This window comes from Pleurodeles waltl, chromosome 1_1, assembly GCF_031143425.1.
Source record: "Pleurodeles waltl isolate 20211129_DDA chromosome 1_1, aPleWal1.hap1.20221129, whole genome shotgun sequence".
NCBI lineage: Eukaryota > Metazoa > Chordata > Amphibia > Caudata > Salamandridae > Pleurodeles > Pleurodeles waltl.
Window position 1 is genome coordinate 804,444,759 of NC_090436.1, and position 72,089 is coordinate 804,516,847.

A 72,089-nucleotide genomic window follows, 5' to 3' on the forward strand; every position below is an offset into this window, starting at 1 on the left:
AAGCAGTTATCATCTGCAATAGCACACGGGCTCTCTCCCTCCCTGCTAACTCTCAAGGGCATTATTACAATTATCTTTCGACAAAGCTACAGCAGATGAAAGCTGAACTTTTTAAAACCAAAGGTCAACTGGATCATATAAATGTCTTCAGTGAGTTCTGATGGAAACAGGGCAGGCCGGTGCTCACTCTGCATGACCAGAGACCATGTTTTTTACTCAGGTGCACTTATAGGCGCTACGAACCAACCCTTGTCTCGCCCTTATAATTGGAGAAGGGGACGCGGTATCACTGCTAGTTGTTTTCCTTCATTTGCAGCCTGAAAAGGCATATCCGTGCTCGAAGGAAGCCAGCCTGTTATTCAGTGTACTACTGCGAAGCCAACAGTTATAAACAAAGGAAATTCAGACCTTTGATGACCCCTTGTGAAAAAAGCCTGCACTGCAATGGAACATTGTCAGAACATTCAGCTTCAGGGCACCATCCTGTAGCATGGGAATGAATTGAGTTCTTTACCACTTAATTGACAATGAAAACATATCATGCATGTTATGAGGTAGCGTTGTGAACAGCTTTTTGCTGCTGTACATTCATTTGCGGCAGTAAAATACTTGAAACGTCAACGGATTCCATGTAGATGCAAGTCACGTTTGCACCCAACTTGAACTTCACAGAAATTACGAAGTTATGCATATATTGGAATTCGATGCAGGTGGGCAATAATGATTTTAAATATTATTGTACTAATGTCTTTCATTGTGGGTCGTTTAATTTGAAAAAAATAATTGGGCTGAAAGAAAAGCATTTCTCCAAAATAAAGATGCTATAGCTGTGTACATAGCTAAAGTAATGAGTGACATTAAGGATAGAGAATAGTATAATTTCCTTTTCTGTGTTTTACTATTATTAGAGGTTGGGAGAATAGGCGCTATTTTTCAATATTATAAAATATGCTGTCTACGTTTTGCTGCATGTGCCTTAAAACACTGGCACCTTCAGGAAACCCATGCTAATGGATCAATGACTTACTGGTTATTGCTTTAGGAGTAATGCAATTATCGGTAAGTAATTGATGCTTTACTTCACATGATGATTTTGCCACAACACTGTCCTCTTCACATCTACACAGTGACGTCGTTCTTCTTCCGAGGTTTTAGGTTCTAGATAGGACCCTGGAAGAACAATTTGTAATTCTAAATGGAATGACGTGTTGTTCTTTCGGATAAAGGCTTGTCCCAAATGCAATATAATCATGTCCTCAAACTCTCTCAAAAAAAGGAATGTGTATGACAAAGAACCCAGCTCTCCTAATTTTCTTGCCAATGCAATGGCCACAAGAAACAAAATGAGTGTGTAAACTTTTAACTCGGTAAATTGCATGGGTTCAAAGGGAGGAATTGTAAATACCTGAAACTCCAACAGCAAAACCTATGCTGGTGCCTACTAGTTCAAGGTCTTCATCGAATGCGCCCTAAGTGGTTCTGAATGGTCATATGTTGGTCTATTGAATTTTAAGCGAATATCTGTTCAACCCCTGGGAAAAACTATCTTGTAAAACAGGCCTGGTTCTGGTAGGGGGACATGGGGAGGGTGAGGTGGGCCAATTCCAGCCAAGAGAGCCCTCTAGCTCAACCAATGGCCTTTCACAAGGTGTCCATTTGTGGTATTTTAATGGTTTCATGTGTGCCAGAAGCCCGTGCTTTCTGCCTCCTCCACGTACCTGTAAGATAACTAACAATGAATTGGATTTTTTGTGTAAACTTGTCCCAGTGCCCATTATAGTTGCATAAAGGTGTTCGGATCTCAGACCCATACAATCCTTGGCCTCTCCGCAGCGGGCACAAAGACTGATGGTCACATATGTGCCGATTGTAATTGCCATTTTATTTGCAAGTGTGTGAAGGGGGTATACACAGCTGCAAAATATTGATAGCACCAAAGGAATTGAAAATGCTGTTTTTATTCAGGATGAGCAAGATAGAGAGGGCAGCGTGATTTGGAGGTGACAGAATAAATTACATGGTGAAGGGCAGGGATGAAGAGGAAGGAGAAGTATAAAATATGCAGACAGAGGACTTCATAAGGATGTGTGGAGGAAAGGGGCATATGAGTTTACCTGAGGAAGAGCTTCCAAAGGAAAGTACTGTTAAGGGGAGAATAGGAGTGACTGAGACACTCCAAAGATGACTACCTCTTCCACAGACCTTAAGAATGTTTAATTCACAGTTTCTTCTTTTCAAAATTGAGACATTTTCAGTTCGAATTATTTTCAGTATTATCATTTTTGTTTTACATTGATTTGATAAACTATCAAGAATTGGCAAAGCTTATAGGTTTGGCTGGGTTTAGCCATATTTGTGTTGTTGTGAGAGACATCTACATGCAGTGCTTGAAATGAGAGGGGTCCAGCCAGTCCCAAAATCAGCAGATATTCTTCAGCTACATCTGAGCCCCCACCAGTGAAGTATGCTAAATTTGGCCAAGTGTAATTTGAAGACATCAGGGCACATTCCACAGCGTCTACACATTGTCTGCTTTCCATTCGGAGTTGCAACCCGCAAGGAATCAAGGGAGTTTCTTATTGTTTCTTTAAGTTGAGCCCAGTACAAAGACCTCACTTAAAGGACCATCAACCCTCCTTTTCTTCACGTATCATCTTGGCTGGTAACTATTGGAAGCCTAACTCCATTATGCCAAATGAAATTGAGGAAACCAAAGGCACTCAGATTGTTATCACTTCACAAGTACTTAAGAAAAACTACTATTTGGAGGGAAAGTTTTTTACTTTGTTCAAACCCTGCATGTAAGATCTGCATACACTATAAAAATGTGAGCTGAATCCTTATGAGTAATACCACTAATACGAATTTAAATAGCACTTACTAATTTATTTTTTATTTAATACATTTTATAGCACTACTAATCCGAATGTAGGGCATAATGACACTTCATATCACACTCACATGGAGACAATGAAATATACAAATGCATGAATCAATGTGCAGGAAATGCTACAAAAGACAATGAGGGTAACAAGGCACAGGAGTCACATACATATTGACAGGCATTATGTGACAAGAGTGCATGGAGCTTTGGGCAAAAACACAAATAAATGATTTAAAAGGAAATACAGTGGTTAGGGTTGTCTGTACCCTTTTTAGCAGCCTAAGAATTTTGAAAGATTGATAACAAAACCAATAAGGTTTTAAACCTAGGTCTTGCAGTTTGCGTCCATGTAGCTCCTAGATGCTAGTTTATAGCTCACTCTGTTATATTAGAAGGCTTGTAAATTATGAGGTGCAAGTAACAAATGGATTTCTGTTACAAAAGCCGTAACCCAATGAGCTAATTACATAAAATACAAATCTGTGATCTGTATGTTATGTTTTGCCGTACAGCAGGCACATTAACTGTTTATGCAGCAACTGTGACTAGAAAAAACAAATATATTTCCAGCAAGCACATTACCTCCCACGGGTATCTTAACAATAGTATCCCCTCAAAATTGCTGGTCACAAAAAGAGTTCTGCATAAAGTGCCTTAAACTCATAAGATGTTTTAACATGCAGCCTGTTTATGACCAATTAAGTAAGCCAGAACATATTTACTGCCACATTTGTCCTTGTTGACAAAGCAGTACTACTCACAAATTCACCCCCTTTCTGCTGCCACACTTTGATCCCTAATTTGTCTGACCCAGGAGTATTTATTTCCATTTCCAGCACTCTAAATGAAATGGTGGGGGAGAGCACACCACTAAGCTAGATTTCACCACGATATAAAGTAAATATTTTACCATGGCCTAAATTTGCCTCTATGATCTTAGGGCTTCTGCTGCTCCTTGGGACATTTCAGAAAGAGGTCTACTGGTTGTACAAAAGGGCCTATTACAACTTTGTAGAATGCATAAAGTGTTTCCTGGTGGTCCAACAGACTGACAGTGCCTTGAGGGGTTGACCTAATTTTGTACCAGACCTGGTCCTACCATTTCCATTTCACACCTGCTCTAGTCCTGCAAAGCAAACTTTGGATCCCACACCCATAAGGAATAATGAATGTCAAAGCCACTGTATGTAGATCACCATCAAAGACTTTGGTTTTCCCAAAAGTGACACAGATTACCTTGACTAGTGCTCACACTCCCTTTTCTATACTGCTTTATGTGTGAAGCCTGTGACACATTTATAACACGCTATTAGGCAGAACATGAAAACTCTATTCTTTAGATGACACCACAACCCCCACCAATCTACATTCATGCCCTATAAGATTGGCTCGTACCCAGTGGCCTACTTACAAAGTGTTTTGAGGCTTCAACAAGAGATGCAGAAAGCACTATTGAAATGCTAACAAACTGATTGATAATTAAGGGTAAGGATTTATTATAGGTGGTGTCTCTGAAAAACTGAAAGAGCTGGGTCAGAGATAGTCATGTCAGGGAATGCAATATTACATTTTCGCTCAGGCTGTTGCTGAATTAGTCCGATTCATCCCTATTTTCTAACCTCTTATAGAATCACCCAATTTTTAAGTGTCTTTTAAAAGCATCCTCTTTTGTGCGTTTTTCTCATACACAAGTTGTGATCACTGCTACTGCCCAACGTGCTTCAAATGCACAATAGCGTTTCTTTATATATTTATTAGAGTAAAACTACAAGTCACACATAAAATTCTGTTTAAATTTTATGGTATTTTAAGCAATGTAACTGACCCAGTATGCATTAAAATGCATCATTTACCTGTTTTCCCCAAAACTCATTAGGTGAACCTATCACTCATTAACTATAAAAAATATTTTATTTGGACCATTGTTACTTACCCACACACTTTTAAAAAGCTCAATTTGCCATCCATGCTTCTGCAAGTGCCCAAAGACAACTCCTAACCCTGGCAAAGAGTTTATTTTAATACTCTCAACTTTTGACAAGGGACATTGTAATATCTATTATAATCATGCATTTGCTATGGATGCTCAAACATTTTGGGAGAGAACTAAGACTTGGATCCCAAGTAGCCTTTCAAGTGGGCCCCACAAAACCTTGTGAATAGCCTGTTGCATGGATGGATGTGAGCTCAGTGATGAGGAAAGCTAATGTTATACCATTATGTATAAACGAATGAACAGCTGGGTATGGCTGTAACATCACTCCACTCACTACAATTAAGATTAAAAATGCAACCTCCCATTGGAAGACAATACAAAGTCAAAGACAGAAATAGTGTCACTGGGCATGGCCACTGTTACTCTCACTTCATAGATATGTCCATATTCACCAGATTTTCTTAGAATCTAAACAGATCTTCAAACATCCTGATTTTTGCCTGCCTCCCCCATGCACTTTCATGGTCCATCCAGGCGTATTGCTAGCCCTCTCAGATCCAGAATCCTGTAGCCAGGCCTCTTGAAAAAACTAAAACATGCACAAGTTAAGTAGTGTGGGGAACTAACTGTCCCAATACGCACCATTTAGTAAAGATGGGCCACTGTCTCCTATAAAAGGATTCTTGGATAGACTCTAGATGCTTGGGTAGATCAATTAGCTTCTTGGACAGTCCCTTAGTCAACAAGCCTGCCCTCTCAACCTCCAATCTGTTAGCCGTAATTTCCTCAGATGTTGGCTTTGGAGGACATGAGACTCAGTGGAGGTGAATGGACCGACATCGCAATTCCCTGTCTATCCTCAGTTTCACTGCTAGAGAGAACCAATTGTGACATGGTCATGCTGGTGCTACTAAAGTAAGTTCCACTCTCGACATTCTCAGTCCCACATCTGAATCCCAGGCTTCATTCTCTTGTATCTTTGACCAAAATTTTGGAACCTGAGTATTGGCCTGACTGACAAAAAGGGTGATTACAGGGGCACCCCATCCGTTGCAGATTTCCAGAAATATTTGATGGTTGAGACTAAAATTGCATGACAGAGGGATCCTTCGACTTAAACTGTCTGCTAGTACATGTACAGTTCCCTTGATGTAAATTGAAATTAGTGAGGCCACATTCTCTGAACCCACTGAAAAATTTGATCTGTGATATGGGCTAGAAAGGGAATCCTCGATTCCCCTTGCTGTTAAAGTAATATTTCTTGGTATTGGTATCTGATTCAACAACACGTTCTTCTTCTGTAATGACTGAGTCCAGGCTAATAGTGCCTACCACACTGCTTGTAGTTCTTTCCAGTTGTAGGACTTTGTTTGATGTGACATTGTCCATTGACCAGAAACTATTGCCCTTCACTCCAGGCCCCCATCCTGTCAGGCTGGCATCTGTTATTATGTTCACTGGGTCTTGAGGTTGCAGATTTACCCTCTCCTCCTACTTCAAGCTAAAACCATTGTACAATTTCTGTTATCATTCCTTGGACATTGGAATTGTTATAGTGAAATCCTGAATTACCGGTAACCAACTGGTGACCAAAATTTGAGAATGTACCTCACCAATCGGTTCAAGGGCCACCTTGCCCAAGGTACCAAAAACAAAACAAATGTGGCTACTAAGTCGACTTGGACTTGCAACCATGCTGCCACACTGGGTGTTACACTAGAATCACGTTTGTCACACAATTCTGCATCTTCACTAATCTCTTGTCTAAGAAAGTTGCCTAATTCTAGTCTGTTCGGAGTCTCCCCACTACGAATATCTGAGGTGAGGCTGGGACTAGGTGAGGCTTTCCAGTATTGATGAGAAATCTGGGATCTTGCAGACATTGTAGCTTTGTCAGTCTATGTTCCTCTGTTGCTTGAACTGATGGAGCTATGAAGAGGCAGTCAACTAGATTGGGCATGATGGTGAGTACTTGTTAATGCAGCATGGCCAAAACCTTCTGAGGCGTAAACAATATTTTCAGTTGAAAACAATTTCTTCTATATTGATATGTCTTTGATTCTCTCTTGCACAAGTACTTATAATCATTGTTCCATCGTCTACATCTGCTAGAAGATGAAACCTTACATGGGAGAGTATGTTTACGATCTTTATGAAAGTTTGTAATCATCTTATCCAGCTTATTAGCAAATAATTTCTTGACTTTGAAAGAAACCTTGAAGAATGATGACTTCTCCAAAAAATCTACCCTCCAATCTCTTATCTTAAATTGTAACATGCCATCACTAAAGCACTGGTGGCCAATGCCGTAGATCAAATAATGTCTGAGGAGATGCTGGCTAGGAATTTAGTTTGTTGTTTCATTATCAATGGGACATCAGCACAATCTGCCTCCTCCTTATAGCTTCCGATAACATCTCAAAATCATAGACCTGAGATTGGAAAGCTACATAAGTTGCCACTTTTAGCACCAATTTGTTTGCAGCGAATACATTTTTCATAGCACTGTCTACCTTTCTGTCACCTGCCTCCTCTGGTGCATAATCATCAGGATTGATGGCAGACCTGCCTATGAGTGGTGCACGAATAGAATCAGCCTTAATTGTGGTAGGCAGATAATCCTCAGACTCCCACAACGTATATGACTTCTGTAAACAAAAAGCTCCAAAACGGCTTCTTACCTGCTTGGTAATTCCCCTTGCCATTCCCTGGAAGGAGTACGACTGCCTACCATACACATTGCTTGCCAAAAGCCCTGGGAACCAGGAAGCAGAATGTGAGCGTGTGTGTGGGCCTCCAATCTTTGATCGGGAGTTGGTGAGTTAGCGTTGAGTAGTTTAAGCATCACGCTCATCCCATATGCCACCAGCTGCACACAGCAGCTTCTCAGAAATCCAAAAAAGGAAAATGGCATCCCTGCACTCGCTGCATTGCAGCATCTAAGAGGTATGTGTCCGAAGAGACACAACCAAAACTTGTTGTAGGGAGGGTAGAAGGACCTAAAAAAAGGAAGTTCTTTGTTCGAGGTGTGTCTTGAAGACTCAACACCTCTCACATGTTTTATTTGTGGCAAAAACAGAATGGGAGGTAATAATGTTATGCTATCCTGGGCTGTGCTTTGCTATGCTATGTTATGTTATGTTATGTTATGTTATTTTATGCTATATGTTATGAGTTTATATATTGCATATGATTCATTTCCGAAGGAGTATCTGAGCGCTCCACAGAATTAAAAAACGAAGTGCAAAATTTCAGAAGAACCAGGTTTTCAGCAGTTTTACAGACCTTCAAGAATCAGAACAGGATTATATATGGTGAGCAATGCTGTCCCAATGAGAAGGGACTAGTTAGGAAAATGAAAGACCTGACCTCCAAACCTGGAAGTTCAGATGTGGCAAGGACTTAACAAGGCTTAAGCCTTGGACTCAGATTTCACCTACTACAATACTGAATGACCCTAGCTTGTAGGTATGAGGGACCATTCCCTATCAGGGATTTGTGCGTAAGACATAGGAGCTTAAACAAATTGCGTTGTCTAACCTGTAACCAGTGTAATGCTCTGAGGGTGGTACAGGAGGGGAGCCAGGAGGAAGTTTACAAACTAGACGAGCCACCATAATTTGTACCACCTGCAAATTGGAAAGAAGGGGCTCGTCGGCTGCTGCCAGAAGAGCATTTCCATGATCCAGGCGACTCTGGTTCTGGGACACAATTACCTTGACTTGTAGAAGCAGTCTCCTGCTAATATTGCCACAGTAACTGCTGTAGAGTTAACACCAGCTTTTTGAACATTTGCGTTTGGGGAAAATCGATATTGCTACATCACTTTACAACAGAAATAAATATTAACTGTAAAGAAATCGTTTTACTTCACATTTAAAACACCCGTAGAACTAATTCAACCATTCACACAGTGCAAATACCAAATGAAAACGCACGAACCAGACCAGTAGGAACAAATACATGCCCATTAAACAACACGTTGCTCCCATTACAGAAGTCCCCACGCACAACCTGGAAGCCAATTGTCCCTATTAAATGGCCTAACATAATGCCCCAATGCAAGATGGAGGCTTGTTTTGAATCCTTTCTCAAAACTAAATCTAATGTGCTGCTGGAGACATGTCAAAACCGGTCTACAATAAAACAAACTTAAGCGCACTGCACACGTGCTCATCCAAAAAGCCAGAAAAACAAGAAAAATTAGACTGTCAATGCAAATCATAAGATATCTGACAAATATAAGTCAGACAAGTTTAACAATTATTGGTGGATTCTGCTAGTCTGTCTTTCCTTAAAAGAGCAAAGAAACGTATTTATCACAACAACTATTTTGGCCCTTTTGCTCTTGATATCGTTCATGTTTTGCAAAAGACATAGAAACAGAAGCCACAGCTGGTAGCTGAGGGGCAAGTTGACACAGGTCTCAGGATAACAGAATGGGATAGACTGATCGTAAGGGACTCAGACAAAGCACGCAGTACGGTGGGGCCACAGGGTTTCTTTCAAGAATGGGTGGGCTCGGAGATCCTCAACCTACCCAATCCTATGAGCTGCTCTGTGGAAGCAGATGCATTCTTCCTATATGTCCATACATAATTGGCTTCTGTGGAGGAACAACACTCCTTGGCACGAGAAACATGTTGAAGCGTAAATTACAGGAATAGTTCAACACTTCTATACAGCACCAGGGTCACCACCTGGGAATTGGACATGGACTGGTGCCAGCAGCAAGAGAAGGTGGTGTACCAAAATAGGGGTTGCCCACAGAAGTGGGAAAAGTGTTGGGGTGGCTGGTGAACTTCGTGGCTATTGAAATTGCAAAGGTTGGTGCAGGCAGAGGCGATGGGCCCCTGCATTGCTGTGTCTCTGACATCTGTTGATTGTTTATCTCTCGGGCGTTATGTTTCCAGTGAATTGTCTTGAACTTACCAATTATACTATATTATACAACTTACTTGTGCTTTGGTTCTTGTTTTTGTTTCTTTTTCATTCATTAATACGTTTATTTCGGGAACTAGTCCATAAAACATCCATAAAATATGCACACAAACATACATCATAAGAATCAAATATAAAAGTTATAAATACATAACACCAATTCTAAAAAGTTTGCCAAATAAAAAACGCATTTCAACAGGCAGAAGGTGCTAACAATATAGAAAGTATTTTAATAAAACATCTAAAATCACAGTTGTAAGTATTTTACTTAACTAAAATGAATTGCTTTATGAAGAACCTATGCTTAAATGGTTTAGTGTATCTTATAGTCCAAATTCTAAACCATTACCCCTGCCCTTATTTCTGTTCCTATCCTTATGCTGGTGCCTGATGTTGCTGTCCCACTGATGAAGTAGACGTTGCTGATTACTGCAGTATTTTGGTAATGTATTAATTGAGAAATGTTATTTGTCTTTTGTTTTTCATGTACCAGCTGCAATTGCTTATTTACTGCTGCATATTTTTATGATAGCACCCTAGCTAGATGTTTCCTGAATGTGTGTTACTAAAACATTTACCTGAAGCCCAACATGTCAATGCTAATTAGTGGTTAGTGAGGCGTTACTCACATGCTCATGATTTGTCCTTGATATTTCCTTGTCTTATCATTATTGAGATGATTTCGATTTCTCTTGCTCAGATTCTATTGCTATGGTTTTGTGTTATAACCATTGAGATCATTTGTCTTTTTGTGTTGATATATCCGGCGTTTGAATCAACCTTTGTTGTTTCTCTATATGTATCATTTGTGTTTGAGAATGATTTTTGTGACCTTAGCGTTCTTAATATAGGGAAATAAATTATTAATTTTTTTATAAACTGGTGTGGTTATTGAGGTTGAATTGATTATCGTTTTTTATATGTGATGTTTATGACGTATTTTCTTAAAACAGATTAGGTTCATCAGCCTAGTGTGTGAAATCCACTATTCAGTCCTGGGTGACTACAATATAGCTAGGGCTTCTCCGCGTTATCTGTATTTGTAGCTGAGGATGGTTACGTATCTTTTTGATGATGTCATTGCTTGTGTCATAAATTGTGAAAATTAATTAGTGTGTTTTGATTAGTAATTTTTGAAGATGTTGTTCAAATTCAATAAAATTAGTTGCTAGATGCCTAAAGTGACTTTCCCCAGTCTTTGGAGGTTCCCTGAGTTGTTCGGGAGTGTTCTTAGCATTCTGTTGTTAGTTTGAGCGAGTAGAATATGCGCTTGCATAGCTTTCGCTAATTTGCAGTTGATTGAGTTGTTTATGAGTTTTTAGGGGAGTTGGCGTACTCCAGAAGAAGAAAATAGTGTTAAAAAGAGAGTTGGCGTACTCTCAAATATGTGAGTGGGCAAATTTCACATGTGTGTGGCTCTTGGTGCTCAGGAAAAATTGTCCACATGGTTGCTGATAAGACGGACCTGATGGAAGAGGTCTAAGACCCCGGAGTATATTGAAAAGTGCAGTGAGACACTTGGTTCATGTTGTAATTTGTCTATTTAGTTGACCTATCGAGTTAAATTGGGTGGTTGAAATTTTCGACTGAGAATTGGCGAGTTCTATGTGCACCAGGACTGTCTCCATTGATCAGTTGAGGGTGAAATTTACAGGTTGAATTTTACTTGTAAATCTGGGGAACTGTGAAAAAGAATAACTGCAAGAGCAAAAGCTGACAGTGAAATTTGGAATGTTCCTGAACCGATTGTGTTACCCTACATATAGCAAATAGACACATTTGTTTTCTTTTAGTTTTGAAGAAGTGCTCGCGATTAATTTTTTTGCATTTAGTTTGAGTGTTTCGAGTCTAGGAGGACAAGCCGCAAGACTTTGTCAGCCGCTGTGTATAAGTGTGACGTCAGTTTTGTGCAGCGCTGGGATAGGTTGGTTAGTGACAAGAGTCGTGCACGGATTGGTAGAAAATTGTGTAGTGCAATTGGATGAGAAGGGTGTCGAAGAGGATTGTGGGATCGTAGTCACTTCTTGATTATTGTTTTTGAATACATTTTGTGAAAAATGAGGTTTTTCAAAGCTTTAAAAAGTGCTCTTAGAGGAGATGAGTATATTCTGACAAGGGAAGGAGCAATTTGTCCACCAGAAGTTACTTCATTATATATCGTAATTGAGGAGAAAGGTACCGGAGCATGGATCAGGATCACGAAAAAAGGAAGGTTGTTAAGCTTTTCCTGAAAATGTTACATTTAATTTGAGGATTTTGGAGAATCTGAGACAGAAGATGTATGGTCTGAGACCTCCTCCGAGACCAGCTCGGTTCGAAGTCTTAGAGATCTGGGAGCTAGTAGCTAGACAGCAACAGTCTTTGAAATTTGACAGAACAATGAGCAGGGCAGAAAAGTCACTAGCGGAGGCTAGATGGGACAGTGAGATTCGATACATTACAAGGTGTTCGATTGTTTCCAGCAATGTCAAAGGACATTGAAAATGAGACAAAGAAGGTTTCAAAGAAGACTAAAAAGAGTTCTTCAGCAGTCCAAGAGCAGACGTCAAAAGTGCCTAAAAGGGTGTTGTTCAATGATGATGAATTAGACGATGATGAGTTTATTACACAGATTCAGAGAAACCGTCCACCACCATATGTGGCTCAAGAGGGTTCTGGTACTGACGGTATAAATCCTACTGCACCAACACCAGCTGTAGTGTCACAGAGTTAAATTCAGAGTGGTCATAGCACAACTGAGAGTTCTGTACAGGTTACTTCTAACATGAACCAGATTTAACTGGGACAGAGTTCACATAACTCAGGACAGACTAGTCCTTTTGGGCAAATACCGATGCAGAGTAGCTTTAATCGGTCGACAGACAATTGACAGCTACCAGGGATTAATATTCCTGAGATTTATCCAGATGTTCCGATTGTGAAGACAACTACAAATTTAGCGTTATCTTTGAGTCAGAATACAGAATAGCTGAGATTGATTCCAAAAGAGCCTACCCCAATATTGCTACCACAGATGCAGAATATGGAACTAATGCAGCCTCAGAATTTAGAAACCAGAAGCCCAGATGTGATTTCAGTACCAATTACATTTGGTCCACCTATGCCTTTATATTTCCAGGCCAACAGGGGTGTAGCGAATCAAGGAGTACAAAGTCAGAATGGAAATATTGGGCTGATGTCATCTATGGGACCGACCCTCAATAACTCAAGGTCTATAATAGATTGGTCTTCTGTTAGAAATTCCGAAATAATTGGGTCATGCAATGGCCAGGAGAGGAGTTTATTAACTTCCCAATGTGTGAGTTCAATGCAGCAGCAATCACCGAGTGTTCAGTCTGATAATGTTTCATTAAAGGGTCGAGCTGCACAGGAAATAAAATAGTTAGAAGATTTGAGTGCTTCAAAAGTTCCAAAGAATCAAAATAAGGGAGATGAAGTTAAAAATAAAACAAGATTATCAATGGAAGCAGGTGAACTTCTTGAAGGGACAGTGGGAGCAAATAGACTTGGATCATATACTGAAGCCCAGTCGAGATACTTGTGTAGATTAATTACAGAGGGAGCAGCTGAAGTACATCAGCAATTACAGGAATTAGCAGACGAATACAAAATAGATCTTACAAAAATGAAGAACCTGAAGAGAAGTTATAGATTACATTTTGATACTGTATTTTGAACACATGAGGTCTGCAGGGATGAAGACACACCTTAGGAAATTATTTGAGAGAGTACAAATTTGGAGAGCATTGGAAAAATGGGAAGGCAGATGGGTCAAGAAGGCCGAAGAAGGATCTAGATACTCCTCTTCTGTATATAGCACAGACAAGAGAACCAGGAAACATGTGGAGGATGGGAGAAACTCCAGGAGGTAATTTTGTGCATGTACCTTGGAGCAGAAGTGATATTTTGAGTTTTAATAAGGATTAACCCAGGTTGAGAGAGAAACCTGTGGAATGGTATCAACGGAAAGATAGGTTTGTAAAACTTGCGAAATGCCTGTGGGAGGACTTGAATACTCTCTTTTAGATTGTCGTTCCAGCAGATTTGTGGACTGAGTGTAAAAGGAATGTAGATTGGCCTGCAGGTGAACCGCAAAGAGATCACAAAACAGGTGCACAATCTCCTGAAGTAATTAAATATTACTGTAAGGTCATAGAGTTCTTGAAGATGAGAATTTCGCCAAAGAACATTGATCGGCAACGTATAGATAGAACAGCTCGGTAAGGGAAAGAGTCAATTCATGCGTACTATGAAAGGTTCTTAAAAGAGTTTAAACATTACAGTGGTACAGAAACAATTGAACCGAAAGACATGATTCATTTTGTGTTCAGGTTTGTCAAAGCATTGAGAGCAGAGATTGGCCAGATGATTAAGAATCATTTGATTTGTTGGCAAGCTAAACCAATTGATGAGGTATTACAGTATGCAAAATATTGTAGTGATGAGATTGAATTGAAACAGGGAAAGTTGTAAGAGTTGAAAGATGGTGATGTAGATTAAAGCTGCACAGACAGGGATTCCAGGGAATTTTCAGCAGCAGCCGCAGGGAAATGGTATGTTTTCAGAATCAAGGCAGAGGTAGAGGATGTGGTGGAATGACACTGCCGGTTGTTAACCTTTTCGGTGCGGGCGTCGGCCACTGGGCGACGCCCACACACACTCCCTGGTGCGGGTCACGACCAGTGGGCGACACCAGGAAGGGTATTAATAAATCCTTTTTTTTTTTTTAACCTTTCCCCAGGAGACACGGAAGCTTCCGTGTCTCCCCCCCGCCTCCCACCCGCCCCTTTGTGACGTCAGCGCGCCGCGAGGCGCGCTGACGTTTCAAAGGTGTTTTCCCCATCAAAGCAGGAAGCAGCCTTGCGGCCGCTTCCTGCTTCAATGGGGAAAACGGCCTTCCCCACGTTCGGGAAGGCCTCGTAAGAAAGGGGAGAGTCTCCCCTTTCTTACGAGGCCTTCCTGAAAGTGTTTCCTGGCCCCCGATCGCAGCACACTTTCAGGTTTCCTTGCCTCCCGATCGCAGCACAGCTGCGATCGGGGGGCAGGAAACACTTTCAAAAGGCCTCGTAAGAAAGGGGAGACTCTCCCCTTTCTTACGAGGCCTTCTGAACCTGTTTCCTGGCCCCCGATCGCAGCACAGCTGCGATCGGGGGCCAGGAAACACCACTAGATGCCAGGGATTTCACTTTGGGGGGGCGGCCCCCTCGGAAAACGGGCCACCCCCCCCCCCGGGGCATATTTTTAATAAAAAAAAAGGTAGGTGCCCCCTGGAGGGGGGGGGGGGGGGCGAATCGCACCCCCCCCCAGGGGAATTCTTTTTTATTTTCCCCAAAAATAAAATAAAAAAATTAAAATATAAAATAAAATGACAGGGGGTCGCCCGTGGGCAGGGTGACCCCCTGAAGAGGCAATATTTTTTTTTAGATGTTGTAGGGTTTCCCTGGGGGCCATTTTGGCCCCCAAGGAAACCATACAACAACTAAAAAAAAATAGATCTATATATAGATCTATATATATATATATCTATGTAGATAGATATATCTATGTAGATAGATATATCTATGTACATGGATATATCTATAGATATATCTATGTAGATAGATATATATATATATATAGAGGTAGATCTATATATATCAATCAAAGATTTATAAAGCGCGCTACTCACCCATGAGGGTCTCAAGGCGCTGGAGGGGAGGACAGGGGGAGGGAAAGGGGCTGGGAGGTTCACTGTTCGAAAAGCCAGGTTTTGAGGCCCTTCCTGAAAAGAAGTAGGTTTTGGGTCTTGTGAAGGTGGGTTGTGAGGGCGTTCCAGGTTTTGGGTGCAAGGTAGGAGAAGAATCTGCCCCCGGTGGTGGTGTGTGTGATGCGGGGGACAGAGGCGAGAGAGAGGTCAGCTGAGTGGACGTTTCGTGTGGGGGTGTGGAAGGTGACTCTCGTTGAGGTAGGCAGGGCCTGTGTTGTGGAGTGATTTGTGTGCGAGGATGAGGATCTTGAAGGTGATCCTTTTGTCAGTGGGGAGCCAGTGGAGGGATTTGAGGTGTGGAGAGATGTGTTCGTGTCGGGGGAGGTCGAGGATGAGTCGTGCTGCTGAGTTCTGGATGCGCGTAGTTTGCGCTTGAGTTTTAGAGTGGTGCCGGCGTAGAGGGCGTTTCCGTAATCAAGCCTGCTGCTGATGAGTGCGTGAGTGACAGTTTTTCTGGTCTCTGTGGGGATCCATTTGAATGTTTTTCAGTATACGGAGTGTGTTGAAGCATGAGGAGGTGAGAGCGTTGATTTGTTGGGTCATCGAGAGGGAGGAGTCTAGGATGATGCTGAGGTTGCGTGCGTGGTTGGCGGGGGTGGGTGCAGGGCCTAGCATGGTGGGCCACCATGAGGGGTCCCAGGTGTTTTTGTGTGGGCCAAAGAGGATTATTTCGGTTTTGCTTGAGTTGAGTTTCAGGTGGTTGGCTGTCATATATATATCACTTTTGTCAATATGTGTGTGGTTTCCCTGGGGGGAAAAGGGTCCGACTTGTCTAGTGGCAGTTTTAGTGCCATAAAGAAGCGCAGAAGGTTTATATGCCTACTGCAAAGAGAAAATCTGTATTTTATGTAAATAGCTGAGTACATTAGTAAAGTCAGCCATTAACTGCGCTATAATACCAATGAAATGTATGTGCGGGGTGGAGGGCGGCTATGGAGAGATGAAGGGCACTTTTGCTGGGTGATAATGAGGGAATCCGAGGAGGAGGGAGTGGGAGCACCAATAATGATTGTGGGACTGGGCACAGGAGGTGCTAAAGACTGTGACGAATGGTATGTGAAAAGGTGCTTTTTGAGTGTCTTGAAAGTACGTGCTGATTGAGGGAAGAAGCGAAGGTAAGGTGGCCTTTACTGTTGCACGTATCTCACACACACCATCGATTTTGTGACTGTCTATGTAGGCTAGTGTTTTAGAGCAACAGTTTAGCCAATAGCAGAATTGCATCTTGATGGATGACTGCTGCCTGCACTCGGGTTATAGAGGACCGCTCTGACATAGGATCAGAGACTGAGACATCAGATACTGAGACAGCATCTGAGGGATAGGACAATGGCGCAGACTCTGGGAGTGATTTTTCAGTCAGAGGAGTCCCATTCGATAACTCCTCTTCCAGTACATTATGAGGGAGGTGATGAGGACAGTCCTGCTGTCCCTTCGCAAGCTGTTCGTGCAACTGGGTAATAGTGGGTTAGGCCAACCCATAGAGCAGGTGAATGCGGCGGCAAGCAGAGAGAGAGAGAGAGTGCTCTCTTGGGAGCTCCCCAATTTAGTTCAGCCCCAAATTCCACCACCCAAATCATATTGTGGAGACATCAAAATTATCTATGGCAAAACAAACTGGTTTTGTAAGGCAGGCACCTGTGTTTTTGGTCCTGGATTCGGCGGCCATATAGAGAAACACACTAAACCCAAACATTTCTGGAAACTAGACATTCGGGGGAGTCCACAGAGGTGTGACTTGTGTGGATTCCCCAAAGTTTTCTTACACAGAATACCCTGCAAAGCTGAAATGTTGGAAAAAAACCTCAATTTTTCTTGCATTTCTGTCACACAAACTACAGGAATATGCTGGGATCCACAACATTCCTACCACCCAGTGACTCCTCACCTGTCCTGATAAAAACACTACCCCACTTGAGTGCCTACACCTAGTGCCTGTGTCAGGAATGGATCACCCCAGGGTCAACAGCTGCCTCACGTAAGGACCAACATTGACCGTTGTGTGATCTATTCCTGTCGCGGGCACCAGGCCTAACCACACAAGTGAGGTATCATTTTTATCGGGAGACTTGGGGGAACGCTGGGTGGAAGGAAATTTGTGGCTCCTCTCAGATTCCAGAACTTTCTGTCACGAAATGTGAGGAAAACGTGTTACTTTAGCCACATTTTGAGGTTTGCAAAGGATTCTGGGTAACAGAACCTGGTCAGAGCCACACAAGTCACCTCATCTTGGATTCCCCTGGGTTTCTAGTTTTCAAAAATGTGCTGGTTTGCTAGGTTTCCCCAGGTGCCGGCTGAGCTAGAGGCCAAAATCCACAGGTAGGCACTGTTTTCTATGAAAAAATTTGATGTGTCCACATTGTGTTTTGGGGCATTTCCTGTCGCTGCCGCCAGGCCTACCCACACAAGTGAGGTATCATTTTTATCGGGAGACTTTGGGGAACGCTGCGTGGAAGGAAATTTGTGGCTCCTCTCAGATTCCAGAACTTTCTGTCACCGAAATGTGGGGAAAACTTGTTTTTTTAGCCACTTTCTGAGGTTTGCAAAGGATTCTGGGTAACAGAACCTGGTCAGAGCCCCACCAGTCACCCCATCTTGGATTCCCCTAGGTCTCTAGTTTTAAAAAATGCACAGGTTTGGTAGGTTTCCCTATGTGCCGGCTGAGCTAGAGGCCAAAATCTACAGGTAGGCACTTTGCAAAAAACAGCTCTGTATTTTGTCAAAAAATGGGATGTGTCCACGTTGTGTTTTGGGGCATTTCCTGTGGCGGGCGCTAGGCCTACCCACACAAGTGAGATATCATTTTTATCGGGAGACTTGGGGGAACGCTGGGTGGAAGGAAATTTGTGGCTCCTCTCAGATTCCAGAACTTTCTGTCACCGAAATGTGAGGAAAACTTGTTTTTAAAGCCACTTTTTGAGGTTTGCAAAGGTTTCTGGGTAACAGAACCTGGTCAGAGCCCCACGAGTCACCCCATCTTGGATTCCCCTAGGTCTCTAGTTTTCAAAAATACACAGGTTTGGTAGGTTTCCCTATGTGCCGGCTGAGCTAGAGGCCAAAATCTACAGGTAGGCACTTTGCAAAAAACAGCTCTGTATTTTGTCAAAAAATGGGATGTGTCCATTTTGTGTTTTGGGGCATTTCCTATGGCGGGCGCTAGGCCTACCCACACAAGTGAGGTATCATTTTTATCGGGAGACTTGGGGGAACACTGGGTGGAAGGAAATTTGTAGCTCCTCTCAGATTCCAGAACTTTCTGTCACCGAAATGTGAGGAAAACTTGTTTTTTTAGCCACTTTTTGAGGTTTGCAAAGGATTCTGGGTAACAGAACCTGGTCAGAGCCCCACGAGTCACCCCATCTTGGATTCCCCTAGGTCTCTAGTTTTAAGAAATGCACAGGTTTGGTAGGTTTCCCTATGTGCCGGCTGAGCTAGAGGCCAAAATCTACAGGTAGGCACTTTGCAAAAAAAAGCTCTGTATTTTGTCAAAAAATGGGATGTGTCCACGTTGTGTTTTGGGGCATTTCCTGTGGCGGGCGCTAGGCCTACCCACACAAGTGAGGTATCATTTTTATCTGGAGACTTGGGGGAACGCTGGGTGGAAGGAAATTTGTGGCTCCTCTCAGATTCCACAACTTTCTGTCACCGAAATGTGAGGAAAACTTGTTTTTTTAGCCACTTTTTGAGGTTTGCAAAGGATTCTGGGTAACAGAACCTGGTCAGAGCCCCACGAGTCACCCCATCTTGGATTCCCCTAGGTCTCTAGTTTTCAAAAATGCACAGGTTTGGTAGGTTTCCCTATGTGCCGGCTGAGCTAGAGGCCAAAATCTACAGGTAGGCACTTTGCAAAAAACAGCTCTGTATTTTGTCAAAAAATGGGATGTGTCCACGTTGTGTTTTGGGGCATTTCCTGCTAGGCCTACCCACACAAGTGAGGTATCATTTTTATCGGGAGACTTGGGGTAACATAGAATAGCAAAACAAGTGTTATTGCCCCTTATCTTTCTCTACATTTTTTCCTTCCAAATATAAGAGAGTGTGTAAAAAAGACGTCTATTTGAGAAATGCCCTGCAATTCACATGCTAGTATGGGCACCTCGGAATTCAGAGATGTGTAAATAACCACTGCTCCTCAAAACCTTATCTTGATCCCATTTTGGAAATGCAAAGGTTTTCTTGATACCTTTTTTTCACTCTTCATATTTCAGCAAATGAATTGCTGTATACCCAGTATAGAATGAAGCTCATTTATTGGCTCTGGTTACCTAGGGTTCTTGATGAACCTACAAGCCCTTTATATCCCCGCAACCAGAAGAGTCCAGCAGACAAAACGGTATATTGCTTTCAGAAATCTGACATCGCAGGAAAAAGTTACAGATTAAAACATAAAGAAAAATGGCTGTTGTTTTCAGCTCAATTTCAATATTTTTTTATTTCAGCTGTTATTTTCTGTAGGAAAACCTTGTAGGATCTACACAAATGACCCCTTGCTGAATTCAGAATTTTGTCTAGTTTTCAGAAATGTTAGCGTTCCGGGATCCAGCATTGGTTTCACACCCATTCCTGTCACTAACTGGAAGGAGGTTGAAAGCACCAAAAATAGTAAAAATGGGGTATGTCCCAGTAAAATGCCAAATTTGTGTTGGAAAATGTGGTTTTCTGATTCAAGTCTGCCCATTCATGAAAGGTGGGAAGATAGTGATTTCAGCACCAGAAACCCTTTGTTGATGGCATATTCAGGGAAAAAACCACAAGCCTTCTTCGGCAGCCCTTTTTTCCCATTTTTTTGGAAAAAACAAAATTTTCACTGTATTTTGGGTATTTTCCTGGTCTCCTCCAGGGGAAACCATAATCTCTGGGTACCATTAGAATCCCTAGGATGTTGGAAAAAAAGGACGCAAATTTGGCATGGATAGCTTATGTGGACAAAAAGTTATGAAGGCCTAAGCGCGAACTACCCCAAATAGCCAAAAAAAGGGCTCAGCACTGGGGGGGAAACGGCCCAGCAGCTAAGGGGTTAATCGAAGTGTGGATTTGAATTCTGTGATGATGCAAGGAGAACAGCAGGGAAAAAGAATATTACCTTGTCATATTTGTGAGGCAATGGGACATTGGAACGGCAGTGCCACGGCTAAATCAAGGGGGTGTTGTTCAACAGAGAAATGGTATCAATACTTTTAAAAGCATGAGAGGACCAAGAATGAGAGGTCAAATTAAAAATTTCCAGAATGATGTAAATCTGATGCAGGGTTTCCAACCCTTACAACCAATGCAGCATGTGCAAAACGAACAACCGCAGGTTCAACAAGTACAAATGCCCCAGGTACAGCAGTTACAGCCACAAGTGCAGATGGTGCCTGCACAACAAATTCAAATACTTAGACAATTGCAAGTGCCGCAGAGTCCTATGGATCAGCAACAGGTGAGGCTTTCTCAGGTGGTCACAAATCAGAAAACAGACCAGAGTGACAAAACAGTAAATCAATTTCCTTTACATAGTGAGAATGAATTAAACAATGTCTGGCTGTCGGATAGTTCAGATGAGGAGGAGTATGTGATAGCTAGATCATTAGAAGTGGATCAGAAAGATCCTTATGTGAAGGGAAAAGTGCATGGTCATGAAGTTTCTTTTTTGATTGATAATGGAGCTACATGCTCAACAGTGAGCTCTGTAGAGGTTCCAGATTTACCCCTGTCAGGGAGGACAGTTCAGATTGTGAGAGTTGCAAACAAATATTTGACACATCCCATTACAGAGCCAGTTATTGTTAAGATTGGTCATTTTACCCCTGTCAGGAATGACAGTTCAGATTGTGAGAGTGACAAACAAATATTTGACAAATCCCATTACAGAACCAGTTATTGTTAAGATTGGTCATTTTAAGAGTTTGCATAAGTTTGTGACTCAAGTCCACTGTCACTTCTAGGCAGAGATCTGTTGTGCTAAACAAGATGTTCAATTACTTGTTCAGAGGAGGGAATTGAGATTCAGGCAAACAGTGATGATGAAGACACAACACTTACCTGTCAACAATGAGTCGGTGTCTGGGGGATTTCCTTTGATTAGTTTTGATGAGCTAGAGGTTGAAGTACCTTTGATTAATTTCTTTCCAGTTTTTGAAATAAAAGATCTTCTGGTTGGATTGCAGAAGACTGTTAAGTTTAGAGTTTGGGATCTTCCAGGGAGGATATTGGGTTGATCAAAGGAGTAGAACTAGTTAGAGTTGCAGTGAAGCCAAATGTGATTTTCGCTCAGACTCCACAATATCCAATGGCAAGTGAGGCAATCGAGGCTGTAAGACCTTTGATAGAACAGTTTGTGGAGAAAGGAATTTTGAAAGAGGTGTTGAGTAGCCCGTGGAATTCACTAATAATGGGTTTGAGGAAACGATGTGGGGAATTTGTCTTGTACAGGATCTGAGGAAAATGAATGACATTGTGATTAAGTGTTGTCCAACTATGGCAGATCCAGCTGTGATTTATGTTTCAGATCCCATGTGATGCTAAATGGTTCACTGTGTTAGACTTGTATCAAGCATTTTTCTCTTTGCCTCCTCATGAGGACAGTAGCTATCTCTTTTGTTTTAAATTCTTGAGCAAAGTCTACTGTTTATGTAGAATTCCACAGGGGTTTTCAGAGTCACCAGCTATTTTTAAACATATCTTGAAACATAATCTAGAGTCATTGGTGATGCCTTATCAATCGACATATATGATTTATTATTTGCATCAAAGACAAAAGAAGGGTGTAAATATCACATGATTGCATTGTTGAATTTCCTGGGAGACAATGGTCATAAAGTGTCCCTTACTAAATTGCAGTATTGTCAGAGAGAGGTGAAATATTTGGGTCATCTGATTGAGAATGGAACTAGGAGAATTTCAAGAGAAAGAGTTGCGACAATTTTGCAGGTGAAAGTACCAAGTACACAAGAAGATATGAGGATGTTTTTGGGAATGGTTGGTTATCGTCGCCAGTGGATTCCGAATTTCTCTGTTATCTCAAAGCCTTTACAGAGACTGACACATAAAGATGTTTCCGATCCTGTAATAATGGATGCAGAGTGTATGGAAGCATTCATTGATCTGAAAGAGAGTTTGTATCAAGCTCCAGCTTTAGGTATGCCTGATTACACCAAGAGTTTTCTGTTGTTTTGTCATGGACGTGATGCATGTTCTTTGTCTGTTTTGACTCAGACACATGGTGGTGTCAATTGTCCAATAACACATTTTTCAGCTACTTTGGATCCGGTCACAGCAGCTTTGCCAGGATGCTTACAGTCCGTTGCAGCTGTAGATCAGAGTATCGCCCAACGTGAGAATATTGTTATGGGATACCCTCTTACTATGATGGTTTCCCATTCAATAGAGATTCTGTTGACTCATTTAAAGACACACTATCTGACTAGTTCTAGACTGACCAGATATGAGACCGCAATCCTAGGGTCTCCTAATGTGAGGATCAAGAGATGTATAGTGCTTAACCCAACAACTTTACTTCCAGTTGAAAATGTTGGTTCAGATAAATTGGATGATACTGAACATGATTGTTTGGAAATTATAGAGTTATGCACAAAACCCAGAGCAGATATTAGAGACACCTGCCTGGAAGACAATGATCAAATTATCTTTGTTGATGGTTCCTCCCAGAAAGATAATGTAGGTACTTTGAGAGCAGGATAGGCAGTATGTACTATCACTGGCATACTGGAAGCTTCATGGCTTCGGGAATGTTTTCTGCACAAGTAGCAGAATTGGTGGCTCTTACTAGAGCATGCCAAATTTCGGGTCAGATAAAAGTGACAATCTACACAGATATTCAATATGGATTCGCCATCGTGCATGATCTTGGCCAGATATGGTCACAGAGAGGTTTCCTAACTTCTTCTGGTTCACTAGTAAGGAATGGTGAGAACATTCATGAGTTGTTACAAGCTGTTCAAAAGCCAGAGAAAATTGCTGTGGTGAAATGCAGTGCACACCAGAGGTCACAGGATTTTGTGTCATTGGGAAATGCATTTGCAGATCAGGTTGCAAAATTTTGTACCCTGAATGGCATATCTTGCAAAGGAAATTGGGAATTGTAAACCTGAAAATGATGAATTGTATTCGAGTTTTGCTATGCAAATTATTGATACTTTGGAAGAGCTGAAGGCTCTACAAGACAATGTTTCTAAAAAAGAGCGTAAAGATTGGATCAAACTTAAATGTGTCCAGAGGGAAGATGATGTCTGGGTGACAGCAGAGGGGAAGGTAGTTTTGCCAAATAGTTTACTTACTCAAACGGCTAGATACTATTGTGGTCAAGCACACATAGGGAGAGATGCAATGGTTTGGAGTTTTAAGCAACATTGGTTTAATCCAAAATTTAGACAAGTTGCCAAAGCAGTTTGCCAAAGATGCATCGTCTGCCAGCAGATTAATGTTGGCAAAGGGACAGTGGTTAATATGGGACACATTGGCATGGCAGGAGGACTGTTTAGCAAAATGCAAATCATTGAGATGCCTGCATGTGCTAGTTTGAAGTTTGTGTTGGTGATTGTGTGCATTTTCAGTCACTGGATTGAGGCTTACCCTTCAAGGAGAAATGATAGTCTCACAGTAGCTAAATTACTGCTTAGAGAGTTAATACCACTTTTCTGTTTCCCGGTCTCTTTGGAATCAGATAGCGAAGCGACTTCAACAAGTGATAAAGTTGCTAGGTTCAGCTTTAAACATTGAGCAGAAACTCCATTGTAGTTACCGTCCAGAAGCTTGAGGACTTGTAGAGCAGATGAATGGAACTCTGAAGTCCAGATTGACAAAGATGTGTGCATCCACAAACTTGAAATGGCCAGATGCTTTGCCTTTTGTTCTAATATCAATGAGAAGTATTCCTGACAAGAAAACAGGATTGTCGCCCCATGAAATCCTCACGGGTAGAGCTATGAGACTACCAGCACTACCTGCAAATGCTCTTATAAATATTACAGATAACATGGTGTTGGATTACTGCAAAGTACTAGCTGATGTGGTTCGATATTTTTCTCATCAGGTGGAAGCAACCACAGCTGTTGAGACTACCTGCAGCTAAACGTATTCAAGGACAAGAGAGAGAAAGGGAAGAATTTGAGGTTCTACCTAGAAGCGTTCCAATTGATTTACCTACTCCTGTTTCAGACGAAGTGGAGAATATTCTGGAAGAGGAGGGTGAATCATCTACGAATGGAGTGGTAAAAGAATCTGTCCAAGGAGAACAAGAAAGAGTACCGGTCGAGAAAAACACTCCTCCGAGGAGGGTCTCCTCAGAAGCAGGTGGTCTGATGAAAAAGACTGAGCAAGTGACTGACCCTAATGGAAAGGTAGTTGAGACAGATCCAGGCACAGAGGGTTTGACTCCTTCTGAACCAGTTGCACGAACGTCGAAGGAGAAGAGTTTGAGTTCAATTCTAAAAAGAGTGTTAACAAGAAGGCCTTTAAAAGGTGACAGTTGGCCAGAGAAGAGCTCAGAAGCAGGGAAGATAAACGTGGTTCCACCAATTAAAAAAGAAAACTAGTTGAATGAAGGAGAAGATCTCAGTGAAGAAGGAGCTGGAAGTAGTCAAAGAGTGAAAAGAAAGAGAGTTGCAAATCAAAAATATTCTGGTCCAGAATGGGCATATGTAACTACTAATGAATGGCAAGAAGAGTTTTTGAATTTTTGATTTGATAGAGACATTCTGAGTTTATAATTTGGTACGTGAAGACAAAAGGGGAAAACGTATGCTGTGTTTTTGAGAAAGTAAATGAAAAGACTTTGATAAAGTTGTACCTAAAGAGACTTTGATAACCTGTCTTGACAAGCTGCTAACCTGATTTGACACAATTTTGCCAATTTTTGACAAAGGAGAATCGTGATAGTGTGAATGAACTTAAAAAAAAAAAAATAGGAGGGATTGAAGATTGGAGTTGAAAGTTGAAGATTTTTTAAATCGTTGTCTTTTGTTTTTTGTTTTGTTTTGATTTTTGCTGCATAGCCATATTTTGTTTACTTCTACTTTTTAGTTCTTTTCAGACCATGGGAATCTTTAGCAACCACCACACTAAAAATAGTCACTGTAAATGTATAGGTATTGGTTTGGCAAATGTTTGTGTTATAGGATGTTTGTTATTGGTTGTGAGTGTGATTGTTTTTGAGACGAATGGAGCCAACCATACTGTAGAAACACTCACAACTGTTAGTCCTTTAGAGTCAACTACTACTCTTTCTGGAATAGATAGGTTTAAAGTAGATGATCAATGCTTACACGAAGAGAAAGAACTTTCTTCTAATGTCTTCTATTGCTTATTGCGTGACTGTGTTGATGTAATGGATGCAAAAGTTTGTTATGTCTGTACACAGATTCCAGCCTCTGTTAAGGAGAGAATTGCTTATCATAGTTTACCGCTTACTTATGCTATAAGTTGTAGTCTTTTACTAACATGGTTCTATAACCAGGAATATATTCAATATTTATTTTTTAATTATGATGTAGTGTTCTCCTACGTACCTATAAATAGATATTTAAGAAGAATAGCTAAAGAAAATGATATAGTTTTAGTACAGGGTTTCTTTGAACCTACATTAACCTTTGGGACAGCCTTTGCTCACAGGAACAATCTCACCTGTTTACTTTCACCAGTAGAAAATAGGTTTTTAGATAACACAGAAGGCAGGAGAAGAGCAATCAAAGCTATGATAAATACAGGAGTAGTTCACCGAAGTCCTGGGATTGATCATGCTTACACTGACATCACTAAACAATGGAAATTGGCATTAGATGCATAACATGAAGGGAAACTTTGTATAGATAGGCAGCAAAGTTACTTTGATAGAATATATGTGGGTACAAGTGAATGTAGACATGTGTTTTTGTTTCAGTGTAAATGGAATTTTATGCTGAATGGTCAGACTCCTCCAGTGCCTGGTATGTACTATATTTGTGGAAAGAATGCTTATTATCCTCTTGTTAGAAGATAGCATGGCACATGTTGTTTGGGAATAGTCTTTGCGAAAATTCCCCAGCTGGAAGACTTAAGTAAGTTTCCCAAATTTACTGAAGTTCAAATGAGACATAAACGAGAATCAGTTTCTTGCATTGTGGGAGATATATTTGGAGCAATAATTCCTTCAGTGGGAGTTGTTATGAATTCAATAAAAATACAGAAGGTGTCTACAGTTGTCGATAACATGTTGATGGATTATTCAGGAGCTATTCAGAAGCGCCTTGCGTTAGACATTCTCTTAGCAAAAGAGGGTGGAGTTTGCAAATTACCTGGTGCGCGTCACTGTTGTTCATACATACCGGACAATACTAAATTAGTTAGAGGTTGATTAACAATTTAACAAAAGATAAAACAGAACTAAAAGAATTAACGGAAACTACTGTCTAGGAAAAAGCTGGCAAAGGAATTGCTTCAGTGGGAAATTGGCTTGGCAACTTGGAAGAAGGTATATTAAAATTAGTCAAATGGATTTCGATTATTGTGTTTTGTCTAATTGGAATGTGAGGAATATATAAAATATTTTGAATACTTAAAAGAAGAAGATTTGAAAAGAATCAGAGGAGGATAGATGTTCAAATGGAAAGATTTTATGGGGGAAATACAAGGAGAAAGAAAATTTATAAAAAGGTGAAAGAATCATGATTCTAAATTTTAAAATGAAATAAATAAATGTAGTTTGAGTGTTTGTGTGATGTCATATATAATCATCAGAGGAGGGCTTGTGAGAGTAGAGATTTTACTGATAAAATGTTGAGTCTTTTTGTAATTATACTTACAGATTAATGTGTGAATTAATTAGATAATAATATTATGTTTATGCTAACTTAAGCTGATAGAATTTTTCTGTCTTTACAATAGAGTGTGTTTCTTAACTAAAACAAATGGTAGAAATAAATGTGGATTTAGTGACCTCTGCTGGACTGAAGTAGAAGCAGATGCAAGGTTATTTTATAATGTAAGCTGCATAAAATGTTTCAAATGTGCTCTGTAGCTTGACTGACTTCATTGTTTGAAGATATGTTTCTAACTTGTATGTCTTTCTTCGAGGGTAAAGAAATGGTGTAGTAACATATTTTGTAATCGTTCTTCCTGTGACTTCGTATTTTCGGTGGAGTGGAAACGAAGGATCCACAGATGAGGCAGAGGAAGAGGAAGTATAGGATACTAAACATATTTGTTTAGATTTCATCAATGGAATAACAGCAAAGAGAACAGCTTGGAGTAAACAAATTGTATAATTTTGATATCTGTTAATGTTCTGATTGGTCATAACTTTCTCACCTCATGCATTATCCAATCATTTTCATTTAACAAGTTTAATTTAATGTTCAGTCACCATTGTTTGTGGGTCATTCTTCTTTGGGATTCTCATGTATCCTGAGACTTAGAGGTTCTATTTGCTTTATGAAGAACCTATGCTGGATGGTTTAGTGTATCTTATGGGACAAAATTCTAAACCATTACCCCTGTCTGTATTTCTGTTCCTATCCTGGAGTTGATGCCTGATGTTGCTGTCCCACTGATGAAGTAGGCGTTGTTGCTGATTACTGTAGTGTTTTGGGAATATATTAATCGTGAAATGTAATTTGTCTTTTGTTTTTGAGGTACCAGCTGCAATTACTTATTTACTGCTGCATATTTTTGATAGCAACCTAGCTAGATGTTTCATAAATTTGTGTTACTAAAACGTTTACGTGAAGCCCAACATATCAATGCTAATTAGTGGTTAGTGAGGCATTACTCACATGCTCATGATTTGTCTTTGATATTTCCTTCTTTTATCATTATTCAGATGTATTCGATTTCTCTTGCGCAGATTCTATTGTCATGGTTTTTTGTTATAATCATTGAGGTAATTTGCCTTGTTGCGTTGATTAAACTCAGATATATCCGGCGTTCGAATCAGCCTTTGTTGTTTCTCTCTATATATCATTTGTGTTTGAGAATTATTTTCGTGACCTTAGCGTTGTTAATGTAGGGAAATAAATTATTAACTTCGTAATAAACTGGTGTGGTTATTGAGGTGGAATTTGATTATCATTTCTGATATGCGGTGTTTATGACGTAATTCGAATGACATTTTCTCAAAACAGGTTTGGTTCGGTTCATCGGCCTAGTGTGTGAAATCGACTATTCAGTCCTAAATCACTAAAATATAGCTAGAGTTTCTCTGCGTTATCAATACCGACAGGGTAGCCAATGCATGGATGCGTTTTCTACCTCTGAATTATCCAGTTATGTAATTTACAACAATCTTGTGCACCTGGGCCACGAGGCTTAAGTTGTCACTGAGAGTAGCACTAAATTATTCAATACATTTCATTCATGGGAACCTGTTGGTGAATACTGTATAAGGATTTTTTTTTCTACAACAACAGAGTCATACCGCATTGGTCTCCGTACATAAACTGTTTTGCAAAAGTGCATTCGAAAATTAATAGTTCTTTCCAATTGCAAGGGCTTGGGGTCAAGAAGAATATCCATTTTAATATCTGTAGGGCAATGGCTTTAGTCCTCTGTAAGCACCCGTTTATCAAACATGAAACAATGTTTTATGCAGAGTAATAGTCATAATTGCCACTCTTTTCGACCTGACTCTATAAGGTTGCTCTACAACAATCTCATTATATCTCTGTTCTGCACTGAGAACCCTAACAGCCACCAAGTGTAATTTCCTAGCACATTTGTAGAACATGCAGCCACCCACAAGGGTATTCTAGTGCTAAGTGTTTGTTAGCCCGATAGCTGGAAATTCCTGATAAGAGACAGTAAAAAGTAAGGATTTCAGAGCTTTTCTGAAGGTATAATGGTTGCCCAGTAGATGCAAATTTGAAGGTTACCTTTCTTGGACCAGACAAAGAGACTTACAATGTCACCTTTGGAGATGGGGAGCCAGTTTGGACACAGAGGAGGGATGTGCATTGTGGGGAAGGCAGAAGTTAAGCCAAACTGCAGCATGTTCTAACCTCTGTAAACGTACAAGTAAAGATGGAGACTAAGGCAAAATAATTATTTTAGTCTAATAAGGACATAGTATCTGTCTGAGCTGCATTTTCACACGATGAATGCAGTGTTAAAGAGATGATTATCTTATGCAGAAGTCATATTTGGGTACACAGATAAGATTCACTGAGTGGCTAAAAAGTGATTGATCACAATAATATCTCAAATTCCTTACCTCCTGTACACTCGTGGGGGCTAAGCTGAGCAGCTGGCAGCAGGTTGACCAAAGAGAGATGTCTTTAACTAGCACTTGGACTTCTGTTTCACCTAAATTGAGTTTAGAGAGCTACGGCTTGTTCAGATGACCATTTGGTTGAGAAAGTCCTGGTAGCTCTTGCACTAGTTGTCTTGTTATTCACGTGGATGAGTATTTCTGTGCCATGCATGTAGGTCATAAGGTAAAAGCCAAAAGGTCAAATGAGCTTGGCAAGTGGAAAAATTAAGATGTTTATAAGGGTGGTACTAAGCAAGGAGCTCTAGACACTCCATGTAACATACTCCTAAATCTGATTTCAAAGAGGGAAGATGGGTAGACTGAGCTCAGTTTATCAGGTAGGAGGAAATCCAGGACAGACATTCCCATAGACAACAACATGATGAGGGTGAGCCGACAGGTGGTCATAAGTGATACAAATGCTGTCTCTGTATTATGTAGCGGTTTGAAGCCTTGTTGTATGTGGTCAACGGTTTCATTTGATTTCAGAAAGGAGAAGAGTTGAGCATTCATATCTTTTTCAGAACTGTAATTGGTAAATTAAGCAATGATATATCTCTGCCATTTCTAGAGCATCAGGGTCTTGAGCAGGTTTATTTCAATAAGGGCACAATCGTGACTTATTTGCAGTAAAGTGGGACCTCACTGTCCTCACTGGAAGTGCTGTAGAGTTTATTCAGCACAGGACTTACAGAATCTGTGACCAGAAACACAATAAATGCTTGCTTAGGACTGAAAGGAGATTCCAGTTTTTCTTGAAGTAAGAGGGGCAAAATTAGTAACACAGTGAGAGTTCAGTGCATTACACTCCATAGAAGCACCCTCATCTTCTTTTGAGATTTGTCCAGCAGGAGTAATACATATTATGATAAGTTTTCATAAACTTATTTTTTAATATTAGCCCTAAATTGTACCAAGTAAACAAGTGTATCAATGGAGGCACAGCCTAATAGTTTATTGGGACCTGAGGTTCTCCCCTAAGGAAAGTTTTGGAGAAGGTGGGTCCCAGCAGAGCACAGTAAGTATAACTTTCAGTGTATGCTGTTGAAATATCAATATATTTGATAGGTAGAATCTTCCAATATTTTGATGGTGTTCTCAGTAAGTCTGATTCTCTGAGGAGTGGTGTGGGGGTTAACCCTAGAAAAACTCTCAGTGGCGGCTGATGAACCTTTCAGATGGTGGGGCAAAATAACTAATCTGATCTTGACTGTGTGAACAAACAAAGTGAGTGAGCACAGCCTCTGCCAGGAGGATTTTGGGACACTCTCCTGCAAAAACAGATATAATAGGGTGAATCACTTTTTGCCTTTTAGTGCACAATTTTCAATTACATTGTCTACAGTGCATTAGTGACTATAGCCTTTACTAAGTAGCCACTCATTATACTTTCCAAGAACATTATACTGCACCTACAAGTCTGATCTTCCCCATTGGTATTGCCCTCGCTTAGTTACTCTCCAGTCATTTGAGGCAGTTAAAATTATCTGGCTATGCAATTTTTATCTTTGTCTATAGTTAATGACGTACATAGTATCTCTTCTCACTTCTATCTTTGAAATGTTATTTTCCCATCCTCTCCTTTCCAAGTAAACTTTCAATTTCATATTATGACTGATAATCTCTCATCCTCTCCTTTCCAAGTAGACTTTCAATTTAATATTGTGACTGATAATCTATCTTGAGGTCAATGGGTGGTAAAACTAAAATGCACACATCACATTATCTCATTCAGTAGACAGAGGGCCTATCCCACATATTAAATGGATTGCTATGTTCATGGTGTTATACCAATCTCACTCATTCTGGCATCAGACAGCACTGATCAGAAAAACGTCATCATCACGGTAATACCAGATCTTCATGTGCTACAGCTAAAAATGGCTTCTCTCTCCAGGGAAACAAAACCAGCACCAAATATTCCTAAAACCAGCAAGAAGTATCACATAATGTCAGTTTTATTGTACAGAAAAGCAATATTGTATTTTTTTCTGAAAATATGGGAATGTGTTCCTAAATATCAGATTTTAGTTCTATGAACATGTACTCATTTCCCCACAAGCACAACCTCATCATTTTTTTCACAACTTTTTTTGCTCCCAAATAGCAAGAATTTATTTTTCATCAGATACATACATGTACTATTAACCTATGTGGACAGAATCTGCCTAAATTGTCATTGTAACACCTTCATCTTTCAGGGACTATGCTAGTTGCAGCCACCAATTGTTAGAGCGGACTCAATACTTAGAAATAGGGTCCTTAGAATATGTTTATCAAGGACACCCTACATCTTGGACATCATAATGCGTAGAATGCTGAAAATATGACTAATAAGCATATTTATGTCATGATCAACATATTACTTAAAATGCCTGCAATACTCCAAGGAAATCCATGTTATGCCATGGCCATCACAATGAATAGAATGGTCACTATATGCCAAAACAGCCATTGAAGTCTTGGGCTTCCATAATGCATAGAAGGCTATGAATATGCCAAACAGAGGGCTTCATTTACAAAGTTTTTGTGCAGGGCAGTGCCGTAAGGAATCTTGCTGCACTGCCCTGCATCAAAAGGAAAGGGCAGGAATGTGCTGTATCTATGAGATAGGGTGCATTCCTGTCCTTTCCCCCAGCACTGGCGCACAATGGGCTGCCATGTACCAACGCAGGCACCCTTGCACCACCCACCATAACACCCATGGCATTCCTCCTTATTGCAGTGTGAGGCAATTAAGCGATTTGCGCTGCGTTGTCTCACTCTATATCTACAAGGACATGTAAAGCCATGCAAGGTCGCTTTACGTGGCCTTGTAGATATGGATCGGCAGTGTACACCATTGGAGCATCACTAGTGATGCTCTGGTGGCACAGAGGGGGTTGTAAATAAGCCCCTTGGTTTCCTTATGCCAGGACTACTATAATTGCCAACATTTTTCCGTGGGAGATACGAAATTGTCTCATTCTGCTAAATGCAGTTCAAGACAAACATTTTTTATTGGACATCTTGCCAACAGAAAGGAAATAATTTTCTGCACAGGCTAGGAATGAACATATGCATTCTTTAGGAAAGTGCATATAAGAAACCCACTTTTCTGGATGGTCCCGTCAGATTTTTGCTGTTTTTCTGGACCCTATATTTGCTGTTTTTTTTAACTCTGTGAACTTCACCCCCGCTAAACAAGAGTGAAGTGCATGTGTTTCCCTTTCAAACATAGTTAAATTGGTTAATTCCTGACTGACATATTAACTTGTTTATAAATCCCAAATACATGGAGTAGAAAATGCACTCAGAGCATATAAATTAAATGCCAACTGTGGAATGCAGCACCTATTGTGTAATCCATAGAGTGGGTTTGTAAAACATGGCTTCAGGTCTACAAAGTGTAGCCTGACTGCAGCAGCTTAAATCCTACTGCCAAACCCATCAGAGTAACCTTTTTTGTCAGGTGCGAAACCCTGTTTTTAAATGGTAATAAGTCACCTTCTTGCCTACAAGGTAGTGTGTCTGATATTTAAAAAGTGGAACAGAACATATGTAAAATTAAAGTTGGTATGTACCTCCAGTGACTATTCCTCAAAAGCTATTTTCATTAGCAGGGCTGTGGCTGGTTTCTAGAAGGTGTCAGAGTACAGGATATTCACCTTATTTTGTAACATTTGACAGGAAACTGCTACAACTCAAGGGATATATTTCATATTTATTAAAGTCCAATTCATTGGTGAAATTGGGCTTTTAATACATATATAGGTAAAGTAACTTTTAGAAAATAACCTTTTTCCCCACCTGAAGCTCCTGAAGACTAATTTGCATTAGCTTGCTAGCAGCTGCCCAGTGGTGCTTGGCCTTCATGACGTGAACAGTGCTCCCAGAGCAGGAACAATTGACTTGGTGTGGAAAGGTATTTCTCTTTCCTTTGTAGAAAGACCAGTTAGGGTGGACACAGGAACTTCATTAACTTATAAAGGAAATGTAAGGTGAGACCTGGAGATGGAAACAATTCTTTTCCTAGTCAAGTTGGCACTGAACCTAGTGGCAGGTATGCTACCAACAGAATGAGTTTTTTGGAAACACAGGTAGGGAACTCCTCATTTCCCTATCCACACATCTGAGTGGATAAAAGAGTCTTGCACTAAGGATAAAGAGTTTCCTCACCTTGAATTTTAGGAGTGAGGAGTACTGTGGGATTGTTAAAATTGGAACAACAGGAGCTGCTGAAAAAGTGGATAGGGTTACATCTTGGAACTTTTTCCCCATCGGTTAGGAAGAGTCCAGAAGTGACCACACCTACTAGATCATACCTACTATTAATGTGGCACTCCAAGGAACCCTCCTCAGAACATTTTCTGGATCTGAGGAAGATCAGAGAAGGTCTGAACTTGCTGTCAGTCTGTACCAAGGATGAAGGATGAACGGTGAATTGACTGACATTGTATGTGCCTATCGGGACACCACAAACTGCAAAAGGCTTTTTCCTAATCTGACCAGTTGACCATTACCAACTGGACCTTGACTGGACCTGCTGGTGGCCTCTGCTGAAGTGAGTCCGGACCCCCAAGTGTTGACCATGAGCTCATAAGAACTTTAGAAGTGACCGAGAGAAGCCGCTCCAAAAACCCAAAAAATTTGTGACTTGGAACATTTTTGGACTTCCAAGATCTCCAGACCCATTAGGGTGACTTGAGGCAAAGGTGTACAATTTTGATGCAACTTCCTGGGTACAGCTAGAGGCTTACCCCACTGGAGGATATTGAGCTTTGTAAAAAAACTAAGTAAGAAGGTAAAATGTTTAACTGAAATTGACCTGCTTGGTGTACCTGACCTGCGCTGCATCATCATGGTCAGCCTGAAATCGAGCCTAAGTCCTGATCTGCCACTTCCATAGACTTTCATTGATGCTTAGTGCTTTTTTGGCTCTTTTACTTAAAACTCTAACAATTCATATGTCTGGTTTCCATTTTTGCATTTTTTTGTATCATTGTGTTTTTTTTAATTTTACTCAATTTTTCTAATTCATTTTAAGATTTGTATTGTTACAGATGTCCTAGGTTAAGCCTGTGTGCTCTGTGCCAAAGCTAAATGGGTGTTGATCTCATGTTAGTTTAGTGACTTGGGATTAACTCTGATAAGTTATTGTCATTATTTCTTGAGGTGGGCAATCTCCAACCCTAAAAAGTAATCCACTTTCTTAGAGTGCATAATAGCAAGATCAGCTTTATCAATATTATCCGGAACTTGAGAACAACATACTCATCTTTGAGTCACATGGTCTAGCTATACAGGTCCAATCTGAGACACAGAAAAGTGCTTGGAAAAGAGAGGCCGCTACACTTAGGGCCACAGAACCGAGGGTTCCGTCGGCCAAACTCTTAATCGCCTTCTTAGTAATGATATAAATCCAGTGTACTTGGATCTATTCAGGAGCAATACAAATTACAGACACCTCTCTGCTGATGTTTATCTGACCCAGTGAGATTAGGTATTGAATGTGTTCTGGCCCTAACATGAAGGGTTAGAAGGCTGGAACAAAATGAGAAATGCACTTGGACTTAGGAATCTGCTGGTTGTTTGTCTCTTCTTCCCTATTCTTCATTGCTAGTTTTGGCCTTTGGATGCTGGTTGCTGTCAAAAGCAATGCATGTGAAAGAAAATGGTGGAGGAGCAAGGCTAGAGACCAAAAGTCCTGACCTCAACCATGCAGAGCGAAGCCCTGGAGTGCTTTTTAGCTCTCTAGCAAACTAGAGAGTTTGAAGTACTGTGTTCAACTGCCAAAGGGAGGTGGATTCCAAGTCTGGTGTTGGTTTGTTTGTATATTGGTACATTTGTGGCCTAGGAAAAACACAACCATGACTGTCAATATGTTTTCAATACTTTTGGGCATCACTTCAGTCCCTTTGTCATAAGAAGTCACTATCCACCACCACTTAAACATTTATATTATATCATATTCTACCTAGTTTGTAAATAGCATACAGGTTGTTCTCAAACAATCAATCAATCAATCCTTATTTTTAGAGCACGGGCATTCACCCTCAAGGGTATCCAGGCACTAGATTGCTGGGTTCCTTCGAAAAGCCAGGTCTTGAATCTCTTCCTGAATTCAGAGAGTGTGCTGAGTGGATGTGGAGGGGAAGGCCGTTCCAGGACTTGGGGGTGAAGTAAGAGAATGAGCAGCCTCTACTGAAGCATAAGGGAGGCAGATCAAAGGTCTCTGGATGGTTGGTGGAAGTTCATGCGGTGGTTGATGTATGCTGGTCCTTGGTTGTGGAGGGCTTTGTAGGTGTGTGTCAGCATCTTGAAGTGGCATCTTTTCTGGACGGGGAGCTATTGGAGGCTCCTGAGGTGGGGTGCGATGTGGGTCTGTTTGGGCAGGCTGAGGATGACTGTAGCCGCTGAGTTCTGTATCGTCTGGAGTCTCTTCATGAGTTGGGTGATGGTTCCTGCATACAGTGTGTTTCTGTAGTCCAGCCATCTGGTGACTAGGGCTTGAGTGACGGTGTTCTTTGTGCCGATGTGGAGTCATTTCAAGATCCTTCTGAGCATGCAGAAAGTGTGAAGTAGGTGGCAGAAACTGCACTGAACTGTTGTTCCATGGTGACTTTGCTGCCCAGGATGGAAGGTTGTGGGTGTGGTCTGTCAGTGTGGGAGAAGGTCCAAGTTCGGTGGGCCACCAGGTGTTGTTCTACGAGGAGGCATTGTTCCCAAAGATCAGCAATTCATTCTTATCAGTTTTGAGAAGAAGGCAGCTGGTCTTCATCCAATTGGCAATATTCATCATGCAGTTGTGGAAGATGTCCCTTGTGGTGGAGGGGTCTGCTGAGACTGAGAGGATGAGCTGGGTGTCATTGGCATAGGATATGCTGTTAAGGTTATGGATCCTGATGATGTCAGGAGGGTGGGGCTGAGGAATGAACCTTGGTGGATGCCACAGATGGTTTACTTTGGTTCAAAGGCAAAGGGTGACAGGCGGATTCTCTAGGTTTTTCCTGTGAGGAAAGATGCAATCCATCTCAGGGTGCCACTCTGGATCCCAATGTGGTGAAGTCTCTGATTCATCCATGTCAAGGAGAGTATGGATGTCGTCGGTAGCAGTGATCAGGGCTGTGTTTGTATCAGATTGAGAGATGTTGAGCAGGTTGTTTCTCTTCAGGTGTTCAGTGAGCTGACGGACGATGTCCTTCTCGAGAAATTTGGCGGGGAATGGGCGTAGTGATATGGGGCAATAGTTTTTGAGTTTACTGTGGTCGGTGGAGGGTTTCTTAGGAGGGGTCTGCCTTCTGCATGTTTCCATATGTCAAGGAAGGTGGCTGTGTTGCTGGATAGTTGAGAATGGTGCTGAGTTGGCAGCTGATTCCCTTACTCCTGAGGTTGAAGAGGCGGCGGGGGTCGGAGTCTGTGGCTTCTCCCAAGTGGATTGAGTTCATGATGACCTTGGTGTGGTTGGCGCTTGTTTCGTGGCGGTTTGCCAGGGTGTCTTTTTGTGTGTCTTTGAGGCATTGGTGGTATTTGTTGAGGGCTGACTTGAAGGTGGCTCGGTCTTTGGGGTTTCTGCTGGTGCGCTGTCTTCTCTCCAGTCATTTGCAGCTATGTTTCATTATGCTGAGGTCTGGTGTGTACCAGCTGGCAAATTGAAAGGGTCTGCAGGTTTAGGGTGGGGGTTACTCTGTCGGCACAGTTGGTGATCCAGGTGGTGAAGTTCTGGATAGCCTGATCCAGGTTGGTTGCAGGGTCTGGGTGGGTGGTGTTGAAGGTGTCCATCCACTGGGTCTTTGTCAATTTGTTCTAGCTGTGGAAGGAGGAGCTGGGAGGCCTGGTGGCAGTGCAGATGGATCCCATGATGATGAAGAGGACGATGGTGTGGTTGGTACAGGTGAGTTCTATGACATTATTGCATTTTACTCTGCTGCTTGCTGTGAAGATCAGGTCAAGCATGTGTCCTGTGCTATGTGTGAGATCGGTGATGAGCTGGGTGAGGCAGATGTTGATCATGTCTTACAGGAGGTTGGTGGGGCTGGTGTCTGTGGGGTAATCGAGGTGGAATTTGAGGTCACCAAAGAAGATGCAGTGCTTAGAGTCAATAGCTATTGGAGAGATGAATTTGGTCATGGCGTCGCAGAGGATGGGGCATGGTCCTTGGAGCCGTAGGTGAGGGTGCATCAGATGATTGTTCTACCATCTGTGTGGAGTTGGAAGTTGAGCTGCTCCATGATCAGTGTCTGTCTTCTTCGGTGGTGGTGTAGTGGATTGTTTCTTTGTGGATGATGGTGATGCCTCCTCTGTATTTGTTGGTGTCATCCTGGTGCCTCATCTTGTAGCAGTCGGGCATTGCAGTGGCAATGTCAGAGGTGGAGGAGGGGTTGAGCCAAGTCTCTGTGATGAAGATCACCTTGGGCATGGGTGGTGATGATGTCCCAGATTTCAGTAGCGTGTTTACAGAGTGATCGAGCATTGAACAGGAGACATCAGAGTAGTTCTGGGGCGGTTGAGGCCGGTGAGGTGGGAGTGGCGCGGGTTTCCGTGAGGAGCTGGAAGTCCTGAGTTTCAGGTGAATAGACAGCATTGGGAGGTGAATTGTCCTCCTGCTGATCAAGGGGATGCAAGGCAGCAGTTGTTCTTGTGGCATCTGGGGTTCTGGGCTTGACGTTATGCAGAGGAATATATGTGGGTGGCCAGAGAGCCAGGGCTCCTGGCACAGGGCGCAGTCCAGGCGCTGATGGGTACAGATGGGCTTGCCTTTGGAGCACCAGTGGCACATCTGCTACACATGTCAGCTGTGCAGCTGCACTGCTGCCTCCATTAGGTAGATCTTGGGAGGAGGGGCAGGACACTTAGTGGTGGGAAGTGGGAGGATGAATGTGCAGGAAAGACTGGTGGGAAAGGAACAATCGGCTCCTAATGGCACAGTCAATCAGAAAACAGAAAGTGCTGAAAAAATTCAAAACGTAGAGGCAAAATAAACTTAAAGGGTAACACGCAACACAATTACTTCATTAGCTTAGAGTCTAACAGGCAGCACAGTTAGGCTCTCATTCCAACCCTGGCGGTCGGTGATATAGCGGTGGTAATACCGCCAACAGGCCGGCGGTAAAAAATGTTTTATTATGACCAAGGTGAAAACCGCCCACACAGACAGACACTTTAACACACTGACGGCTATGGCAGTAGCAACAAGCACCGCGGGGGTAACCGCCAACAGCCAGGTGGAAGACAATCTACTGCCCACAGTATTACAACAGGCCTATCCACCACCTTTTCCGGGGCGGTACCAATGACATCAAAAGCACAACAGAAACAGTACACAGAAGGCAAAGGACTCACCTCTGGAGACTCAGGGAACAACCACGATGCCATGGAGCCCGAGTTGCATATCTTCCCCATGATTGTATACCTCTTCATGCAATACGAACAGCAACGCCGGCGAAGACGACCACGGTGAGTACTGCCGCCCAGCACACAAGGGAGGGGGGAGGAAAAAGAGAGTGACACACACATGCAACATGCAAAACCCACACCCCAACACCATACACACAAACAGATGCAATAACATCACATATCTGCCCCGTACCCCTCAGGAATAATGCAAGGACAAGAGGAATAGATTAAAGTGAGTGTAATAAGATAAAATAGTAGAAATTCGTGCTTCAAAATCAAAACAGTATATACATATATAAAAATGGAGGGACACTGCCCAGTCATCAATGTCCGTGGGCCACAGGGCCACTACACATAGGCCAAGGCCCCACTTGTTTCCTGCAACAACACGGAGAGGACACTACAGGGGAACCAGGTCAAAAATACACAGGCACCTCAGGGGGATGGGGAACGGGGGGCACCTCAGCCAGAAGATGGTACAACAACACTGGTCCTGGAGGGGCAATATGCTCTGTGCGATGTCTTGGGGAGTGCAAGGCCACAGTCTCGCTAGTGGGTGGTTTGCCCACTGCTTGGTCCTGGGGAGTGCAAGACGATAGTCTCTCAAGTGGGTGGTTTGCCCACTGCTTGGTCCTGGGGAGTGCAAAGCCACCGTCTCTCAAGTGGGTGGTTTGCCCACTGCTTTGTCCTGGGCAGTACAAGGCCACAGTCTCTCAGGTGGGTGGCTTGCCCACTGCATGGTCCTGGGGAGTTCAAAACCACAGTCTCTCAAGTGGGTGGTTTGCCCACTGCTTGGTCCTGGGGAGTGTAAGGCCACAGTCTCTCAAGTGGGTGGTTTCCCACTCCTGGGTCCTGGGGAGTGCAAAGCCACAGTCTCTCAAGTAGTGGTTGGCCCACTGGTTCTGCAGGGGGCCTTGTGCCCTGTGTGCTTCATCCTGGCAAGGAGGGGTGAGTGGATGGCTTCTTCCACTGGTTCTGGAGGGGGCCTTGTGCCCAGTGTGCTTCATCCTGGCAAGGAGGGGGTGAGTGGATGGCTTATTCCACTGGTTCTGGAGGGGTACTTGTGCCAAGTGTATCTTCATCCTGGCAAGGATGTGGTGAGTGGATGGCTTCTTCCACTGGTTCTGGAGGGGGCCTTGTGCCCTGTGATGCAGCCGTTGGGGAGTGCAAGGTCACAGTTTCTCACCTGGGTGTCACACCTACAGGATTTGCAGGGTCAAGGAGCCACTACAGCCCATGGAGGCAGGACCACATACTGCCCGCCGGCGGTGATGGCTGCTCAGTAGCGGCAGTGGCAGTGGCAGCGCTGGTGTCGGGGATGCCAGTGGTGGGGGGAGGCTCCAGCCCTTCCCCTGCAGCCTCGGACGGCTGCCCACTGGGGCTGCTGCTGCTGGCAGTGGTGCTAGTGGCGGTGTTGTTGGCGGTCGGGGGAGGCTCTAGCCCTTCCTCTGTAGCATTGGACAGCTGCCCACTGGAGCTGCTGCTTCTGGCAGTGGTGCTGCTGGTGGTGCTGATGGCGGTGCTGGTGGCGGAGGTGGTGGCGGTGCTGGTGTCGGGGATGCCAGTGGTGAGAGGAGGCTCCAGTCCTCCCCAGCAGCTTCAGACGGCTGTACCGCCATGGTTGGTGGTGGGAGCTCAGATTCAGTCCCAAAACCAGGCCTCCTGTACTTCCCTTTTGCAGCTGGTGGTGCCTCCTTGCCCTTCCCCTTGGCAGCTGGTGGTGCCTCCTTCCCCTTGGCAGCTGCTAGTGTCTCCTTGCCCTTCCCCTTGGCAGCTGGTGGTGCCTCCTTGCCCTTCTCCTTGGCAGCTGGTGGTGCCTCCTTGACCTTCCATTTGGCAGCTGGCGCAGGCACACTGTCAGTGCTGATGGCTGGTTCACTGGAGCCTCGCCCACCTGCAGTAGCTGCCAACACTATTGTGGCTGTGGACTGGGTGGCTGAGGTGCTCGCGCCGGTTCTGACCACCCTGGCCCGACGTGAAGGACGGGGGGTAGGGGTAGGGAAAAGGTCAGGACAGGAAAAGCTTCTTTGGGACACTGGGGCGGGATGAGGGTGAAGGTTTGGGAGTGGAGGAAGAGGGAGTGGTTGTAGGAGGTGTCTGTCTGCTGTGTTTGGTTGCAGGTTACTTAGATGGATGCTGCTGTGAGGTTGCTGTGAGGCTGCTGTGCTGTTGAGAGACTGAGTGCCTGCATTTGTGTACTTTGGGAGGAGGGGGCACAGACACAGTAGGAGAGGACACAGGGGACATGTGCATGGATGTGGGGGTGATGACTGCCAGTGAGGGGTGTATAGCGATAGTTGTGATGGTGATGGTGGTAGTGGATGAGGATATAGTGCATGCAGGTGTGAGTGGAGACGCTACTGGGAAGGTGGTGGAGGATGAGGAGGAGGGGGACACAGTGGAGGCAGTGGATGTTGTTATGTCTGCATCTGGATGTTTGTGTGAGTGCCTGTGGGATGATGTGTGGTGCTTGTGTTTGCCTGAGCCACTCCTGTGTGTTGTCTTGGGTGCATGCTGGCCTGAATGTGTGCTTGGGATAGGTTGGGGTTGAGGGGAATGGAACTGGGTAGACGAAGTTGGAGGGGGGCTAGAGACAGGGACAATGGCTGCCATCAGGGAGGAGGCCAGAACCTGGATTGATCTCTGTTCGGCCACCATGCCAGAGTGAATGCCCTCCAGGAATGCATTTGTTTGTTGCAAATGGCCTGCCAGCCCCTGGATGGCATTCACAATGGTTGACTGCCCAACAGAGATGGATCGCAGGATGTCAATAGCCTCCTCACTCAGGGCAGGAGGGCTAACTGGGTCAGGGCCTGGGGTGCCTGGGGCAAAGGAGATGCCCACGCTCCTGGGTGAGCGGGCACCGGAAACTCGTTGAGGGGCTGCTGGGAGGGCGGTGCTGGTACGGGGGTGGCGGCTGTACCTGTAGTTGAGGTGGGCAGAGAGGTGTCCGCCACCACCAGGGAACTTCCATCGGATGAGATATCACTGTCCGAACTGTCCCCACCTCTCTGGCGTGGTGCTCCCCTCACCCTCCATCCCACTGGTGCCCTCACCGTCTGTGGATTCAGCCTCCTGGCCCCTGTGGGATGCAGCTCCCTCCGTCGCCGGTGCCTCTGCTCCTCTGCCAGATGATGCTAATGCACATAAGGACAGGGTGACAAAACAAAAAGGGGGGGAGAGACAAAGAATGCACTTGGTCAATGGCAGCAACAACAACACCGTTGGCGTACATGACACCCACACAGGGAACAGCCCTACGCACTAGGCAATGCACTAACAGTCACAATGCTAGTCACCAGTCCATGGACAGGAATACGTAACACCAATAGCAGCATACCTGAGACCCACAGACCCCTGCCCAGTAGTGGATGCCTACTAGCTTGGTTGGAGGTATGTTACATCAGAACCCTGCCCAATATGGGACCTACCCTGCAATGTCCGGCCTGGCCTATGGGCACCCACAGGCTCACATACCCCACCCGGTGACCACCCCACCATGTGCAAGCAGTATATTGGGAAACTGTACTCACCCCCTTGTGGCTGCTGTGATGCCCTCAAGTGCCCATCTAGCTCCGGATAGGCCACTGGCAGTATGCGGGCCATCAGGGGTGTCAGGGTTCGACGGGCATCCCTTCCTCGTTGGGGGGCCATCCCCAGCTGGGCCTCTGCCGTCTTCCTTGTCCGGCGTCTCTGGTCCTTCCACCATTTGCGACAGAGGGTACTCTGCCTGCCGTAGACCAACAGGATCCGCACATCCTTGGCGATGGCACGCCATATACCCTTTTTCTGATGGGAGCTGACCTGCAGAAAAAGAAACATAGAAAAAGGTATCAGTCATACCGTCTGGCCTGTTACACTCATGGCCCACCATAGCCCTCACATCCCCTTACGCACAGACATTACCCACCATACATGCATCACGCTGCACAGAACCCTTCCACCTATCCCCCCACACGTGGCCTTCACACACAGCACTCCACGCATTCATGCCCCAGGCATCGTGCTCACAGTGAATTCACCTATTGGTCTGGAGGCCCATACAGCATTCGGTACTGGTTAGGACCCCATCCACCAGTCTCTTCAACTCCACAGCGGTGAAGGCAGGGGCCCTTTCCCCAGTGACACGAGCCATGGTTGGTTCCAGACACAGGTCACAGCAGCACTTGCAGTGCAGGTCCTCTCCTGTTAACAGTCAGGTAGCAAGTGAGTGAACAGATAGAAAATGGCAGTCACGTCTGCGAAGGTGCGTACCGTCACCACCAGCGTACATCACCATTGGCCACTGTAACCCATAGGGCCCAATGACAACCAATGAGGAGTTGCATGGCGGTACTCGATCTCCTCCCGCAACGGCGCACAACGTCAGCGGCATTACCTCATTTCCACATGTCCATCCACACAGGACCGATGTACGCCATTTCAAGGGGGCGTCACAGTACACATAGGCACCATTTGGGTCTATCCAACAACATACTGTTACAGTCACAACATGCATTGCACTGTAGTGTTTGGAAATGTGGAATACTGACCAGCTGCTCACAGTTTTACCCCCTAGATTACAACCGCTGCAGATTAATAGGAGATGGAGACATCCCCCCGTGTACAGCCCCCAGGTGGACTTGGCAAGAATTGAGGACAGGCACATTATCCTCACCTATAGACTGGACAGGGCCACAATCACAGAGCTGTGTGCCCAATTGGAGCCTGACCTGATATCTGCTCTCCGTCACCCTACTGGGATCCCCCCTCTGGTGCAAGTCCTATCAGTGCTCCATTTCTTGGCAAGTGGCTCCTTCCAAGTGACAGTGGGCTTGGCAGCAGGAATGTCTCAGCCAATGTTCTCAATAGTGCTGACCAGAGTGTTGCCTGCCCTGATTAAACACATGAGCAGCTACATTGTTTTCCACCAGGTGGAGGATTTGGCCACAGTAAAAGCTGAGTTCTATGCAATGGGACATATTCCCAACATTATTGGGGCTATTGATGGTACACATATTGCATTTGCCCCCCCCCCCCTGGAAAATGTACAGGTGTTCAAAAATCGAGATGAATGTGCAGATAGTGTGCCTGGTGGACCATTACATCTCCCATGTCAATGCAAAGTATCCTGGGTCTGTGCATGATGCATTGATCCTGAGGATTAGCAGCATCCTATATGTGATGGCTCAACACCAGAGGCACCGGGTGTGGCTAATAGGTGAGCCCATGGTTCCCACCCAGTATATGCTGGTGTATGGGTATGGTGTTGGCCATAAGGGTTAGTGTTTGGCTAACAGGTATCCCTCGCCATTTGCAGGTGACTCTGGTTACCCCTACCTCTCATGTCTGCTGACCCCTGTGAGGAATCCCAGGACAAGGGCAGAGGAACGTTACAATGAGGCACATGGGTGAACAAGAAGAAGAATAGAGAGGACATTTGGCCTCCTGAAGGCCAGGTTTTGTTGCCTCCATCTGTCAGGTGGATCCCTGTACTACTCACCCAAGAAGGTGTGCCAGATCATCGTGGCATGCTACATGTTGCATAACCCTGCCTTGAGACGCCAGGTGCCTTTTCTGCAAGAGGATGAGGCTGGAGATGGGCGTGTGGCTGTGGTGGACCCTGTGGACAGTGAAGATGAGGAGGCAGAGGATGAGGATGAGGACAACAGAACAGCTATTATATGACAGTGCTTCCAGTGACAGACAGGTAAAACACTGTAACTTCACTTTGCATTGACAGTTTTGTGTTTGACATTGTACATGGCAGGCAGATTCTCCCAATTCTATTGCCACTTACTGTACCCTTTGGCATCTTTATTTTCAGATATCTGTGACCCACGCTGGCACCTGGTGTGTTGACTGCAGCCTACTACAGGTCATTCCTATATATTTATTCCTGTACAGGTGTATTGCAGTGTTTAAAGCTTGTTAAATGAATACTTTGTTCAATCATTTGACAGACTCCATACTTGTATGTTTTAAATGGTGTTTATTTAAGTGCTAAGAAGTAGGGGGGATAGTGGAATGGGCTGGGTTGATGGTGGAGGAAAGTCCAGGATAGAGTCCAGTGTATTGGTATCACAGGTGCATTGTCCATGGGGGCATAGGACGTGGAGCAATGGCAGTTCAAGGTGGACAGGGTGACAGAGTTGGACACAAAGGTGACAAACAGGAGAGGCTTATTTCCTGGCGGGGCTCTTAGCAATGATCTCTGGCTTGTGCCTGGATCGCCGGAACCGTTTGCGGGATGGTTCTCCTTCTGCAGGGAGAGGGGTGCTGGTGGCCTGTTGGTCCTGTGGCAGGGCCTCCTGTCCACTAGCGGCAGCGGAGGTGGAGGGCTGTTCATCGGTTTGCTAGTGTCAGGGGCCTGCTGGTGTACCTCTGCCTTCCTCATGGTGTTGGCCATGTCTTCCAGCACCCCTGCAATGGTGACCAGGGTGGTGTGGATGTCATTCGGGTCCTCTCTGATCCCCAGGTACTGTCCCTCCTGCAGCCGCTGAGTCTCCTGCAACTTGTCCAGTATCTGGCCCAACGTCTCCTGGGAATGGTGGTATGCTCCCAGGATGTTAGTGAGTGCCTCCTGGAGAGTCGGTTCCCTTGGCCTGTCCACCCCCTGTCGCACAGCAGTCCTCCTAGCTTCCCTTTTGTCCTGTGCCTCTGTCCCCTGAACCGTGTGCCCACTGCCACTGACCCCAGGTCCCTGATCGTCCTGTTTTTGTGGGGTTGCCTGGGGTCCCTGTAGTGGTGATCACACCGTTGATTGATGTGTCCTGGGGACAGAGGTATGGGCCCGCTGGGTGGGTACTGTGCTGGTGTTTCCTGAGGGGGGAGGCTCTGTGGTAGTATGGGACTGTGCCTGGGTTACCGACTGTCCGGAGATCCCTGATGGGCCAGGTTGGTCATCCAGATCCAGGCATCCAGAGCTGCTGTCATCACCGTGGACCTCTTCTATGGGGGGACTGGATGTTGCTGGCACCTCCTCTCCAGTGTCGTTGTGTGGGGGACCTGTGGGGATGTAAATGCAGTGTTATTGTTTGACATCTTGTGCATGGGTGTATTGCCCTGTATGGTTGTGATTGCCCTGTCAGCTTTGCCTTGTGTGAGTAGTGATTTTGTGGGCTAGGTGATTCTCTCTAAAGTGTATGCGTTAGTGATGGGTGTCCTTGCAGGGACAAGAGTGATGTCCATGCATTGGTGTTGCATGCAGGGACTGGTATTGGGATGGGGGGTTGTGATGGTGGGGTGTATGAGAGGTGGTGGGGTGATGGGGCTTAGGGTAGAGGCGGGGGTATGTGATGACATGCAGGTAGGGGAGGTTGATAGTAATAGAGATTTGACTTAGCAGAGTCCAGTCCTCCTCCTACTCCTGCCAGGCCCTCAAGATGCATGATTGCCAAGACTTGCTCCTCCCATGTTGTTAGTTGTGGGGAAGGAGGTGGGGGTCCACCGCCAGTCCTCTGTTCAGCTATCTGTTTTTTTGCAACCACAGAATGCACCTTCCCCCATAGGTCTTTCCACCTCTTCCTGATGTCATCCCTTGTTCTTGGGCGCTGTCCCACGGCGTTGACCCTGTCCACGATTCTCCGCCATAGCTCCATCTTCCTAGCAATGGATGTCTGCTGCACCTGTGATCCGAATAGCTGTGGCTCTACCCGGATGATTTTCTCCACCATGACCCTCAGCTCCTCCTCTGACAACCTGGGGTGTCTTTGTGGTGCTATGGGTGTAGTGTGTGTGGTGTGTGTGGGGGGATGTGTTGGGGTGTGTGCTGTAAGATGCGTGGATGGTGTATGAGTGATGGTGTTCTGTGGCTCTGGTTCTGTGGGTGCTCTTGGTGTCTCTCTCTCTCTGGTGGCAATTCTTTCTAGTCGTAAAGGATTGTGGGTATTGTGTGTGTGTTTTATAGTGTTGTGGGTGTGTGTGTCAGGTGTGTGCAGTTTGAATTGTCCAATGTAGTGTTGTTTTGTTAGTGTGTGTGTATTTTGAGCGTGACGGTATGTACCGCCAATGGTTTACCGCTGTTGAATGTCCGCCGCTATGATTCGTGGGTCACAATGCTGTAGGCATAGTTCTGTTGGCATAATGGTGTGGGGTTTGCTACCGCCAGTTTAGCACCAACCTTTGGGCTGGCGGACTTGTGTTTGTGGCTGTATAGTGACGGATTGCTATGTGTCGGTCATATTATGGGTAGCGGTTAACCGCCGCCGCAGCGGTTTGTTGGCGGCAGTCAGCATGGCGGTAAGCTGGACTTAACCCCAATGTCATAGTGAGGGCCCTATTGTCAATACCAGGCAAAATGAGGCAACACCAGGCAAACCAGTGAACGCAGGCAGAGTCCAGGAGACCTGCTATGGGCAAACCTTTTTTTTAAAAAAAGCTCTTCTTTCAGTCTCCATTGCTTCCAAAGCGTACAACCTTGGTTCAATCACAATAAATCAAAATTAAATTAAAATGCTGTGCTACTCATTTTTGCAACCTATGAAAAGAAAGTACACATGCGATGAATACAAAGTATGTTTTCGAAACATTTTGAAGGACAAGTATGCGTCTTTCTTTTTGATACAACGCCTGCTGACGATAGAAGTGATAATACATCATCGAGCATATTTTTTCCCAATCTTTTTTTATTAAGAGCATAATATAGGTAGACTGTTTGACCCCTATAACACCGCTTTCATTGATTCCTACAATTCTCCTAGAGGTTGTGAATGTACTTTAAAGTTTTAAAGCTTGAATAGCATTCAAACAAATAATCATTGGTGTGGTACATTTCAGTCCATGAGTGGACGGAAGATGCCTCTATATAATGTTCCAACATGTCATAGATATCGGTTACCTGTTGATACATCTGTTACCTTCACACATTATTCGTCTCTTATGTCTGCTAGATTACCTGCTTTCAGAAACTTTTCAGTTGGTATGTGTAGTTTAGGCATTAATTCCTTAAATGTGTAACCATGTTTTATATCTGTGAATCCTGACCCAAGTTAAACCGAATGTACACATTGAAGAAGAAGACTAATAACATCATGAGACACGAAGTAATCAAAAGTACCAAATTTACATAGGTTGGTCTGTTTTAAGAAACATTTGCGCCAGGAAAAATGGAATTAGCCCTGTAGAAAATGTGGATTTCTGCGAAATGGGCGATGAATAGTATGCAAAGCTCATGTGGGGGCATTTTCTCATATGCACCCAATTTACTATTGACGACAGGATGCAATGCCATCTCCCCCCGCACAGACTGTCATTTCCTACTGACAACTGAGGAAACATAAGAGATTGTCCACAAGACATTGAGAAGACCAGGGAACCTTTGTGTACTTCACAAGGACCGCAGTGCACTTCCTGTACTCTTTTGTGTTCAACAGAAGTGAAAGATAGCTGGTGTAACCACCAGGATGGGCCATTGAAGGTAAGTCCTAATGATCCTGGCTCTGTTTGCTCGTAGAGGGAGACTTCTGCCCTCAGCTAACCACTACCAATGAAGATGCTACTGAGCATGCAAAGGCCGATGACCATAGCAATAACACATATTACAGCTGATGACAACACGTTCGTTTGCACAGTTGACCTCTGTAGAATGTGTAAGTCTCGTTTGTGTATTGTGAACATCGACTTTTTGAAAAGTAAGGAGAAATCTGTGCAAAACATATTTGTACACTCATTTACTAAGAATTTATACAAAGGTGCAAGGGGCAGTGGGAGTACTGGGAGACAAGGAGATGGTATGCAGAAGGATTCAAATGAAAGAAAAGGAGACAACCGTGACCATTCATTCACATCTATCAAAGCCTGCATAAAAAAAGATCACCTACATCTGATTCAGATTAACACATGCCGAAACTCTACTAACGCCCTGGCAGCCATTCAAAAGTTGGTTACTAGAGTTGGTCACGTAAGACTCTTCACCTGCATGTGATAGTCTACCATCTAATTGCCGTTTAATCCCTTCTTTACTGTCCTCAGTTCCACTGCTTGAGTCTTACCAGACACATTCTCTCCTAATTGGGTATTGCATAACTCAGAAATGTTGGACCCACTAATAAATGTCACAACTTCATTATAAGTTAATCTATTTTGTACCTATACGCTCTTAAATCATGTAACTAAAAGCTGCAATGTAAACTGTAATTTCCAATATTAATGTAAAAGCACAAATGTGTCTTTCTTGCACTTGCTCGTGCTGAGAAAACATTGGGCTTCCCCTCCTGGCCATCCTTCCCTCCTGCAGGGCCGGGCACTCTCATTCCTTCTCTCAGCAGGCAGGCATAAAGTGCAGATCTGAGGTGATGTGCCCTCACCTTTGAGAGAGTAGCTGCCATACACACACCAGCCCTGGTCACACAGCAGTCCTTCAAGTACTTTGTGGAGTATGCCCTTCGTAAGTTAAGAAGACCATTGACATGGAACAAAGTGGATCCCACTTTTGTACTCATTTTACAGACAAGACAAAGGATATGGATCCACTGCCTGAGGATTTATAACTGATGTTAGTTGGTTCTCTTTCAAATATGATTTCCTGGCTGCTTCTCATACACAGCTTTTAGGCAAGGCAATTGTGATCACAACAGGTATCAAGGAGTCAGCCTCCAAGCATGAACTGTGACATCTTTGCACCTGATTCTCATCAGCCTTCCAGAAGCAGTGATCAGAAATATATAAAAAAGCAGGCCATGCCTAGTAACCTCCTGACCTCAAAAAACAGAAACTGCAGCCCCACTCATCAGCCCTACCAGATACCAAATTACAGGGTTCATATACGAACTAATAAGAATCCCTTTGCTAAGAGGGTTCTCATTGAAATTCTAAGGGGAGCCCTGTCTCCATCCCTCCTCTCTTCAGTGTCTGGGTCTCCCACTGATACAGAAAATATACTTCAACTCTCCGCTGAAGCTGTATCTACACTTCATCTAGTGCAATGCTAAACAAGGGGACTTCAAAGATGGATCCAAATGCTCCTGGTACTCACACTCCCAGCCCACATGTGCTCCACACATGCATACACTGTACATACATCTACTTGGCACACACAGAATATAAGTGTAAGGTCTGGGTTTACCTTAAAGCAGAAAATAACACAGAAGGGTCATTAGAACGTACTCTCTCCTGACACAAAGCCCATACTTTAGATCCATAAAAATCTGTATGCTGCTACCATCACTTTATTTATTATTTTGACTTTCCAAGTTCACATACAGTAGCCCTATCCTACAAATGTTTTGACAAACTATCGAAAAACATATGATACAAAAATGTTGTTGCAAGAAAATTGTAATGTTAAAAATATTGTGGGCATAAACATCGAATGCAAGTATATTGTTTTTAATATTGTAATAAAAAAATATCGTTTACTAAATATCCCATATAATGTTGATTTTTAAACATAAATGTTTTATAAATGTATCTATGAAATGCTGCAATATTAACAATATTTATTTCAGATGTCTTTTAAATAGCCAAATAATTTTAAATTATCATGTTTCTTCTTTGTACGTTTTATAAATGTTAATATTTTTTTTCTTTTGTTGATTCAAAAGTATTTATTAAATAATTAAGTTAACATTTGAATTTATGTGATGTAATGTTTATAGTGCAATACGGTGGAGAATTATTTGAAGTTATTATTTATATATTTTATTTAAGGATTTAAATTTTATTATTATTGTGTTATTAAATGTTTCTTGTTAAAATGTTATACTTTCAAATTAAATGTATCACTGAAATAGTTTTTTGTGAATGATAATTGTTTCATTTTTTAAAAAGATTTTGGCCCTCGTTACAACCCTGGCCGTCGGTGATAAAGCGGCGGTAATACCGCCAACAGGCCGGCTGTAAAAAAAATGGAATTATGACCACCGTGGAAACCGCTCAGACAGACAGACACTTTAACACACTGACCGCCACGGCGGTAGCAACAAGCACCACGGTGGCAACCGCCAACAGCCAGGCGGAAGACAATGTACCGCCCACACCATTACAACAGGCCTATCTGCCACCTTTTCCAGGGCGGTACCAACAACATCAAAAGCACAGCAGAAACAGAACACAGAAGTCAAAGGACTCACCTCTGAAGACTCAGGAAACAACCACAATGCCATGGAGCCCGAGTTGCACATATTTCCCAGGCTCATCTACCTTTTCCTGCATTACGAACACCAACGCCGGCGAAGGCGACCACGGTGAGTACTGCCGCCTAGCACACAAGGAAGGGAGGAAAGAGAGTGACACACACACGCAACACCCCCACCCCCAACACCAAACACACAACCAGATGCAGTAACATTACATATCCACCCCATACCCCTCAGGAAGAATGCAAGGACAAAATGATTTGAAGAAAGTGAGTGTAATACGATAAATTAACATTAATAAATGCATCAAAATACAAATGTATATACACATTTACAAATGTCGGGACACTGCCCAGTCCTCAATGTCCGTGGGCCACAGGGCCACATCACATAGGCCAAGGCCCCACCTCACTCCTGCAACAACACGGAGAGAACAGTGCAGGAGCATCAGGTCGAAAATACATAGGCACTTCACGGGGACAGGGGATGGGGAGGCACCTCAGCCAGAAGATGGTACAACACCACTGGTCCTGGAGGGGGCTACATGCCCATCACTCTGTCCTGGGGAGTGTAAGGCCACAGGCTCTCAAGTGGGTGGTTTGCCCACTGCTTGGTCCTAGGGAGTGCAAGGCCACAGTCTCTCTAGTGGGTGGTTTGCCCACTGCTTGGTCCTGGGGAGTGCAAGGCCACAGTCTCTCAAGAGAATGGCTTCTTCCACTGGTTCTGGAGGGGGCCTTGTGCCCAGTGTGCTTCATCCTGGGAAGGATGCGGTGAGTGGATGGCTTCTTCCACTGGTTCTGGAGGGGGACCTGTGCCCTGTGTGTTTCATCCTGGAAATGATGGGGTGAGTGGATGTCTTCTTCCACTGGTTCTGGAGGGGGCCCTGTGTCCAGTGTGCTTCATCCTGGGAAGGATGGGGTGAGTGGATGGCTTCTTCCACTGGTTCTGGAGGAGGCCCTGTGTGCTTCATCCTGGGAAGGATGGGGTGAGTGCATGGCTTCTTCCACTGGTTCTGGAGGGGGCCCTGTGCCCTGTGATGCAGATCTTGGGGAGTGCAAGGCCACAGTCTTTCACCTGGGTGTCAGACCCACAGGATTTGCAGGGGCCAGGACGCACAACAGCCCATGGAGGCAGGACTACACACTGTCCGCCGGCGGTGACGGCTCCTCGGGGGTGGCAGTGGGTGGTGTCGGTGCTGGCAGTGGTGGGGGGAGGCTCCAGCCCATCCCCTGCAGCCTCGGACGGCTGCCCTCTGGGGCTGCTGCTACTGCTAGTGGTGCTGGTGGGGGTGCTGGCAGTGGTGGGGGGAGGCTCCAGCCCATCCCCTGCAGCCTCGGACGGCTACCTACTGTGGCTGCTGCTGCTGGCAGTGGTGCTGGTGGCGGTTTTGACCGTGGTGGGGGAAGGCTCCAGCCCATCCCCTACAGCCTTGAGTGGCTGCCCACTGAGGCTGCTGCAGCTGGCAGTGGTGCTGGTGGTGGTGCTGGTGGTGGTGCTGCTGGCAGTGCTGGCAGTGGTTGGGGGAGGCTCCAGCCCTTCCCCTGCAGCCTTGGACGGCTGAACTACCATGGTTGGTGGTGGGGGATCAGAATGAGTCCCAGCACCAGGCCTCCTGTCCTTCCTGCCTGCTGGTGCAGGCCCTTTGTCCTTCCTGTCAGCAGCCGGGGATTGCCCCTTGCCCTTCCCTCCTGCAGCTGGTGGTGCCTCCTTGCCATTCCTAGTCACAGCTGGTGGTGCCTCCTTGCCCTTCCTTGATGCATATGGTGCAGGCACCCTGTCAGTCTTGCTGCCTGGTGCCCGGGATCCTCTCCTACCTGCAGTAGCTGTCAACACTACTGTGGCCGTGGACTGGGTGGCTGAGGTGCTCGCCTGGTTTCTGACCTCCGTGGCCTGACAAGAAGGACGGGGGAGTGGTAGGGAAGAGATCAAGGGTGGAGAGGAAAAGCTTTTTAGGGATATTGGGGTGGGAAGAGGGTGAAGGTTTCGGAGTGGAGAAAGGAGAAGTGGTTGTAGGAGGTGTCTGTCTGCAGTGTTTGGGTGCAGGTGCAAGGGCTGGATGCTGTTGTGAGGTGGATGGCTGTTGGGTGTCTGAGTGCTTGCGTTAGTGTACTTTGGGAGGAGGGGGCACAGACAGTGGGAGAGGACACAGGGGGCGTGTGCATGGATGTGGGGGTGGTGACTGCCAGTGAGGAGCATGCAGTGATAGGCGTGATGGTGGCAGTGGATGAGGATGTAGTGCATGCAGGTGTGAGTGTAGACGCTACTGGGAGGCGGACGAGGAGGAGGAGGGGGACACAGTGGAGGCAGTGGATGTTGGTATGTCTGCATCTGGATGGTGTTTGTGTGAGTGCCTGTGGGATGATGTGTGGTGCTTGTGGTTTGACTGAACCACTCCTATATGTTGTCCTGGGTGCATGCTGGTCTGCCTGTGTGCTTGGGATAGGTTGGGGTTGAGGGGAATGGGATTTGGCTGAAGAAGTTGGAGGGGGGACGCTAGAAACATGGCCAATGGCTGCCATCAGGGAGGAGGCCAGAGTCTGGATTGATCTCTGTTGGGCCGCCATGCCAGAGTGAATGCCCTCCAGGAATGCATTTGTGTGTTGCAAATGGGCTGCCAGCCCCTGGATGGCATTCACAATGGTTGACTACCCAACAGAGAAGGATCACATGAGGTCAGTAGCCTCCTCACTCAGGGCAGCAGGGTTAACTGGGTCAGGGCCTGAGGTGCCTGGGGCGAATGAGATGCCCACCCTCCTGGGTGGGCGGGCACAGGCAGCTCTCTGCTGGGCTGCTGGGAGGGCGGCGCTGGTACGGGGTGGCGTCTGTACCTGTAGCTGGGGTGGGCACAGAGGTGTCTGCCACCACCAGGGAGCTTCCATCAGAGGAGGTGTCACTGTCAGAACTGTCCCCTCCAGTCTCAGTCGTGGTGCTCCCCTCACCCTCCGTCCCACTGGTGCCCTCACTGTCAGTGGATTCGGCCTCCTGGGCCCTGTGGGATACAGCTCTCCCCGTTGCTGGTGCCTCTACTCCTCCGCCAGATGATGCTAATCCACATAAGGACAGGTTGACAAAACAAAAAGGGGGGGAGAGACAAAGGCTACCCTGGGTCAGTGGTGGCAACAACACCACCATTGGTGTATACGACACACACACACAGGGAACAGCCCTACGCACTAGGCAATGCACTAACAGTCTGCTAGTCACCAGCCCATTGACAGGGATACCTAACGCCAAATGCAGTGTACCTGAGACCCACAGACATCTGCCCAGTAGTGGATGCCTGCTAGCTTGGTTGGAGGAGGTTGACATCAGACCCTGCCCAACATGGGCCCTAACCTGCATTGTCTTGCCTGGCCTAGGGGCACCCACAGTCCCACATCCCCCACCCGGATGCCACCCCACCACACGCAAGTAGTTTATTGGGGCACTCTACTCACCCTCTTGTGGCTGCTGTGATGCCCCCAAGCACCCATCCAGCTCCTGATAGGCCACTGCCTGTATGCGGGCCATCAGGGGGTCAGGGTTTGATGGGCACCCCTTCCTTGTTGGGAGGCCATCCCCAGATGGGCCTCTGCGGTCTTCCGTGGCCAGCGTCTCAGGTCCTCCCACCGTTTGCAACAGTGGGTGCTCTGACTGCTGTAGACCGCCAGGGTCCACACGTCCTTGGCGATGGCACCTATATACCCTTTTTTTGATGGGCGCTGACCTGCAGAGAAATAAACATAGGAAAAGGTATTGGTCAGACCGTCCTGCCTGTTACACTCTTGGCCCACCAGAGCCCTCACATCTCCTTACGCACAGACATTGCCCACCATACATGCAGCACGTTGCCCACGGCCCTTCCACCAACCCCCCTACACGAGGCCCTCACACACAGCACTCCATGCATCCATGCCCCATGCATTGTACTCACAGTGTACTCACCTCTTGATCTGGAGGCCCATACAGCATTCGGTACTGGGGTAGGACCCCATCCACCAGTCTCTCCAACTCTGCAGAGGTGAAGGCAGGGGCCCTTTCCCCAGTGACACGAGCCATGGTCGGTTCCAGATACAGGTCACAGCAGCACTTGCAGTGTAGGTCCTCTCCTGTTGAAGGTCAGGTAGCAAGTGTGTGAACAGATAGAAAATGGCGGTCACCGCCGGCGTACATCACCATTGGCAACTGTAACCCATAGGCCTCAATGGTATCCAATGAGGAGTTGCACGGCAGTTCTCGACCGCCTCCCGCAACGGCGCACAACATCAGCAGAATTAGCCTAATTTCCAACTGTCCCTCCATACAGGACAGGCGGATGCCATTTCGGGGGGGGGGGGCAGACCACGGCACCTAACTGTGTCACAGAACACATAGGCACCATTTGGGCCTATCCAACAATATACTGTTACAGTCACAACATGCAGTGAAGTGTAGTGTTTGGAAATACGGAATACGGACAAGCTGCTCACCGTTTGCCCCCTGGATTGCAACCGCTGTGGATGAATAAGAGATGGAGACATCCCCCTGTGTACAGGCCCCTGGTGGACTTGGCAACAATGGAGGACAGGCACATTATCCTCACCTATAGACTTGACAGGGCCACAATCATAGAGCTGTGTGCCCAATTGGAGCCTGACCTGATATCTGATAGTGACAATGGGCTTGGCAGCAGGAATGTCTCAGCCAATGTTCTCAATAGTGCTGACCAGAATGTTGTCTGCCCTGATTAAACACAAGCGCAGCTACATTGTTTTCCCCCAGGTGGAGGATTTGGCCACAGTCAAAGCTGATTTCTATGCAATGGGACATATCCCCAACATTATTGGGGCGATTGATGGTACACATATTGCATTAGCCCCCCCCCCCCCGGAGAAATGAACAGGTGTTCAGAAATCGAAAGAGCTTTCACTCCATGAATGTGCAGATAGTGTGCCTGGCCAGTAGGTGTTGGTGTATGGGTATGGTGTTGGCCCTAAGAGTTATTGTGTGTCTAACAGTTGTACCTCGATATTTGCAGATGACTCTGGTTACCCAAACCTATCATGGCTACTGACCCCTGTGAGGAATCCCAGGACAAGGGCAGAGGAACATTACAATGAGGCACATGGGCGAACAAGATGAATAATAGAAAGGACATTCGGCCTCCTGAAGGCCAGGTTTCGTTGCCTCCATCTAACAGGTGGATCTCTGTACTACTCACCCAAGAAGGTGTGCCAGATCATCTTGGCATGCTGTATGTTGTACAACCTTGCCTTACGTCGCCAGGTGCCTTTTCTGCAGGAGGGTGAGTCTGGAGAGGGGCGTGTAGCAGCAGTGGACCCTGTGGACAGTGAAGATGAGGAGGCAGAGGATGAGGACAACAAAAGTGCAATAATACGACAATACTTCTAATGACACACAGGAAAGACACTGTAATTTCACTTTACATTGACAGTTTTGTGTTTGAGATTGTCACTGACAGGCTGATTTTCCCACTCTTATGGCCACTTACTGTACCCTTTGGCATCTCTATTTGCAGATATTTGTGCCCCACTATCGCTCCTGGTGTGTTGACTGCAGCCAACTACAGGTCATTCCTATGGATACATTACTGTACAGTAGTATTGCAGTGTTTAAAGCTAGTTAAACTAATACATAGTTCAATCTTTTGACAGACTCCATACTTGTATTTATTCAAATAGTGTTTATTTAAGTGCTAATAAGTAGAGGGGGATGTGCAATGGGCAGGGGTGATGGTGAAGGAATGTCAAGGATAGAGTCCAGTCTATTTGTACCACAAGTGCATGGTCCAAGGGGGCATAGGAAGTGGAGCAATGGCAGTTTAAGGTGGACAGGATGACAGAGTGGGACACAAGGGTGACAATCGGGAGATTCTTATTTACTGGTGGGGGTCTTGGCAATTGTCTCTGGCTTCTGCCTGGATCACAGGGACCGTTTGTGGGGTGGTTCTCCTTCTGCAGGGGGTGGGGTGCTGGTGGTCTGTTGTTCCTGTGGCGGGGCCTCCTGTCCACTAGCAGCAGCGGAGGTGGAAAGCTGTTCATCGGTTTGGCTCGTGTCAGGGGCCTGGTGGTGTGCCACTGCCTCCCTCACCCCTGCAATGGTGACCAGGGTGGTGTTTATGTCCTTCAAGTCCTCCCTGATCCCCAGGTACTGTCTCTCCTGCAGCCACTGGGTCTCCTGCAAATTGTCAAGTATCTGGCCTATCATCTCCTGGGAATGTTGGTGTGCTCCCAGGATGTTGGTGAGTGCCTCCTGAAGAGACAGTTCCCCGGGCCCGTCCTCCCCCTGTCGTATAGCAGTCCTCCCAGCTTCCCTGTTGTCCTGTGCCTCTGTCCACTGAACTGTGTGCCCACTGCCACTGACCCCAGGTCCCTGATCATCCTGTGTTTGTAGGCTGGCCTGGGGTCCCTGTAGTGGTGGACACACTGCTGATTTACGTGTCCTGGGGACAGAGGTATGGGCCCGCTGGGTGAGTACTGTGCTGGTGTTTTCTGAGGGGGAGGCTCTGAGGTGGTATTGGACTGTGCCTGCGTTACTGACTGTCCGGAGATCCCTGATGGGCCAGGTTGGTCATCCAGATCCAGGCATCCAGAGCTGCTGTCATCACTGTGGGCATCTTCTGGGGGTGGACTGGATGTTGCTGGCACCTCCTCTCCAGTGACATTGGGTGGGGGACCTGTGGGGATGTAAATGCAGTGTAATTGTTTCTGTGTGTGTCATCTTACATTGGGTGGGGGACCTGTGGGGATGTAAATGCAGTGTAATTGTTTCTGTGTGTGTCATCTTGGATATGGGTATGCTGCCCTCTATGGTTGTTATTGCCCTGTCAGCTTTGCCTTGTGTGAGTAGTTATTTTGTGGGGTAGGTGATTCTCTCTAGTGTGCATGCTTTAGTGATGGTTGTCCATGCAGGTCTGTGATGGGGGTCCGTGCATTGGTGTTACTTGCAGGGCTTGGTATTGGGAGGGGTGGGTTGTGATGGTGGGGTGTGTGTGAGGTGGTGGAGTGATGGGAGTGAGGGTCAGGGTGGGGGTATGTGATGGCATGCAGGAAGGGGGGGTTGATAGTAATAGAGATTTGACTTACCAGGGTCCAGTCCTGCTTCTACTCCTGCCAGGCCGTCAGGATGCATGATTGCCAAGACTTGCTCCTCCCATGTTGTTAGTTGTGGGGGAGGAGGTGGGGGTCCACCGCCAGTCCTCTGTACAGCTATTTGGTGTCTTGCTGCTGTGGAGCGCACCTTCTCCTGTAGGTCGTTCCACCTCTTCCTGATGTCATCTCTTGTTCTGGGGTGTTGTCCTACAGCGTTGACCCTGTCCACGATCCTCCGACATAGCTCCATCTTCCTAGCAATTGATGTCTGCTGCACCTGTGATCTGATTAGCTGTGGCTCTACTCGGATGATTTCCTCCACCATGACCCGTAGCTTCTCCTCTGAGAACCTGGGGTGTCATTGTGGTGCCATGGGTGTAGTGTGAGTGGTGTGGGTGAGGGTTTGTGGGGGTGCTATGTTGGGGTGTGTGATGTAAGGTGTATAGGTGATGGTGGTGTGTGTCTGTGGTCTTGTCTGTCGTCTTGCCATCTCTCTTGTGGCAATTGTTTTTAGTCGTAAAGGGTTGTGGGTAATGTGGGTATGTCAGGTGTGTGTTATTCAAATTGTCCAATGTAGTGTTGTTTTGTATGAGTGTGTGTCTTTTGAGCGCTGCAGTATTACCGGCAAAGGTTTAGCGCCATTGAATGTTCGCCGCAGTGATTCGTGGGTCATAATGCTGTGGGCATAGTTCTGTTGGTGTAATGGTGTGGGTTTTGCCCCTGCCAGTTTATCACTGACCTTTTAGCTGGCGGACTTGTGTGTGTGGCTGTATAGTGACGGATTGTTATGTGTGGGTCATAATATGGGTGGTGGTAATCTGCTGCGGTGGTGGAATGTTGGCAGCAGTCAGCATGGCGGTAAGCAGTACTTACCGCCAATGTCATAATGAGGGCCTTTATGTACATGTTTGTGGGCAGTGCAGAGCCCCCCCGTGGCTCATAGCACATGCTTTCCACCAGCCTTTTCATGCCAGTCTCCCCTCCATGAAATGGTTAGCGGAAAGAAGGATTGAAATCAGCCAGGCAGCACTGATTTCAGTGCTTCCATGGCTGGTTGCAAGCCCGACTGCAGTCATGCCATTGTGTTCACAGTTAGGAAGGCGGTCCTTTGGCAGTCCGACCACCAAATTCATAATTTGGCGGTAGAACCACCAAAGCCGTGGGGGTCCAACCGCAACCTCAAGTTTGGCAGTCTCATGACCGCCAAACTCATAAAGAGGGCCATAGTTACATTTTGTTCAAAGTTTGTGGAATTGTAATGTTATCTTTGTATATATTTGGGATGTTTGTTTTGTGAAGGTGTGTATGTTATTTTTTTGCAGGTCAGGAAGTCAATGTTTACAACTATTTTTATTGCAAAGTTTCCTTTGATGGTTTTGGATTTCCTGAAGTGGCTATTACTTCAATTTTCTCATTTTGTTATGGTTTCCAATGTTTGTGGATTACTTTGGTGGATTACATTTGGAGAATCCATTTTTGGGGTTTCTTAGTTTTTGTTTTTTACTGTTTTGTGGAATGGATTTTTTGGTAAGTGGAGGTGGATCAAGATCATCAGTCATGAAACTGTAAGTACAAAGGGCCTAATTCACAAAAGGGGGCCCTCTGAAGTCACCGTGCGGAGTCCCACACTCATGGCGGGACCTCCATAAAGCAGATTACCATTGTGGACGTTCTGCCACAAGTGCGGGAACCCTGCCTCAACTGCAGGGGCCCCTGCCGTGACTGTGGGGCCTCTGTTGCAACTGCAGGGCTCTTTTGTGAATTAAGCCCAATATTTTTACTTAGCATGCTGTGGCAGTTAGCTATGTTTGTTACATGTACATATGCCAGAGCTATTAACTTTTTAATTTCAAAAGCAAAAATTTCTGGTATTGCGTATTCTACACTGAGAGTCATAGTTACAAGAAATTGGTGTAAGGCAATGCAGTGACTTGCGCTCGGTTGCCTCACACCATATCTATGAGGCCATGAAAAGCCACGCAAAGTTGCTTTACCTGGCCTCAAAGATATGGGTCTGCACTCTACGCTGCTGGTGCGTCACAAAAAGTGACACACCGGTGGTGCAAGGGTCTTGTAAATATGCCCCTGAGTGAACATTTTCCCAGATGATTCCAAACGAATTGGTTGAAGTGGTAGTACCAGCTTTGTATGGCTGTTTGTGGGTATAGTTTGTGAATTGTTTATAAAAATGCCTCTTCAAAGTCTAATATAATTTTGTGTGTGAGTAGTTAGTTTTTACTCTGATGTGGTTTAAACGTTCATAGTGAGTTCCATTTTGTTTATTACGTAGCTGTGCATAAATTAGGGGTATGCTAGTGTTCTGATATTCACTTTGTATTGTGTATATTTGTGTGAATTGGTGGAGGGCAAATTAAAAAAATTAAAAGTTCCGCCCATCATCCGCATTTCAATTTGGCCTAGACTTATGAGGTTGTATTTAGTTTCAAATATGATTGTGGTTCTGTCATTACTGTGATTTTTCTGAAGAAGGAAGGTGCTCTGGTGTCTGAGTATCATTTAAAGGCAGTAAGGATTTGACTTGCGGCTTTTTTACTACATTTTAAAGTAGGAATTGGTGGTAGCTGACCGTGTATATACTCAGGTACTTTAGGGAGTATGTATTTTTACATGTTAGAAGTGGGCTCTTGAGAACTAGTGCTAGCTTCTTTTAAATCTTGAATTACTTGCCTTACTTCTAATTCTGTTGCATTTGGGGGCTAATCATGTTCTCTGGCTTTAATTACAACCTTATCTTTCTGTTTAGCCCTCCTATAACAAGCATTTACATAATATTTAGTACATTCTCAATTAAAGTTCTTGGTGCTTGAGCTTTTCTGACTGTATGTGTACATACCATTTGTGAAAGCAATTATTTGCCTTTTTTTAATGTGATGTCTGTGGCTATTTCTGCCATTCTCTCTGACAGTGCCCTAATTTTAAAATTAAAACTTTTGTTACATTTTTTTCATTATTTTTGCTAATACAATTTAACCATGCTTTCAAATATTTTATAATTTATACTTCCATATGAGCTATTCCTTAAAGTTACACTTGATATTCTTCCATTTGTCTTTAATGTCGTTGAGATTTGGGTCAGGTGGCTTTTCTTTTCTGTTGAAGAGAAAATGTTTGTTTGAATTTTATGTCAAAAATATATGTTTGGTTAGTTTTAGGGAGTTGTTGGGTTTTAGGCTTAAGTTTAACGTATAGGGGTTATTTTATTTTTAGAAACTGCCTTTGTCCAGGTTTATTTGTAGGGAGTTGGAGGTTTCAGTGTGCAGTACTTCATTTTTGCTGCAGTGTTTCTTTATTATCTAAAGAATAATGTACATAATAGAAGAGAGAGTTTAGAAATTAATTTATACAGTTGTGTTTTAAAAATATGCTACAGTACATTGCAGTGAAGTTAATTTTTAAACTTACTTATAAAGATGGCTAGTTGTTATGGTGAAGTCCTCTTAATTTTCTTTATGCAGTGTGGCAGAGTGTTATTTTCTTGTATTTGTTAGGTATTTCCTGAGAAAAATACGGCTTATTTTCTTTTTATAGTTTTCACTTAATTAGGGTTATATTTTTAATGGTTAGTAGATTTTTTCAGTTATTTCATTTGTTGGTGGACACCAATTATCATACCTATTTTCATTTTAAACATGTGTATTAGTTGGATTGTTGTATTATTGATATATTGTAATGTTACATTTATTTCAATTATTTTATGCGTGTTGTAATACATATTGGGGGTCATTACAACATTGGCGGTAAAAGATGCTTACCGCGTGCAGAAGACCGCCAATACACCACCGCGGCCGCGGAATTCCGCCAAAGCTATTATGGCCCACATCTCGGAATCCGCCGAAATTCAGACACCCACACAAGTCCGCCACACCAAAAGTCAGTGATAAACTGGCAAAAACAAATCCTCCACCCTCACGCCAACAGAAACACGCCCATGCTATTACGACCCACGAATCCAGGCAGCGGTCTTTCAACCGCGGTATTCCATTGGCGGTACACACCGCTGCGCTCAAAATACACACACATATACAAAACACCGCCACGTTGGACAATTTGAAATACACACACCTGATACACATACAAACACCACTCCCACACACCCAATCCAATATAAAACACACACCCACATCACCGACAAACCCCTACGACCCGAAATTAGAGATGAAGGCGACAGAGAGAGAGCACAGCAATAGACAACCCCACCACACAGAGGCACACTACACCATCACCCACACAACATCCACGCACAAAACACCCCACACCACTACACATCACCGCACTCATCACCACATACACCACCCCACACATCACCTACACCACCCCATGGCACGCCAAAGACACCCCAGGTTTTCGGAGGAGGAGCTCAGGGTTATGGTGGAGGAAATCGTACAGGTAGAGCCACAGCTATTTGGATCACAGGTGCAGCACACCTCTATAGCTAGGAAGATGGAGCTATGCCGAAGAATCGTGGACAAGGTCAACGCAGTGGGACAGCACCCAAGAAATCGGGAGGACATCAGGAAGAGGTGGAATGACCTACGGGGGAAGGTGCGTTCCGTGGTCTCCAGGCACAACATCGCGATTCAGCAGACTGGCGGCGGACCCCCACATCCTCCCCCACAACTAACAACATGGGAGGAGCAGGTCTTGACCATTATGCATCCAGAGGGCCTCGGAGGAGTCGGTGGAGGAATGGACACTGGTAAGTCAAATCTTAACTATCATATCCCCCACCCTACCTGCATGCTATCACACACCCCCACCCTCACCCCCTCACCATCACTCAAACTCCTCACTAATGTACTAATAACACAAACCACCCATCCCAACACCAAGCCCTGCATGACACAACAAAGCATGGACACCCATCACTAAAGGATGCCCACTGCACATACCCATAACACCCCCGAACCATCATCACACAAGCCCCCACACAGGAATGCTTGCACTGGGGTACACGGTCACCCACCGATTGCACACCATGACACACACAGATGCAATAATCATGCTTTTATACCCCTGCAGGACCACTACGTAACGCCACCAGACAGGAGGGTCCAGACATCTCTACCCCACCCACAGAAGAGGCCCACAGTGATGACAGCAGCTCTGGCCAACTGGATCCAGATGACCAGCCCGGACCATCGTGGGCCTCGGGACAGTTGGTTCCCCTCGCACAGGCACAGCCCAACACTGACCTTCCACCCTCTGGTAACACCAGCACAGCACCCACCCAGCGGGCCCATACCTCCGTATCCAGGACACATCAATCAGCTGTGTGTCCACCACTACAGGGAACCCAGGATAACCCCAACAACAACAGGGACCTGGAGGCAGTGGTAGTGGGCACACGGTCCAGGGGACGGAGGCACAGGAACACAGGGGAACTGGGAGGGCTGGTGTGCGACAGGGGGCGGACAGGCCAAGGGAACCCACTCTCCACGAGGCCCTCTCCTCCATCATGGGAGCATACCACCACTCCCAGGAGACGATGGCTACGGTCCTGGCCAAGTTTCAGGAGACCCAGCGCATGCAGGAGGAACAGTATTTGGGGTTCAGGGAGGAGCTCAGAACCATCAGCTCCGCCCTGGGCACCATTGTAGGGGTGCTGAAGGACATACAGAAGACCATGAGGGACACCGTGGCACTCCAAGGGGCCCCTGACACTAGCCTGGACGATGAACTGCCCACCACCTCCGCCGGCGCTAGTGGACAGGACGCCCTGCCACAGGACCACCACACCAGCACCCCACCCCCTGCAGATGGAGAACCACCCCGCAAGCGGTCCCTGAGACCCAGGAACAGGACAGAGCAAGATGGCAAGACCCCCGCCAGGAAATAAGACCACCCTGATTGTCCCCCACTGTCCCACTTTGTTACCCTGTCCAGATTGGAACTGCCCCAGCTCCGCTTCCTATGCCCATATGGGCAGTGCACCTGTGAGACTAATAGACTGGACTCTGCCATTGACATTCCTCCACCATCACCCATCACCATTTTGCCACCCCCTCCAATAATTAGCACTTCAATAAACACCCTTGAACCACAAAACAATCTGGAGTCAGTCTGTGATTTTGAAAATGTGTATTATCTATGACAATGAGAAAATCCGTTCGAAAATGTAATGTCAACATACCTATCTTACACATCACAAGCCCATGAAAGATGCAAGCAGATGACACACGTTGGTAACCACACCTGTGAAACCATAATGGAAATGTACCACTCAGTTAGCAAATACTACTTCAAATTGACAGACAGGATAGAGGTAGAAGTGTGAAAGTAAATGTAATAGTAAACAATTTGTTCTCACCTGTGTGTCACTGGAAATATTGCTGTATGACAGAGTCCCTGTTGTCAATGTCTTCTTCCTCTGCTTCCTCCTCATCACTCTCCACAGGCTCCACAGCTGCCACAACACCGTCATCTGGACCAGCCTCCTGCAGAAATGGCACCTGGCGTCGCAAAGCAAGATTGTGAAGCATCGAGCAGGCGATGATGATCTGGCACACCTTCCTTGGTGAGTAGAATAGGGAACCACCTGTCATATGGAGGCACCAGAACCTGGCCTTCAGGAGGCCGAAGGTGCGTGCGATCACCCTCCTAGTCCGCCCATGGGCCTCATTGTAGCGTTCCTCTGCCCTGGTCCTGGGATTCCTCACTGGGGTCAATAGCCATGACAGGTTGGGGTAACCAGAATCCCCTAATAGCCACACATGGTGCCTCTGGAGTTGACCCATCACATAAGGGATGCTGCTATTCCGCAGGATGTAGGCGTCATGCACTGAGCCAGGGAACATAGCATTTACCTGCGAGATGTACTGGTCTGCCAAACATACCATCTGTACATTCATCGAATGATAACTCTTCCAGTTCCTGTACACCTGTTAACTCCTGTGGGGGGGGGACCAAAGCCACATGGGTCCCATCAATGGCACCTATGATGTTAGGGATATGTCCCAGGGCATAGAAGTCACCTTTAACTGTAGCCAAATCCTCCACCTGAGGGAAAACGATGTAGCTCCTCACGTGTTTCAGCAGGGCAGACAACACTCTGGACAACACGTTGGAAAACATAGGCTGGGACATCCCTGATGCCATGGCCACTGTTGTTTAAAATTACCCACTTGCTAGGAAATGGAGCACTGATAGCACCTGCACTTGAGGAGGGATTGCTGTGGGATGGCGGATTGGTGACATGAGGTCTGGCTCCAACTGGGTACACAGTTCCTGGATTGTGGCACGGTTAAACCTGTAGGTGATGATTAAATGTCGCTCCTCCATTGTCAACAGGTCCACCAGCGGTCGGTACACCAGAGGATTCTGCCATCTCCTCACATGTCCCAGCTGACGGTGCCTTGGAAGGACAACAGCGACCACAGAGTCAACCAATTCTGAGGTATGTACCCACAGCTACACACAACTCGACACAAAATACAAAATCCTTCCTGTATGTGTGTTGAGTCCAGGCCTAGGTATGTGTGACGCAGTTGTAAATGAAGCCATGTGGGCCCCTGAAATCGCGGATGCCTGACCTCTAAAGTGGGACAATGGGATGGGAGGTAACTGCGCTGTCGTTGTACACCGTCACGGTAGACGGTCGTAGACCGCGGCACAATGCTGCATTGGTTAACATTGGACCCTATGGGTCCCAGGAGCCAATGACAAAGTGCGCCGGCGGTGATGATACACACCGCCGCGGATGTCACCACTGCGGACGTGACCGCCATTTTCTATCTGTTCAATCACTCAATACCTGATCTTCGACAGGAGAGGACCTACACTGCAAGTGCTACTGTGACCTCGGTCTGGAAGAGACAATGGCATGTGTGTCTGGGGAAAGGGCCCCTGCCTTCACTGCACAGGAGTAGGAAAAGCCCGTGGACGGGGTCCTCCCCCAGTACACGCTACTCTACGGTCCTCCGGACCAACAGATGAGTACATAGGGTGCAAGTTGTATGGGCTATGCCTGGGTGGAGAGGGCTGGATGTAAGTGGGAAGGGGGCAGAATTCTGCCACATGGCAAGGGCAGGGATGTGGGCCACTCACTTCGACGGTGCAGTTGCTAATGACTTCTCTTCTTCCCCTGTACATGCCATGTAGGTCAGCGCCCACCAGAAGAAGGATATTTGGCGTGCCATCGCCAAGGACGCCCGGACCCTGGGGGTCCACCACAGACGGAGCACCCACTGCAGTAAAAGATGGGAGGATATTCGCCGCTGGAGCAAGAAGACGGCAGAGGCTCAGCTGGGGATGGCCTCTCAACGTGGGGGGGGTGCCCGTTGCACCATGACCCCCCTGAAGTTCCGGATCCTGGCGGTGGCCTACCCTGAGTTGAATGGGCGCATGAGGGCATCACAGCAGACACAAGGGGGTGAGTACACTCTCATTCTGCTGACTTTACGCGCAGTGGAGGGGTCTGGGTGGGGGAGGAGGGCTGTGGGTTTCCCTAGGCCAGGGCGAGTTCCGTAGGCTAGGCCCCTCTGGAATGCAGGCTATGTGCCACTCCACCCCACCTCTGTAGAGTGCCAAGTACAGGTATACATGCACCTGTGTCATCTATGTGGGCAGATGACACTCATAGCCATGTAGGCCATATCCCAGGAACTGCATCTATAGAGGCCAAGAGTACGCGTGGTGCAGGGGGCTGCTGTGTCTGTTTTGTCCGCCAAAGGTAGCGGTAAGCCATGCACTCAACCTGTCTTTCTTCTGTTTCCCCCCCTTTTTGTGCTCTCCCTGTTCTTTTGTGCATCAGCATCATCAGGCGGCGGTACAGTGGCACCGGAGCATGAGGGGGCTGCATCCCACATGGCCATGGAGGGCCACACCACGGACTCAGAATACACCAGTGGGACGGAGGGCGAGGGAGCTTCACGTCGGTCACCGGATCTGCAACCAGCGACACGGACTCGTCCTCCGATGGAAGCTCCCTTGTGGTGGTGGCACCATCTGTGCCCCCCAGTTCTACAGGTACAGCCGCCACCCCCCCTACCAGCACCGCCCTCCCAACAGCCCCTCAGCCTTTTTTCTCCGTGACCATTCATCCAGGAGGGTGAGCATCATCTTCGCCCCAGGCACCTCAGCCCCTGCCACTGTCACCCCTGCTGCCCTCAGTGAGGAGGCCATTGACCTCCTCAGGTCACTCACTGTTGGGCAGTCTACCATTGTGAATGCCATCCAGGGTGTAGAAAGGGAGTTGCAACACACTAATGCATTCCTGGAGGGCATTCATTCTGGTCAGGCTGTCCTTCAGCGAACCCTGCAATCTCTGGCCTCAGCACTGATGGCAGCCATTGTCCTTGTGTCTAGCCTCCCCCTCCAACTTCCTCCACCCAGACCCAATCCCCTGTACCCCAGCCTATCCCAAGCACACCATCAGACCAGCCTGCACACACGTCAACACACAAGTGCAGCTCAGGCAAACATAGTCACCACACATCCCACAGGCACTCACACAAGCATCACCCACATACAGACACAGCAACATCCACTGCCTCCACTGTGTCCTCCTCCTCGTCGTCTCCCTCTTCCCTCCCAGTGTCGTCTACACTCTCACCTGCATGCACTGCCACTACAGCCACTAGGACTCGCACCAGAACACCCAGCACCACACCCCGCTCACCTGCACTCACCACCCCCACTACCATTTACACGTCCCCTGTGTCCTCTCCCAGTGTGTCTGTGACGCCCCATCCCAAAGTACACAAACGCGGGCACACACACACCCAACATACATCCACCTCACGACAGCCTCCAGAACATGCACCTGCACCCAAATCATCTAGTTACACCTCCTACAACCACCTCCTCTTCCTCCATTCCCAGACCCCCTCCAGCTACCCGTCCCAGTGTTCGTCAGAAACTTTTCCTGAGCAACCTCGACCTCTGTCCCACCACCCCCCCTCCAATTCATAGGTCCCGTACTAGCACCTAAACCAAAAAAAGTCCGTTACCAGTTGTGCCTGTTAGAGGTATGTGGAGTGCACCGGGCACCAGGGCAGCCAGTGTGACATGGAGCCAAAGCACTGCCAGTCCACCTCCTGTAAAGCACCAGAAGTTGGACAGTGCCTGACGGGAGAGGGGGAAGACTCCTGCCGGCAAAGCCGCTCACGAGGGTCCCGGAGGGAGTGTTGAGTCAGCTGTGACTCCTCCCAAGGTGGGGAAGGGGCAGAAGAAGTCGCCAAAGTCTGGGAAGAGCAGCACCGCGGAGAAGGCCGCCATCCTCCCCACTGGCCAGGACGCCACTGCCAGCCCCATCATCACTGGTCCGGAGACCACCGCCAGAGTCAGTGCCCAGGATGGCAGCACTATTGTCACTGGTCCGGATACCACCGCCAGAGTCAGTTCCCAGGAGGGCAGCAATATCGTCACTGGTCCGGAGACCACCGCCAGCGTCAGTGCCCAGGAGGGCAGCACTATCGTCACTGGTTCGGAGACTACCGCCAGAGTCAGTGCCCAGGAGGGCAGCTCTATCGTCACTGGTCCGGAGACCACCGCCAGCGTCAGTGCCCAGGAGGGCCCCGGCAGCCACAGCCCCGCTGGGCACTGAGGGACCGCCATGCCACACAACGCTGCACAGGTCAGAGACAGCAAAGTCAAGCCCCGTTGAACAGGGCAAGCACCGCTGAAGAGGACAAGCACCGCTGAACAGGGCAAAGACCGCCATGGCAAGCACTGCTGAACAGCGCAAAGACCGCCATGGCAAGCACCGCTGAACAGGGCAAAGACCGCCATGGCATGCACCGCTGAACAGGGCAAAGACCGCCATGGCAAGCAACGCTGAACAGGGCAAAGACTGCCATGGCAAGCACCGCTGAACAGGGCAAGCACCGCCAACTCAAGCATCATAAGCCCATGTGCGGCTGGGAGAGTGACGGAACTGGGACCGTCACGGGGAGCGTGAGGCACTCTGGGCACCAGTCCGCCTCCAGAACCAGTGGAGAACAGCATCCACTACCTGAATCCTTAACAGGAGGAAGCACTCTGGGCACCAGTCCCCCTCCAGAACCACTATAGAACAGCATCCACTACCTGAATCCTTAACAGGATGAAGCACTCTGGGCACCAATCCCCCTCCAGAACCAGTGGAGACTGTTATCCACTGGAGAGACTTGAGAGACTGTGGCTTTGCACTCCCCAGGATGGTACAGTGGGCAAACCACCCACTGGAGAGACTTGAGAGCCTGTGGCTTTGTACTCCCCAGGATAAAGCAGTGGGCAAACCACCCACTGGAGAAACTTGAGAGACTGTGGCTTTGCACTCCCCAGGATGGTGCAGTGGGCAAACCACCCACTGGAGAGACTTGAGAGACTGTGGCTTTGCACTCCCCAGGATAAAGCAGTGGGAAAACCACCCACTGGAGAGACTTGAGAGACTGTGGCTTTGCACTCCCCAGGATACATCAATGGGCATGGAGCCCCGTCGTGGATCTGGCATGGTGCTGTCATCCGGCTGAGGTGCCCCCCTTCCCTTCCCCCTGAGGTGCCTGTTGTATTTTTCTCTGATGCCCCTGCAGTGTTCTCTCCGTTTCTGGACAGGTATCGTGTGTGGGCCTCGCCCATGCATTTTTGGCCCAGTGGTCCACGGACATTGAATTGTGCATACCTGCACTACTAATTGTGATGTATATATTTGGAATGTGTATATATTTATGTATATTTGAGCATACTCTATTTTGATACATTACAATGGTTGTACTCATTTCCTTTTGTCTTTGCATTCTTCCGGGGGGTTGGGGGTTGTTACTGTGATGTTTGGAAATGCATTGGTGTGTGTGTTGTAGTGGGTGAGGGTCAGGGTGGGGGTGGGGATGTTGCGTGTGCGTGTCCCTGACTTTTGCCTCCCCCATCCCCTATATCGTAGGTGCATTACTCACCATTGTCTTAGGCGCCGCTATTGCTGATGTTTGTAGAGGAGTAGGAAGACAAGCGCAGGGAGTATTTGGAGTTCCGGCTCCATGGTGCCCTCCTTCCTCGTGGAGTGTGTTAAGGTGAGCGTTTTCCCATTGTAAAGCTATTTCCGCCGTGTTTTTATCCACGGTGAATCCGCCCCGGAAAAGGTGGCGGATTGGCCTGTTGTAATACTGTGGGCGGTACTTTGTCTTCCGCCTGTCTGTTGGCGGTGACCGCCGCGCTGCTTGTCTGTACCGCCGTGGCAGTCGGAGTGTTAAAGTGGCTGTCTATGTTGACGGTTTCCGCCACGGTCATAATTCCCTTTTTTTTCGCCGGCCTGTTTGCGGTATTACCGCAGCTTTAACACCGTCCGCCAGGGTTGTAATGACCCCCATTGTCTTGTTATAATGTTTGATTTTTTTACATATTTGTTTTTAATACATAGGATTCATTTTACGTTTGCTGTTTTATTGTTTTGTTACTTTTTTGTTTAGTTTATTTATTTTTTTATAGTTTATATTTATTGTATTTTAAAACAGGATTTTATATTTGAAATATTATTTTTTCCATAGTTTCAGAAATATTATTGTTGCCAATATTGTGTATCTCAATATTTTTCATATTTCATATACATTTAAGTAGCAGATTATATTTTGTGTTTGGATAGTTTAGTGCTCAATTTTGTTAAATTTAGATATTTTTTACAATTATATTTTTGTCATCAATATTTGTGTTTTTTGGTCAGGTATAGAATGGTGATATTTTTGTAATTCATATTTTATAGCGACAATACTTTGGTGAATCACTTGTTTTCATGATATTCTGTCATGGGACTGTCCTACACTCACTATGAAGCACACTTTGTGTGACCTTCCAAGTCACCTAAGAGATTCTGGATCTCACATTATTAGAGAAAGGCCTAGCCTTTTGTGCAAATGTTGGATGAGATTGTTTCCAGGTCTAAACAAAAAGTCAGAATACCAGTTTATTATGCAGTTGAGCACACAGGGAGGGGGAACACACCTGTTTACCCTACATGGGACATTCATGCCCAAACAGTTTTTGTTGTTATTATTTTTATTATTAATATTTTATTAACCCTATTGGTGCATGTGACGGCCAATGGCTGACACACGCACGCCCTCCCTGGTGCTGGCCACAACCACTGGCCAACGCCAGCGAGGGGTTTTAAAAATCCTCTGGTACAAAGAAAAGGAAGATTTTTTTTTAATCCCCTCAGGAGACACGGAAGAGCTTCCGCTCCTCCTCCTGCTCCACTCCCGCCCATCTTGTAACTTTTTCGAAATATGCAAGACCTATTGCATTGCAAATGCCTGTTTAATATATGTGTGGTTTCCATGTGGGCCGATTGTCCTCTTTTGACAACAGTGCCCACAAGCAAAAACTAAAGAAAACATGAGTGGAAAGTGAGAAAAGATGACTTGGAAAAATAAAAAGAAAGTTAGGTTTCAAAAATAAAACTTTACGATTTTGTTTGTCCTGCTGGGCACATTTTTGCCAGTCACAAGCTTTCTGTTTGCAGGACACTAGAAGTTAAAAAGAACAAATAGTACCTCAATCACGTTGAAAGCAGCAGATGGGCACCAATTAGAGTGAATTAATCAGTGCTTGATCCCTGCTTCACACAGAGGATTTGAAGTGATGCCAGGCGTGCCTTGACAAATTACCAAGCTGTAAAGAAGAGTGCCACGCAATTCGGCAAATGGTGAGTGACAGACGGACTCCGAGCCATTTACTGAACATAACAGAGTCTCACAAGCGAGAAGCATGCACTAGCGCATGCACTTGCAGACTCAACCCTAAACCAAAAAAAAAACTATATATATATATATATATACATATATATATATATATATACATATATAAAATATATATATAAATATGTATATATATATGTGAAGATGTATATCTATCAGGCATAGATAGCTTTCA